Source organism: Rutidosis leptorrhynchoides, chromosome 4, assembly GCF_046630445.1.
Source record: "Rutidosis leptorrhynchoides isolate AG116_Rl617_1_P2 chromosome 4, CSIRO_AGI_Rlap_v1, whole genome shotgun sequence".
Classification (NCBI taxonomy): Eukaryota; Viridiplantae; Streptophyta; class Magnoliopsida; order Asterales; family Asteraceae; genus Rutidosis; species Rutidosis leptorrhynchoides.
In genome coordinates, this window is record NC_092336.1 from 526,032,806 (window position 1) to 526,104,894 (window position 72,089).

At 35.5% G+C, this 72,089-nt stretch overlaps 4 protein-coding genes and 1 pseudogene across 4 annotated transcripts; 2 read left to right on the plus strand and 3 right to left on the minus strand.

Moving 5' to 3' along the window:
* The first annotated feature begins 472 nt into the window (after positions 1-472).
* On the plus strand, positions 473-1,941 carry LOC139844939 (uncharacterized). Its single transcript, XM_071835159.1, has one exon. It carries the CDS (start codon positions 518-520, stop codon positions 1,649-1,651), a length of 1,134 nt encoding a protein of 377 aa, XP_071691260.1. The 5' UTR covers positions 473-517; the 3' UTR covers positions 1,652-1,941.
* Positions 1,942-2,546: 605 nt separating this feature from the next.
* On the minus strand, positions 2,547-6,975 carry LOC139844940 (uncharacterized). Its single transcript, XM_071835160.1, has 3 exons — positions 6,726-6,975; positions 5,597-5,765; positions 2,547-5,256 (listed from the first exon to the last, which is right to left on the minus strand). The coding sequence occupies exons 1-3, from the start codon at positions 6,837-6,839 to the stop codon at positions 2,678-2,680; spliced, it is 2,862 nt and encodes a 953-aa protein (XP_071691261.1). The 5' UTR covers positions 6,840-6,975; the 3' UTR covers positions 2,547-2,677.
* Positions 6,976-20,108: 13,133 nt separating this feature from the next.
* Positions 20,109-24,395, plus strand: LOC139844942 (NF-X1-type zinc finger protein NFXL1). Its single transcript, XM_071835161.1, has 2 exons — positions 20,109-20,430; positions 20,774-24,395. Exon 2 carries the CDS (start codon positions 20,780-20,782, stop codon positions 24,170-24,172), a length of 3,393 nt encoding a protein of 1,130 aa, XP_071691262.1. The 5' UTR covers positions 20,109-20,430; positions 20,774-20,779; the 3' UTR covers positions 24,173-24,395.
* A 1,162-nt stretch (positions 24,396-25,557) lies between these two features.
* LOC139842541 (golgin candidate 2) lies at positions 25,558-29,100 on the minus strand. The gene is made up of 10 exons (XM_071832669.1): positions 29,047-29,100; positions 28,028-28,906; positions 27,766-27,876; positions 27,628-27,687; positions 27,065-27,122; positions 26,857-26,897; positions 26,651-26,743; positions 26,284-26,409; positions 26,159-26,206; positions 25,558-26,074 (listed from the first exon to the last, which is right to left on the minus strand). The coding sequence occupies exons 1-10, from the start codon at positions 29,098-29,100 to the stop codon at positions 25,727-25,729; spliced, it is 1,818 nt and encodes a 605-aa protein (XP_071688770.1). The 3' UTR covers positions 25,558-25,726.
* A 32,346-nt stretch (positions 29,101-61,446) lies between these two features.
* On the minus strand, positions 61,447-62,867 carry LOC139842542 (F-box/FBD/LRR-repeat protein At1g13570-like; annotated as a pseudogene).
* Positions 62,868-72,089: the final 9,222 nt, after the last annotated feature.

A 72,089-nucleotide genomic window follows, 5' to 3' on the forward strand; every position in this document is an offset into this window, starting at 1 on the left:
AATCCAAAAAAATCTTATCCAGAAATCAGGAAAAATCCATTCTGATAAGGCGCAAGGCGCAAGGACGCAAGGACGCAAGCCCTTATCCTTGCGCCTTGCGTTTACACGCAAAGGCGCAAGCCGCAAGGTCGCAAGGTCTAAAGATACTTGCGCCTTGCGCGGGCAAATTCTCAAAAAAAAAAAAAAAAGGGGTTCCAGCTCAGAAAAGGCTAAAAAAATGGGTATTTTGGTGATTGACCCTATAATAAATTATAGTACACTTGCAATATTCTACTATTGTATAATACTAAAATACGAAATACGATACGATATTTTGAGCTACAGATGGCAAGTTCACACAGTCCACCTTCTCCTATTGGGTACTATGGCCATTAAATTAATAGGAACCAACCAAGTACTAGTTTACTTTGACTTTGTCATACTTCCCAAAAGTCAACTCCTCCAGCCTGCCTATAATACAAAAACTAATTCTCTAGTAAATGGCATACACAATTATTTGAAGTTAGTTTTCAAAAAGATGGGGAAGTTAATGCACAACACACAAATCAAACACTCAAGTCATCCTCATCTTCTACAGTTATCACCAATCTTTAATCTTGTTCCAAATCAACAACAAGTATCATGTGTTGGCTGCAACCTCCAAATTTCAGCATCTGATGGCATGATCTACACATGTAAACCATGCAACTTTTTCTTGCATCAATCATGCTCTAAATTTCCACAAGCTATCACCCACCCATCACATCATGCACACCCTCTTTCACTCCTTCCTACCCCTATCTATCCGGGCGGGTTTTTTCGTTGCGACGCGTGTACTCTCCAAGGAAATCGATTCAGTTATCACTGCCATTGTTGTGATTATGACTTGCATGTCCTTTGTGCTTCAAAACCACTTTCGGTCAACCATTCGTTCCACCCTCACCCGCTTGTGTTGACTTTTTCATCGCCGTATGGTGAAAAACTGGGATTTTCGTGTGATGTGTGCCATACTGCCGGTTCGAGTGACCAGTGGCTTTATCGTTGTGTTTCTTGTGAGTTTGATGTTCATTTACACTGCGCTACGTCTAAAATGCAGCCATCGCTTCAGCACAATAGTTCGTTTCCAGGTGCGGCTCATGGTATTCAATCAAATCAACAATTTGCAGTGGGTGGCCAGCCGCTTTCGCATAGCATCACTGGTCATGTTCAAAATTACTACCAACCACAGAACCTTGCATCAACTAGTGGTGTTCAAACTTACCAACAGCCACCTGTTGCTGTACAAACTTACCAGCAGCAGCAGCAGCCGCCTATACAGCAACAGCCGCCTATAAGAGTACAATACCCACAGCAGCAGGTACAACAGCCCTTACAGCAACAGCCACCTATTGGTGTACAAGCTTATCAGATGCAACAACCACCACCACAAGGTCAAAATGTTGGGCCGGCTGGTAATGGATCACTCGGGGAAGTGATGGTCAATGGATTTGTTGAGGGTATGATGCAGCAAGTTGGCCAAAACTTTGTCCAGAGTCTCACAGGTGGTGGTGGTGGTGGCGGCGGCGGCGGTGGTGGTGGAGGGGGAGGTGGCGGCTGTGGTAATGATGGAGGGAACAATGACTATGGGGGGAACAATGACTGTGAAAGCATTAGTTCGTATGACGATTACTAAAAACCAGTAATTTGTTAACAGAAGGATGCTTATTTGTATTCCCAGATGAATGTAATGCTTTGCCTAGATATATATGTGTGTCTAATTTGCTTTAATGATTCACAAGCGAGCGAAAAATCTGTAACGGGTTTTTTAAAAGAGGCGAGTTTTTGGTAGCCCAGGTTCAAGTACGAGGCAAAATCTGTAACGAGCTGAAAAGAGCTCGACTTGAGCTATTGTTGACATTTTGAGCCATTTGTAATACTTGGGCATATAAATAAATATTTGTGTAATTTGCAGTTTGCATATAATATTGTTGGATTGTTTGCGTTTCCTGTTCAACTTTTCTAAAAGGTTTTTACATGAGGTCATGTTTAGCCTAAAGCTGTCTGAGTGAGATCGACTCATTCGCAGTCCTATTTCAGTGACTAATCTAGGATCGACACTTTCGGATTCGAAGTATGGTATATCTCAAACAAGTCTATAGCATAAAGAATTAGATTTGAGAAAAGTGAGTTAAGTTGGTTAAATTGCACTACTTTTAATCCATAAAACCTTCCTAATTGGTTAAATTGCACTACTTTTAATCCATAAAACCTTCCTAATCATTTTATTTCAAAGAAACGGATTAGTTATGAATGAATATAGTTTTTGAATCATAATTCACACAGATCTTATGTATAAACAAAATTTTAAATCAGATGGGAAGTGTTTGAGTCAACCCAACTCAACGATAACGTTTCTGCCAAACCTAAGAGATTATCTTTATGGTAGAGGGATAATTTTATCGTCCCAAGGATTTAGGAACGAGTATGTTTACTTTAGGGGGGAATATTTGTCTACATCTTTACATCATCACACCCCACACACGCGGGATTGAGTATTGTTATTTATATTGCCCTAAACATTGTACAAATCGACAATAAAAGTTATTTGTATAGAATAGAACAATATGTGCATTCTTAATAGAAAAAATAGGCAAGCCAATACAATACACTGTTTTCAAGGTGAAACACAGTCAAATACTTACTTTTGTTAAGTTAAAGCTCAAGACTTTAGTTTCTTTTCAAGCATTTTAGCCCGTCTAAGAGCATCCAAAGCCTCTGCCTGTTTACCTGCACGTTTAAATTGTAAAGCCTTCACCTTTTCTGCCTTGATCTGCTCTTCAAGCTCTGTTGTCTCGCTCTTGTTGACCACCTGTTTAGCCTTGACCGGGTCCACCTGAACCTTGTTGACCACCGGTTTAGTCTTAACCGGGTCAATCTTCTCAGGTGAAGACTGAGCAACAGAAGTTTCAATTCCAGCTTCTCTAAGAGCAGACAAAAGTTGAGGATCAAGAAGATCCTCGACACTAACATCATCAACGGGCCCCGCAGGTTTTTCAGTAGCGGCTTCTAGTTGACTTTCAAGATTCTTGGCCAATTCAAACAATGCCTCCGCTTCCTCGTGTCGACCTTCCCTTCTCAACTTTAGTGCCTGCCTTTTGTGGCCTAAAGATTCTTGTTGTAACTTGAACCGTTCACGGGACGACAGTTTAGGTTGAGGAGAAACCTCGGTTTCTTCCTTTTTAGTCGTGACTTTGCTAGTACTTGGAACTGGGGTTCGATCCCATGCATCCGACTCCGGGTTCTTATCATGCACCCTCGCATTATCTTTCTCTAAAAGTTTAGCCTGCTTGAGTTCCTCCTTGGCTTCTGCTAACTTCCCTTCTCTCTTCAAGCTCACTGCTTTTCTCTTGTGAGCCAAGATCTGTTGTTGGACAGAGTTTGACTCATTGACTTGAGGTTTTTCATGTACAAAAGCCTCATCAATGGTACTATTTGATCGAAAAGCTTCTTCCTTTATTTGTGTTTGAGGTTTTTCATGTACAAAAACCTCATCAATGGTAGTATTTGATCGAAAAGCTTCTTCCTTTATGTGTTTTTGAGGTTTTTCTGCCATGACAACCTCATTAACAATTGTTTTCTCAGGTACAATGTTGGCCACATTCATTTCTTGATTTGATGATGCTTTGATTTCTGCCAACTCAGCTTCTAAATCTTTCGTGCTTTCTAAAACTTTTTCAGCCTCAACAGTGTTCCCTTCACGTCTCAAAGTCATCGCCTTTCTTTTAAGTGCCAAAAGTTCTCTTTGAATCTCATTAACGCTTTTCTTTGATACCACAATTTGTTTTGTTTCTTTAACCTCTGCTGGTAATTCTAATTTTCCATCATCTTCATCTTGCCAACCTAAATTCTGTAAAACCGAAAGATACGACGGATCGTTCATATCAGTGTCTGTTACATCCTCTCCTTCATCATCAACATCCATTGGTGCAGAAAAGTCAACAGGCTTTAAACTTGCAGGTTTGACTTTTGGACCATTTTCCAACTCTTCAAGTTCCTGCTCCAAAGCTTTACATTTCATCAATTCTTGATCGGCCTCGTCCCCTTTACCTTCCCTTCTTAAAGCAAGTGCTTTCTTTTTCAAAGCTAAAAGCTCCCGTTGAATTGCAAACTTGCTCTTTCGAGGCAATTTACTATCTGAATCAAGTTTTGATGGTGCCAGGTCAGCTTTTTCTGGAAGTTCATTCAAGCTTACACCAACATCAGCTTCTAGAAGTTTCGCCTTTTTTAACAAAGCCAATGCCTCAGGGTTATTACCAGCTTTTTTCTTATTAAGTGCTTCTTTTTTCAATGATTGTATTTCACTTAAAAGTGTCTCCTTATCAACAGTATCCTTATCCCGATCCTGATCTTCGGTCCAACCTAACGATTGCAAAGCAGCCGACATTTCAGGGTCGTCCATATCTTCTTCAGTCACATCAAAGTTACCATCAAGGTTTGAAATATCATCCATGCGAAGAAGATGGTCAAAGTCAAAGTTATGATTCCGATCATTTCGAGCTGCTAAAACATCTTGTTTATCAATATCCATGTCACGAATCAATGATGCAAACTCATCGTCTGAATCATCTTCATCATTACCTAACAACTCCTGTTCTTCAATCTGCTTTTCAAGTATTTTAGCTCTCTTTAATTCTTCTTTGGCTTCAGTAAGCCTCCCTTCACGTTTAAACGCAAGCGCCTTTTTCTTAATAGCAACAACCTCGGATTTATCATTACTAACACTTTTCTTTTCAGGCTTATTAGTGTTTTGAGAAACTTCTTTAAGTAGTGTCGATAATTCACCTTCTAAAGTCATAGTAATGGGCTTTTTATCCGCATCAATAAGATCGTGATCAGACCAACCAAGATCTTTGAGTTCACTAACAAGATCATCTTTTGGTTTGGGTTGCTTTTCGTTTGTGTTTTCATTTGTTTTGGTGGATAAAAGAGCCTTCTTACGGTTTTTTCTCAATTCAATTTCTAAAGATTCAGCTTGTCTTTCAAGTTCTTTTCCCTTTTTATAAGCTCTTAAAGCTTCTTCGGGCTTTTTCGCGTCTTTTAAAACTTTATACTTTTTCTTTTCCTCCACAGCTCGTTGTCTTAGTTCTTCAGGGGTGGTTGACTCAAGGTCAAAGTCCATTTCACTATTCGAATGTGATGAGCTTGTAGCTCGTTGCATACTCGAAAGTGACTCTTTTTCTGATGAAACTGATTCACTTCCTACATCATCCTCATCATCAGCAACAAGTTTTGATGCCCCTGCAAAAAAAAAAAAAAAAAAAAAAAAATCAACTTTTTTATAAAAATGTAGGAAAATGGCAACATTCTCTCTTGTAAAAAGATTTCAGGTAATATAACATATTTGCTTGTTTTCAACATTACATACAATTGATTGTATGGTCCGTGTGTTGTTATTAAGGTTGTTTTAGATCATGCTTATGTCAAGTCAAAAGTTGCAATTGTTCTACGACCAAGGAAGGTTTGGTCTTCAAGTGTAAAAGCAGTTTCATACATATATCGAAAATCAAATCAGTTCTGTAGTTTATAATGTCTTAAGAACTCATACAGTATCTATTTAACCATGAACTAGAAACTTAACCTTTTCTGGATTTATTCTTGTGTCCGTGTCGCATTTCAAATCGTGCTGCCTCTTCTAAAGTTTTGCAGGGTTCACAAATACGAACAGGCGATTCACCTTGTCCTCTTAAATACATTCTTTGTTTGGTACAAGAGCCACAGAACAAGCCACCACATCTTCGGCAATGATGCTGTAAATTCACAAATATAAGTTACGAAAAACAAGCAACGCACACTGTACAGTGACCCAATACACATACGATTCGCATTAGAAAGAATAGAACTTTTTACGTTCAGTCTCTACAGCAATAACAAGGGTAAAAAGCCTGAGTTTCTTTTTGTTCTTTGTTCCATTTATTGGTGGTTGGGTGAAAACTCGTAACTTTATACTACCCTTGATGGAAACTACTGTTTACCAGAAGCGTTTATCAATGGTCCGCAGGCTCCATATGGATCTTATATAAAAAAAAAATTCATCTTTGTCACAAGATATACTCCATATAGGGGAAAAAATAACATGTGTACTTGACTTCCCTAAGATCAAACCTTAGGTTAAACATTTTACACCAAGACGACTTAGAAGCAAGGTTAACAGCTACGTACCAATGCATATCATGAAAACTAATAATCCATAAACCCTAAATGGAACCCATATCTTAAATTTATAAAGTTTTTGCTATAACTCGAATAATTCATCTAAGAAGTTGGAGATTTGTTATAAGTGCATACCATTATATTAAAATAAAATAAACCATAAAATCAGATCATAATGTAATTATTCTGAAAACATATATCAGAAACATTCAAAGGAAACACAGATAGCACTTTCAATAAGTATACAATTTTTAGATCTCATTAAGATCATGCTACATTCATGTTCAAAGACTTCAATTCTAACTAAATTGATGATCTATTAAACCACGTCTTTTATTAAGTTGATAGCAACTACTGTTTCAAATTGAACAGGTTTAACCCTAAATTGTTTCCTGATAGCAGTATATATATAATATAACAACAATCCTACAAGTACTAATTGAATCATGTGATCGAAGTTAATAGACTTCAACAGAAAATTCAATCAAGCTTAATTAAGAAGATATGTACAACAATAAATAGATTGGAACTTGTAAATAATCAGGTCAAAATAAAACCTTTCGATTGATGAAAGTGAACTGAGAAGAACAGCCTTGACAATGTGATGCATCGAGCACCCAATTATTTCCTCTCAATGAAGGTTTCGCTGGTAATCCGATTTTCTCTAACATCTTTTATTAATCTAATCTAATCGATTAAGATTATGAAATCGACTTAGTCAAAAGTAATAATCGTATCACAGAATGAATTCTTGGATCGAATTTAGGGATGATTGCGGTGTTAGAGAGACGAAATCAAATTACTGTTTTTGCTATTGCTGTTAATAGATCAATAGATCGAGCGATGGGTAATTGGGGAGAGTTATAATTTATAAATAAATAAATGCCGATGAAGTATCTGACTATTGATTCGGGCCTGGTGTGACCCGAAAAGTCAACTGCGTAGTCGAGTTTCAAAAAATTTGTTTACTTGGTAAGAAAAATTTACACGGATTTTTTTTTTACCGGCGATTTACACGGATTGTCATGTAAAATTATTTTACACGGATTTCCTTATTATAATACTCGAATATGGTCGTTTGGTGTTTTAAGAATCGTCGTTCAGTATCAGTTTTCTAATATTATTAATTTTGTTCTGTATTTTTTTTTTTTAACGGCGATTTTTTTGGCATCAGTATATCATTTCTTTCAACGACACTCATCATTTACACGTAACACACACTTTTTGTTGTGTATTATGATTTGGCTTGGATGGTTTCTCACTGTGTGATTATATCAACCGACGAGGGTTTGATTCTTACCTAAGTTGTTTTTTCAAATTTTTTCCCTCCACCTCTCATGTCTCCTGACATGTTTTACTCTTGCTTTTGATGAAAAATAGTGTGTACTTTTAAATTTATAAACGCAGCGGAATGTAAAAAATAAATATTTTTAAATGATTATAAACTTTCAATTAAACATTCACACAATTAACTATTCTACCAAGATCCAGTTACACCACTAATAATTGTCAAAATAATATATTCACAAAGTGAAGTTTAGATGTACCTTTAGCTAGGGATGTAAGAACGGTAGAAACTGTTGTCCACGTCTAGGTTGAAACATATATTCAAAGTGTATGAATATCTCTATGGTTGATCCACAAGCACGTCAAACAACACCAAATGAATGCTAGTTCGTATATAACCCGAAAACAAATATCCATATATCACTTATATATAAATATATTGTCGACCGAAAAGACAAAACAAAAGAATTGAATCATCAAAGCCTTTTGTTTCGTATGCTCACGTACAAAAGGTTATTCGTGGTTTTCTTCTGTACCCATAGCCAACACTAATAAAAACATGAAAACCTTTAACCTCCTTTGCTTTTTGTTATCCCGTATCCACCAAAAGACCAAAAAAATAAAAACCTGGTTTTCTTCCTTTTTGGTTTTTCCGTAAAACACATAAGAAGTCGGTGATGTATTGCGGCAAAAAATGAAACGATGATGAAACAACCCAAGCCGTATTTAAACCGGTCCGTAAAAATTTTCTTTAATGCATTAATATTTAGGTCCCATTTATGTTTTCAAAAACATCTTTAACGCAATAATAAGTTAAATGAGCTTTAAAACATTTAATACATCGTTTAAATATCCGAACGGGTAAACACGACCCGACTATTTTAATGTCCAACAAAACCGAGCATGGTGATTGGAGATACGCTACCCAATCCTAATCGATCCAAAAGCACATCTTCTAAAGCAAACTACGCAAGTCCACTAGTCCCCACGCTTACCCGAGCCACCTCCTCCATGCAAATCTATAAAAATGTAAACAACGAGAGGGTAAGCTAACGCTTAGTGAGTGAGAATATACTACATACATATATATGCATAAAATGTACACGCCACACAAGTAATCAAATAACGCATACCGGAGCATCCAAGCATAAAGGCAATCTAAGCTAAGCATACCGTACGATCACTAAGCAACAAGCTAAAATAACAACAATAAAGTAAGTTCACCAACGACGATGTGAACAATGCCAAAATAATCTACACCCGGAGGGTTAGCTACATCACAACAATACAATATATAACAAAGCGTAAACCGGCCAAGGTTAACCCCTTAACCCAAATACCGAAAACCAAATACCAAAATGAAGATTGGCCGAACTACACGAGCCTTAGTAAATCCGCATCCACACGAGACTACTATCTTAAATACCACAACAACATCGAGGTTGGCCGAACTACACAATCCTTAGTGATTCCGAAACCACGCGAGATCACTACCTCAATAAGATGACCGAACCACACGAGTCATCGTGAATCCGCATACACACGTGATCCACTTCTCCAATCACAACTCAATATCAACCCTTCGCCATTGGGGTTGTATAATCCACATCACAAGCACATGTGATAACGTACACACAAAATGTGCACCTCGCCAAAGGTGGTCAACCAAAAACGCACAATTGTGCCAATTGGACCTATTACACAAGTCCATCAATTCCACCTATATGTGAAGTGAGCTCTATAACCGAGAACCACTTCACCCGACCCGCACCCATCCTACACATACATATGCACATAGGATATTAACACTCACATTGTCGCCTTGATGAATGCCACCGAACAATCAGCAACTAGCCAATGGAAAGTACCTATTCCATTATCACAAATACAACAACACAATTAGGGTGGATTTACAAACCAACCCAATTGACACTTAGTGCAATTTCGACCCAAATGCACTTTCAAGCATAAACCGCGCCCAAACTAACCAATAATCACTAACGCACGTGAGAATGGTCCTATTACACCAATTAAACCCAATCATAGGTGTTAAACACCCATTTTGCCCAAAATGACACTTAAACCCTAATTTTGACCCATTTCAAAATTAGTCAACCAAAGCACCTCAAATGATTTCCAATACTTCCATAATCACTAACACTAGTGATTATACACCATTTACTAGCCTTAAACATGGTTAAATCATTAACCAACCCAAAACCCGCCTTTATCACTTATAAACCCGAATCTTGGTGTTAATCTTCAATTAATAACTAAATGGGTTCCATCTATGAATCATACAATCAAAAGTCCCAAATTTAGATGATGAACACGAAAACGAAATTCGGAGTTAGAGCTTACCGCTAGTATCAAATTGTAGCTAAGAACGAGGAGAACAAAGTTGCCTCTTACACCTTCGATCAAAACCCGAATCTTCCTTTCCAAAATCCCACTTGAATGATTTGAAGTATTTATGTTTTGAGAGAAAAGGTGGAATAAAAATGGAAAAGAAAATGAAATAAATGAATGAGTGGACCAGAATTGGGGCTTAAATCTGCCTCATACGTGAAATGACCAAAATGCCCTTGAACCTTATTTAAAATTACAAAAACCTGGTACCAGTCCGCCCAGAACGCCGCGTCGCGACCCTCTTCGTCGCGCTGCGACGTATAACGTGGTCTGGTGGCTGTCTTATCGTGCCTCCTGACTCTGAATTCTTTGGTTCGTCGCGCCGCGGCTCCTCCTATCGCGCCGCGACCTTTGCCGTGGTCTGGTGCCTTTCTTGCATACTTGAACTTTAACCCTCGACTACGTCTCAAACTCTTCATACACCAGTCGTACATACACGATACACCTATATATCATATACGGGGAAAACGAGGTGTTACAACTCTCCCCCACTTAGATTCGATCACGTCCTCGTGATCCTAGTCACTTAACCAATCCGAACCTACACGTTATAGTTCTCAAACAATCGTTCCAGTCCGACTTCCAACACATTTCTCATTAATCCGAAGATTAACCCATTTATCAAAATACGCCCGTGCACGCATTTCGAGATATGCAATGCACAAACCATCCGAAGTATATAACGATCACTTAAAATATGCGGAAACACCACGTATTCTTCCAACTCCTCTAGGCAATTCTTCTCATAGAGTTACCCTTAACAACTAAATCGTCATTCGCTATTTATCAAGTCCACAAATCCGAGCACTAAAACTTGCTCAATCCCTCATATCTGGAAAACTCCACCAATCTCGTACCGAGATATCGACCCTTTAGCGTACCATACCAAGTACAATGCTAAAAGTAAACACGTCCCAAACTAAAGTCAACCATCTAACCGATGAAGACCAAATAAAAGTGAAATCTAACGGATAACACTTACCACTTAACATCCCTTGTAGTGCGCAAACACGTCTAATACGCAACTATCGCAAACACGTGAGCAAAATACGACTATCGCATCACTATTCACACCAAAATGGTCCTTACGACCCCACCATTGGCGTATAAAACAACCAACATATCACACAACATGGTCCTTACGACCCTACCATTGGCGTATAAAACAACCAATAGATCACACAACATGGTCCTTTCGACCCCACCATTGGCGTATAAAACAACCAATAGATCACACAACATGGTCCTTTCGACCCCACCATTGGCGTATAAAACAACCAATAGATCACACAACATGAAGGCTGGCCGAAAACTACACGCGCCTTAGTGAATCCGAACTACACGCGACTCATTACCTCCACCGCACAACAATCGGGATTGGCCGAACTACACGCGCCCTAGTGAATCCGAACTACACGGGAGTCACTATCCCAATAGAATGACTGCATCCACACGTGTCATTGTGAATCCGAACTACACGCGACTCACTACCTCCACCGCACAACAATCGGTATTGGCCGAACTACACGCGCCCTAGTGAATCCGAACTACACGAGAGTCACTATCCCAATAGAATGACCGCATCCACACGTGTCATTGTGAATCCGAACTACACGCGACTCACTACCTCCACCGCACAACATTCGGGATTGGCCGAACTACACGCGCCCTAGTGAATCCGAACTACACGAGAGTCACTATCCCAATAGAATGACCGCATCCACACGTGTCATTGTGAATCCGAACTACACGCGACTCACTTCCACAATAAGATGACCGAACTACACGTGTCATCGTGAATCCGCCACCACACGTGATCCACTACCTAATCTCAACTCAGGAATGGTACTCGCTAGACCATCGGAGTTCATAACATCCATTAGTGTACATACGCCGCGTAATCACTAATCCCTCGGGTGATGTCTTAAACACCGAGACTAACTCACCCCCATGACAATGTGGTGTCTTGAACACCGCGACAATTCCACATGTCAATCAAACCAATGAGTGGTGTCTTGAACACCGCGACAATTCCACTCGTTACATAGAATGTGGTGCCTTAAACACCGCGACAATTCCACATTCCACGCTACACAAATAAATACATTATATACGCACACGCATAATTATTCCACTCACTTGGAAATCCTTGCACACACATCATACGTACGTGTACACAATGCCATCACAATCGAGCAAGAACCACCTATATCGCACATAGGCACAAAATAATAATTCTCTAGAAGAGAATCCGACACGCACATCCCTTAACCGAGGGATCTCACTTGCTCGTCAAACACGTCCATTATCTCTAAATGAGATTCATCACATTACCACCTCGGTGATAATTCAAATCCAACCACAAGTACAATTTATTCCAAATCGTCCTTTTACCACAATCGACCAACGTAGGTCTCAATACTAGCTCCGAATCTATACGAGCATCGTCCATTATCAATACACTAGAACATCTTCGTGCGAGAGTTTCAACTCCCCCACTTAGAATTTCGTTCCGTAACCACATCACAATACCTTGCTCCAACCTCGAGCATACGAAGGATTTTAACCTATCCTCAAACACTTCGAACGAAGAGTTTACCACAATCACACAAACTTCATTCTTGCAACTTTCCAGTTGCTATAGTTTGTCAATCTCCACCTAGTCACTCATGTACCTAAGGGTTTTTCTCCGGTACCCTAAGTACAATGTAACCGCAATACCATCGGAGTCGAACACCACGCTAGTAGGTATGAAAAAGGCACCTAACATCGCGTTACGTAGACTCCATTACCAACATACATCGAGATTCAAAACACTCGACCTCAAGGGTTTCACCCACCTGATGAACCTCATGGTTCATCAAATTCAACACGAAAGCAACCACGCGCTTAGCGACCGAACACCAAAGCCCATACTCATGGCTTGGTAGAAACATTTCCTAACACTAAGGAATGCTTGGTTGCACCAAGTCTTACGCCCTTCGCCCATCGATCAAAACGTCACCATAGGGTAATTCCATTAGGAACGTCACTCATAACAATAACATGCACAACACAAGGCTTTTAACAAATCCAAACTCAACGGCACATAATAAATAATCAAAGGGCATATTTATTAAAACGAAATGTACCTTAACGTCTCATTGTCGCACCCGTCCCCGCTAACTTGGGACACTCCAACTTACGATGTCCTTCCCCATGGCAATTGAAGCACACCGTGCCATCACCCTTTGGCACCGAACATTCCCAAGACTTGTGACCCCTCAAGCCACAATTGTAACACCTAGACGCACTAGAATCTGATATACCCGTCCGTGTACCACCCGTGCTCACACTCGGACCCTTAGTCCTCTTACTTGGAGCACCATACGAAACAACCCTTCTCTCACTTGAAGGTTTACCAATCTTTGATCGCGAATACAATTCGAAACCCCTAGCCACCGTGTGATGACCCGAAATTTTTTGACTTATTTAAACCAATTCTCTATACGATTTATTATTTTAACACGTTAAACAAAGTCTGTTAGATTGAGTCTCAAAATTTTAGAACTGTTTCATATATACAATTACCTTTGACTACTCTCGACTATTCATGAACAATTATATGTATGTATATATATATATATGTACAAGTAAAAACGACTTTCCTACAGTAAAACCCTATTTGCTACAGTAAAAATTACTTTGCTACAGTAAAACACTATTTGCTACAGTAAAACACTATTTGCTACAGTGAAACCGTATTTTGCTACAGTACTACAGTGAAACCGACTTGCTACAGTGATTTGCTACAGTAAACACTATTTGCTACAGTAAAACACTATTTGCTACAATAAACACTATTTGCTACAGTAACACTATTTGTTACAGTAAACACTATTTGCTACAGTACACACTATTGCTACAGTAAACACTGTTTTGATGTCGACGAACTAGCAAACAAAAACGGAAAAGGCGACCATGCGATCGCATGACAAAAACACTGAAAACTTATGCGATCGTATGAGCTACAGTAAATCGAAAAGTACTATAAAAGGCCAGTTTGTTCGACGATATATTCACATTTTATTTTTCATTTGTAATTTAAATTTAAATTTATAATTATAATTATAATTTTAATTTAAGTTTAATAATAATAAGGTATATTTGAGGGTGTTTTAATTCGGGTTTCAAACCGCTTTAAGCTAAGAAAATATTGGGTATTGTTCGGGGTACTGTTCTTGAATCCAAGGCCAACCATACAGTCGTCTACCATCATTACGTCTACGCAATTTGCCTACAATATTGAATCACAATATTGAACTGTGAGTTATAGTCTCCCTTTTTAAATACTTTAAACATTTTTGGGCTGAGAATACATGCAATTTATTTTAAACGCGATAAGACACAAGTACATACTAAATTCTACACTGAGTTAAACCGAAAATCCCTTAGCTTTGGTAACTAGTAGCTGCCAGTACATAGGATATGGACTGGTGGGCGCGAATAATTGTATATGAATCCATAGGGCTTGACATCCCCGTCCGAGCTAGAGCGCTAGCCTTTTAACGGACGTATGTTATTTGAGTTTAAGACACGTTGGTTTGCGTGTATTAAAACGAATGGGGTAATTATCACTATAGCGTTAAGTTTAGTTACCAGGGTGCTCTGTTACGTAGAATCTATTGATAAACTTTTGATGATATCTTGTGGTCTATCTTTATATATGTTTATGACTCGAGCAATTAAACCTATAACTCACCAACATTCGTGTTGACTTTTTAGCATATTTTATTCTCAGGTCCTTAGAATGCTTCCGCTGTGATGTGCTTGTTGCCTGCATGGAGTCTCTCATGCTTTGTACAAAGTTTATTGCATTCAAAATAAAACTGCGTTGTGTAATAAATAATTGGACTGTGATGTCAACCTGTAAATTAAAGACTTATGTATTTCGGGGTTTTGCTTATACCTAAGCACTTGCCCACATGTTTATAACTTTCTATGTTTAGAAAGTCACTTATTTTAATGAATGCAATATTTTATCAAAACGTATCATATAGAGGTCAAAACCTCACTGTGGAATCAATGATTAACGTGCCGTATCAATAGCGATTTTGACGGGTCGTTACACACCGCGAATAACTCCGCAAACGACTTCGCGTAACCCCGGCTAATTTTATTCTTCAAGTCATCATTCAAAGTCCGATAGAAATCCTCCATCAACAAACGATCATTCCCCAAATACTCCGGGCAAAAACGAGCCTTCGCCATAAAGGTCGTCTTGAGAGTATTCAAATCCATAGAACCTTGTTGCAAATTTCGCAACTCATTACGCAATTCCGAAAAGTCAGCTGATGTCCGGAACTCCTCAAAGAATTCCTCCTTAAACTCGTCCCACGATAACGCCATAAACGGCTCACCACTGATAAGATCAATCTTACCATCCAACCAATCCTTCACCCTACCCCGCAACAAACTAGTAGCGAGTCTTGTCCTCTTCTCGGGAGGACATTCAAAAGTACGAAAACACCCTTCGACATCCGAGATCCATGTTGTGCTAACCAAAGGATCCGGTTTTCCGTCATACATCGGGGGTTTAGTCCTCATGAAGCTCTTAAGACAACGCTCCATTTCACTACTAATTCGAAATTCGGAATACTTCATATCCATTTCTTCTCGAAACGCACCCATTTGCTCCGCAACGGCTACCGTAACTCTAGTGTTAAACTCGTCGTGATTCGTATCGATCTCGTTTCGCGTCGTCATTCTAAAGAATGCAAACGATTAGTCCATGATCGTATAAAACAACACGCACAACACCGCCCCATCTTGCTAAACACTCGTCCTACATCACTTGTTAGGCACGATTTGCACCCGTAATAAGGTTTGTAAGTCCTTAGTACGCGTACACGCCGAATCAACTTGTTAGTACAACGATCGCTTCGCTCGATGATATAACCAACACAAAACAAAAATTCTACGCGTTATAAATACACGCAAGAATTACATCACAACACAAGCCAAAATCCTAGCTAGTTCACCTACACGCCAAGGCACTAACCAAGTTCCCGTCCGACCCGTTCACCTACAAGTCCCGCAACAAATAAGCACACACAAAAGTCTAAGTCTAGGCACCTATCTCAAGTCGCCTAAATCCCTTAGACCATGCTCTGATACCAATTGAAACAACCCAAGCCGTATTTAAACCGGCCCGTAATATTTTTTCTTTAATGCATTAATATTTAGGTCCCATTTATGTTTTCAAAAACATCTTTAACGCAATAATAAGTTAAATGAGCTTTAAAACATTTAATACATCGTTTAAATATCCGAACGGGTAAACACGACCCGACTATTTTAATGTCCAACAAAACCGAGCATGGTGATTGGGGATACGCTACCCAATCCTAATCGATCCAAAAGCACATCTTCTAAAGCAAACTACGCAAGTCCACTAGTCCCCACGTTTACCCGAGCCACCTCCTCCATGCAAATCTATAAAAATGTAAACAACGAGAGGGTAAGCTAACGCTTAGTGAGTGAGAATATACTACATACATATATATGCATAAAATGGACACGCCACACAAGTAATCAAATAATGCATACCGGAGCATCCAAGCATAAAGACAATCTAAGCTAAGCATACCGTACGATCACTAAGCAACAAGCTAAAATAACAACAATAAAGTAAGTTCACCAACGACGATGTGAACAATGCCAAAATAAGCTACACCCGGAGGGTTAGCTACATCACAACAATACAATATATAACAAAGCGTAAACCGGCCAAGGTTAACCCCATAACCCAAATACCGAAAACCAAATACCAAAATGAAGATTGGCCGAACTACACGAGCCTTAGTAAATCCGCATCCACACGAGACTACAATCTTAAATACCACAACAACATCGAGGTTAGCCGAACTACACAAGCCTTAGTGAATCCGAAACCACGCGAGATCACTACCTCAATAAGATGACCGAACCACACGAGTCATCGTGAATCCGCATACACACGTGATCCACTTCTCCAATCACAACTCAATACCAACCCTTTGCCATTGGGGTTGTATAATCCACATCACAAGCACATGTGATAACGTACACACAAAGTGTGCACCTCGCCAAAGGTGGTAAACCAAAAACGCACAATTGTGCCAATTGGACCTATTACACAAGTCCATCAATTCCACCTATATGTGAAGTGAGCTCTATAACCGAGAACCACTTCACCCGACCAGCACCCATCCTACACATACATATGCACATAGGCTATTAACACTCACCTTGTCGCCTTGATGAATGCCACCGAACAATCCGCAACTAGCCAATGGAAAGTACCTATTCCATTATCACAAATACAATAACACAATTAGGGTGGATTTACAAACCAACCCAATTGACACTTAGTGCAATTTCGACCCAAATGCACTTCCAAGCATAAACCGCGCCCAAACTAACCAATAATCACTAACGCACGTGAGAATGGTCCTATTACACCAATTAAACCCAATCATAGGTGTTAAACACCCATTTTGCCCAAAATGACACTTAAACCCTAATTTTGACCCATTTCAAAATTAGTCAACCAAAACACCTCAAATGATTTCCAATACTTCCATAATCACTAACACTAGTGATTATACACCATTTACTAGCCTTAAACATGGTTAAATCATTAACCAACCCAAAACCTGGCTTCATCACTTATAAACCCGAATCTTGGTGTTAATCTTCAATTAACAACTAAATGGGTTCCATCTATGAATCATACAATCAAAAGCCCCAAATTTAGATGATGAACACGAAAATGAAATTCGGAGTTAGAGCTTACCGCTAGTATCAAATTGTAGCTAAGAACGAGGAGAACAAAGTTGCCTCTTACACCTTCGATCAAAACCCGAATCTTCCTTTCCAAAATCCCACTTGAATGATTTGAAGTATTTATGTTTTGAGAGAAAAGGTGGAATAAAAATGGAAAAGAAAATGAAATAAATGAATGAGTGGACCAGAATTGGGGCTTAAATCTGCCCCATACGTGAAATGACCAAAATGCCCTTGAACCTTATTTAAAATTACAAAACCCTGGTACCAGTCCGCCCAGAACGCCGCGCCGCGTCCCTCTTCGTCGCGCTGCGACGTATAACGTGGTCTGGTGGCTGTCATATCGTGCCTCCTGACTCTGAATTCTTTGGTTCGTCGCGCCGCGGCTCCTCCTATCGCGCCGCGACCTTTGCCGTGGTCTGGTGCCTTTCTTGCATACTTGAACTTTAACCCTCGACTACGTCTCAAACTCTTCATACACCAGTCGTACATACACGATACACCTATATATCATATACGGGGAAAACGGGGTGTTACAGATGAAGACTATTCTTTTTTTTTTTTTGCCAAATGCAAAAACCCTTTTTTTTTGTGTTTCTCCGTGTCTGACTAAAAACCATACAAGATGGATTTATATATATAATTTTTAGTTTTCTATTAGCTTATAATTAAATAAGCCCATTCTATATTTTATAGTCTAACGGCCCATTGAGCATTTTATATTTAATTAAACTATATTTTTTCGAACGATAGGTTATAATTATATATATCAATAATATATAATAATTGGCGTCTAAGTGTTTATTGTGTGTGACCCCATAGGCTTGTATATAAACGGTAGTATAGGTTTGTGTTATGACGTGCACATTAAATCAACAGCTTTCCCCTAATATTATGTCGTCTTTTTTCCAAATGTTTTCACTAATCATTTTCATGCTTTCTTTCACACTTTCAATTCTTTCCCAATTTTTCTCTCTCGATGGAATACAATTGTTTCTTCCCCGACTGTTCTTCGACATCTTTAGATCTTGCATCGCCATTTTTTATGAGAGGTAAACTCTTTATTTTTTGTGAATTTTTTTAATGTTGTACTTAATTGTTGATTAGTTGAAATGTTTGTGTAAATTGATCTACAAAAGGTATTGTTGGTTGTTGTATTGACTTTTAATTTTTATTCATTAGTGTATATTGTTTGAATTTTTTTGTCAAATACTTGCTTATGTGATGTTTTCGATTTGTGTGTTGCTGACTTTCATTATATGTGCTTTTTTCTGGTATGTGAGTTTGGGTATGAAAAGAGGGTTGCTGATGCCGCCTAACTAAATAATTGATAAGTTTGTGGAACTCGGTATGCCATATGTTCATGTATGTAAGTCATGTATCTTAAGTGTTTGATGAAATGTCTATAGAATATATAGAGATGCTATATTTGAATTCTATACAAACTTTGGGCTAGAAAATGGTGTTTTTAAAGATTATGATGAGCAACGACGGTGTAGACACCGAGTGCTCTAACTATGAAGATTCGATTGAAATGGATGTAAAAGTAGGCGTAGCTCATTCATTAATTGATACGGAATATCATTTTTCTTTCACAATAATATTATTGTCTTATTGCCTTATTGGTTGAACATGTCATTCTCATACTTTTAGGCTTAACAAAACTAATGCATAACTAGACTCTATCTTCATTTATAGAATATATATCCCCATGCCTAATATTAAAGATTTTTCTAGCTGACATCCTCTAAATTGTTATTATTACAAGTAAATAATTATACAATCAAGTAACATGTCACTACTACAAATTACTTTAATAGTTAACGTTATTTACAATTAGTTTATACCTATTAGCGACAGTTTTAAAAAATCAATTCACTCAGCAGAGGCGTCCCGTCGATTTCAAATTTTCATATGGGCCTTGTTCAGTTATTTTCAAAATAGGCATTTAATATATATAAAAGTTTTAAATAATTATAAGAATAAATTCATTAAATACAAAAAAATTAGATTGAGTACAAGCATTCGTCATAACAATATTGTTCATAATTACTACATATTGTTGAAATATAGGCCCCTTTGAATTATAGGCCTCGTGTAAACGCACATATTGAACACCCTCAAATTCGCCCATATCACTCGGTATCAAATCTCGCGTTTGGGGCTTGATTACCCGCGGTTTTACACTCTATGTAGGATTCGTGCTTGTTCATAAAGGTTTCCTTGCTTAAAAAAAAAAGAAAAAAAAATATATATACCAATCCCTTTGGTTGTGTGTGGGTGAGGAGGATATTTGTTTGGAGACCACGCAAATACAAAAAAGGGAAAGAAAAAAGTAATTGGCTTGGTGGCCAAGGCGGTTCGGGTTAGTCGAGTCGGCCTTTGTTTGGATCCTTTCCTTCGCCTATAAAAGTATAAATAACATAACACTACACTACAATCACCGGCCCAAATTAATTCAATCGGGTTTTTTTGTGGGTTTAACCCGACTCATATTATTTTGCGTTTTCTATTTCTCCATCTCTCCACCCTAAACCAAAACTAAAACCTTCCCCCTTTTCCTCCCTTCTCCAATCAATTTGTTAATCGCCCTAATATCATCTTCTTGTTAACCTAGCTCATATAATACAAATCTCACTCCGTTTATCTCCATTTTTTTAATCACTTTATTATTTCTTCGAACTTAATTCGATTAGGTTTTGTTCGGTATTATCAGATTTGGATTCGCGCGATTCAAATCTCTCATCTATCTCTAATCAGGTAACCTATTTGATTTTATCGTTATCTTGCAGATTACACGTATCTATACGTATAAATATGAATTCATTTGATATAATTTTGCTAGAAATTACTCGTATGTTTATTGATTTGAATGAATAAATAATTTTGGATCAAATATTTCGTGATGTCGGTTATGTTACAGCTCCTTTAGGGCTTTATTTTTACTAGATTAGATACATATATAGATACAGATACAGATACAAGATATAGATATAGATATATACGTGCGAATGAACATCAATAGAGCTGGTGTGGTAGGGATGTCAATTTTACTAATGGTATGATGATGTCACTATTTAATACTGTATGTATTTGTATGTAGGTGGATATGAGCTCTCACGTTCAAAATGATAGAAGAGAGAATAATAATGATGCCAATAATAATAGGAGGCCCAGGTTTCCTCCTCGTCGCCAACAATGGATTGCGAGAGGTGGCGTAACAGCCACAACCACAATTCACCCTGCTGTAGTACCAGATGTTAATGCTAATACTTTTATCTCATCTTCAAGGGTGGCATCTGATTCAAATGGAAATGGGAATGGAAATGTTGGTTTATTGCCAATGCCACATTCACAAAATAGGGGAAATTTGAGGAGGCAGCACAATCATCATCATCATCACCAGCAGCAGCAGAATATGCATAATATGAATAGGGTTTCAAATCATAATACTAGTAGAGATAGAAGAAAAGATGTTTCAAAAAGCACCACAGGAGGAAGAGGAGTAGGAGGAGGAGGATCCTCTTCTTCTTTATTACCTCAACTTGTTCAAGAGATTCAAGAGAAACTTTTAAAGGGGACGATTGAGTGCATGATTTGTTATGATATGGTCAGGCGGTCAGCCCCTATTTGGTCTTGCTCTAGCTGTTTCTCAATCTTCCATTTACATTGTATCAGGAAATGGGCTAGTGCACCAACTTCTATTGATCTGTCTGCTGAGAAAAATCAAGGGTTCAATTGGCGCTGCCCGGGATGTCAAACAGTCCACTTCACCTCCTCCAAGGATATGCATTATATCTGTTTTTGTGGAAAAAGGCAGGACCCACCTTCAGATCCATATCTCACCCCTCATTCTTGTGGAGAACCTTGTGGAAGGCCACTTGAAAAGGAGCTTCCTCTTGTTGTTTCTGGCTCCGATTTTGCAAGAAGGGATGATGTTTGTCCCCATCGTTGTGTTTTGCAGTGTCACCCTGGACCTTGTCCTCCTTGTAAAGCTTTTGCTCCTCCTAGAATATGTCCATGTGGGAAGAAAACGATAACTACAAGATGCTCTGATATGAAATCTCTTCTTACTTGTGGCCAGCCCTGTGGAAAACTTTTAAGCTGTCAACGTCATCGTTGTGAGAAGACTTGTCATGTGGGTCCATGTGATTCTTGTGATCTTCACATTGAAGCCTCTTGTTTCTGCAATAAAAAGACCGAGATAGTAGTTTGTGGTGACATGGCTGTCAAGGGACAAGTGAATGTACAAGATGGCATCTTTTCATGTAACTTCCAATGTGGAAAATCTCTTGGTTGTGGAAACCATGTCTGCAAAGATACATGTCATCCTGGTGTTTGTGGGGACTGTCAACTATTGCCCGAAAAGGTTACAACGTGCTATTGTGGTAAATCAGGTTTACTTGAGGAACGTCATAGTTGTTTGGATCCGATCCCAACTTGTTCTCAGATATGTGACAAAACCCTCCCATGCGGATTACATCGTTGTAAAGAGACATGCCATCCGGGTTCATGTGCACCATGTCGGGTTATGGTTACTCAAAAATGTCGATGTGGATCATCTTCTCGAAATACTGAATGCTTTAACACCATCATGGATGTAGACACGTTCACATGTGATAAACAATGTGGGCGCAAGAAGAGTTGTGGTAGACACCGTTGCAGCGACAAGTGCTGCCCACTTTCAAATTCCAAAGGAAACCACCAACTCACTCAGGGTTGGGACCCGCACTTGTGTTCCAAACCATGTGAGAAGAGACTAAGATGCGGGCAGCATGATTGTGTGATGTTATGCCATAGTGGTCATTGCCCTCCTTGTCAAGAGACGATCTTCACTGACCTAACTTGTGCTTGCGGAAGATCATCAATTCCGCCTCCGCTACCTTGTGGTACGCCACCACCATCTTGTCAATACCCATGTTCGGTCTCTCAACCATGTGGTCATGTGTCTTCTCACAGTTGCCATTTTGGGGACTGTCCACCATGCTCGGTTCCTGTACCCAAAGAATGCATCGGGGGGCATGTGGTCCTTAGACACATACCGTGTGGTTCGAAGGATATCAGATGTAACAAACTATGTGGGAAGACAAGGCAGTGTGGGATGCATGCGTGTTTAAGGACTTGCCACCCTGCTCCATGTGATTCGTCGGGTGGTGAATCTTCATCTACATCTGGTGCCAAGGTGGCAACTTCATGTGGCCAGACGTGTGGGGCCCCGAGGAGGGACTGCAGGCACACATGTACTTCCCTTTGTCACCCTTATAATGCGTGTCCTGATGTAAGGTGCGAGTTTTCAGTCACGATAATGTGTTCATGTGGTCGAGTAACTGCAAATGTTCCTTGTGATGCTGGTGGTAGCAATAGTAGTTACAATGCTGATACTGTTCTTGAAGCGTCTGCAATTCAGAAATTGCCTCTGCCACTTCAGCCTGTGGAAGCAAATGGCAAGAAGATCCCACTTGGACAGAGGAAATTAATGTGTGACGACGAATGTTCGAAAATGGAACGTAAAAAAGTCCTTGCAGATGCTTTTGGTGTGAACTCAAATTTAGAGACGCTTCATTTTGGTGAGGGTAGTGCAGTTTCTGACACGTTAGGAGACCTTATTAGGCGTGATCCAAAATGGGTTTTGTCTGTGGAAGAAAGATGTAGAATGTTGGTTCTTGGAAAGGGTAGAGGTGGGCCCAGTGCTTTAAAGGTTCATGTGTTCTGTCCAATGTTGAAAGATAAGAGAGATGCAGTAAGGTTGATTGCAGAGAGATGGAAACTGTCGATTCATGCTGCTGGTTGGGAACCGAAACGTTTTATTGTGGTTCATGTTACACCAAAGTCAAAGGCACCTAGTCGGATTCTTGGTTCCAAAGGGTTGAACCCATCAAACTTGATACATGCACCTGCTTATGATTCTTTGGTGGACATGGATCCTAGGCTAGTTGTGGCTTTGTTTGATCTGCCAAGTGATGCAGATGTGAGTGCTTTGGTATTGAGGTTTGGTGGAGAATGTGAACTTGTGTGGTTGAATGACAAAAATGCACTGGCTGTGTTTAGTGATCCTGCTCGAGCTGCAACTGCTATGAGACGATTAGATCATGGGTCTGTTTACTATGGGGCAACGACTATAGTCAGCTCCATTGGTGGTACATCAACCGGGAGTAATGTTTGGGGTGGCTGTGGGTCCACAGCGCCTACAAATCCTTGGAAAAAAGCTGTTGTGCAGGAGCCATCGGATTCGTGGAGTGTTGCAGAAGAGTTGGGTAGCACAGAACAGTCGTCTTGGAAGGCAAAAGAAGGTCCGGCCGTTACAAGTGTATCGGTAAATAGATGGAGCATTTTGGACTCGGAAGTTGGTCAGGGTTCAGGTAGAGTCGGTGCTAGTAATACGGTGTCTGAGAATGAACCATCATCATCATCAACAACAGTAGCTGATGCAAATGGTTTGAATGTTGCTGCATTAAAACAGGATGATGTAGTTGAAGACTGGGAGAAGGCATATGAAGACTGAAATATGACTGGGCTATAAGTCATGTTCGCTAAATTGGATCAAGGTTGCCATGCCTAATGTTGACAGTGGTACTGTCCTTTTGTTTTTTCTTTTGTGATCTGGTTTATCAGGCAATCGTACAAGCATTTTATTATATATGAAAATGCAGTTATAAGGTCGGTTATCAACTTCAGAATCTGAAAACATTATCCAAACCTAATGATATACAGAGCGTTTTTGGCTAGTACACTAGTTTTTACATGTAGTGCATAATATTATTATCTTTGAACTTTGGTTTTTGTTGTCTTGCTATAAATCAAACCATAAGTTGTGAAAGGAATATGTGTCAGGTAACTTAGACGCTAGATGTGGTATTGTAACGGGTGGTTTAGTCGAGGGGTGATCTCAATCGCTATTAAAAAAAAAAAAAAAAAAAAAAAAAATACCACAGCTCAAACAACATACTTACTAATCGGTCAACGTCACTAATTTCCGTATTTAATTATTTATATAAGTTTTCATTATTTTCGCCAAAAGAAAGAATGAAAGATTATAATTGTGGTGATCAACTCACAACGTTTGGTAGCTATTCACTGTGTTTGAAGTTCGTTATGTAGCTATTTATCGAGTTTGAACTTTGAAGTTTGGACCACATACATTATTTGATAATGATCAAATATGAGACACCATTCACAAAATCACAAAACATATAATTAGGGAAGTTTATGAGACTTCTAAGAACATGACTTGTACATATGAAAATGAATGGCGTATATTGACTATATAGTAACATGTAACGTCTGATGATATTTTAAACCACATACGATTGTTTATATGCAAAATTCATTTACATGTGATTGGCATAAGATTTGAGGACACGTGTGATTGTTTATATGCAATATTCAATTGGCATAAGATTTGAGGACACGTGTAATTGTTTATATGCAATATTCAGTCACATGTGATTGACATATGATGCAAGGACACGTGATTGTTTATACGTAATCTCATTCAAATGTGTTAAGCATACGATTTAAGAACACATTTCTATACTTGGAAGAATTTTATGTTTGGACTCTCAAAAACCATAAATGTATATTATGAGCCCCTAAAACAAATTTAATATCCATCCCTGCATATACAGATTCTTCAGTTATACATAATGGAAGTCAATTTGAACCATCCAACTACTGATGAAATAAAACCATATTGGTTGCAGAGTTTGTCGTGGTCTCGAGCTCATAGTGTGTGTATATATATATATATATATATATATATATATATATATATATATATATATATAGAGAGAGAGAGAGAGAGAGAGAGAGAGAGAGAGAGAGAGAGATTTAGGATAGGATATAAACAGTTATATATTAGAGGAAGCATGAAAACAATGATATCACATTCAGTCACCAATAAATATTTCAGTCGTTAATTACCATTGTTACTATATTCACTAGATATTATTACAGCAATATCTATCAAAGAATACTACAGGTAAAAAAGTAGCTTCCCTGATTAAAAAGAGGGGTTTATACACTAGACTATGTAGACCTGTAAATGTTACATGTTTAATCACACACTACTAGTGGTGCTAATATTTTCCAAGGAAATAACTGCACCTGATCCAGCTTCATAAGACACTGCGGTATGCGATCTAAAAATATACAACACCCAAAGGTGTAAACAAACAATGTAAACGAACGACCATATCCTTCCAGTCGGATTTCTTCTTAAAAATGTAGCACCTGTCAAAAAGATAGAGTCCAGTTGTCGCACCAATGACCCTATATGTTTCTGCCCCTTTTGGAGCTTATCTTGAAACTTTGAATTTGAGACCTCCCAAATCCCTCCTGATTCTAATTCATTATTTGTTAATGTGTTCAAATATGATTTGTTCTCGTCCAGTGACCTTGTCACAGCCTATAAAATAAATTAATAACCTTGTTATATATGTATTATTAATTCAAAATGAAACGATACAAAAAGGTTGGAGATATTAAGTACCTCAATTCTAAACATTAGCATAGCCTTCTCAGACGATAGCGCCTCAACCTAATTGATACACTCATTTAGTCAACTACATATTCTCATTTTAGTATTAAATTTGAATCTTATATGACTGTACAAACCTGAGATTGTTTCTGAATCAAATGATCAGTTAGTTGGCCGAGCCTCCTCTTGAGTTCAACCTCCACTTCTGTTGGATTCTCCATCTCCTTTCGGGTTACTTGTAAATTTGTTTCAATGGTCCTTGCCTGTACAACACATGTTGTTTGCAAAAAATCATGACATGTTTATATATATGATATGAATAATGTCAATAGTAACATAGACATCAAATTTGCATTATCACCACCACCATATTATCATAGTTATATACCATGCCAAGTATAAAAAGAATTTATAATTTGCGTGTGTGATGTGTCTCCATACACTTAATATCAAGGTGGGCATCTTCATCCTTATAGGTTATGGTTTATTAGAATAAAAATTAACCTTTTGTTGCAGTTGTCCAATTTTATCTGCTACAAAACTCAGCTCTGCCTCAAGTACCTCATATTCAAACTCCACTTCCCTTAAAGTTGTAGGCTACAAATGTTTATACCCAAAAAGAAATAAAAAAATAAGTTACTTGCAAGACTATTGAAACTGATGCACAAGCTACTGGTCCATTAACTACCGAAAGTTTTCAACAAACTTACCGTATTTCCACTTATTTGATTTCTCTTCTTTGATGTCAGCTCTACAGGACAATGGAAACAGTTAGAAAATAGTTAAATTAAATGACACCTAAGCATTATTATAATAACTATTATAGCTGATGCTTCACAAAAACAACATACATATAAAACAGTGGTTTGAGAGTACATAAAAGACAGCCTTAAAGATAATGAAGCTCAAAATGTGTACCTTCATTATTAGCTTCCTTCAATTCAATTTGTCTATGAAGCTCTGCAACTCGCTTCACCTAATAGACACGTTAACAAAAATATATTACTGTTAAAGAGTCCATGGAACATAACAGTCATGTATCATATAAAGACAGGTTAGCATCTTACAACAGTCACATATAGAAAGAGAAAATAAGAGACACAAAATAATGGTGACCTCATATGAACTTCATATGAAACAAGTTAAGTAATATTTGCGGACAACTGATATTCAATTTCATCGTGTTTGCTTCGTACTCCTATACTATGTCATGCATTACATATATTCAAGGAATTTGTAGTCGTAAGAAAGCGTACATTACAACCCTTAGGTTTTCAAGACATATAAATTGTAACCGACAATCAATATTGCATTAAAAAAGGAAAATACGAAAAGAAATAGAAAAAAATAACACTGCTTAAGTTACTTATATCATTCATTTAGCTCGAAATCAATTAATCAGACAGCAGAAACTGTTCTCGGATAGTCTTGGAGCAAGATTGAAGTTAAAGCTGATAAAACATTATTTGAATTTGGCATACCTCTACTTCTAGATTCCATTGTGCAGTAGCAAGTGACTTCGCAAGCTCAGAATTTGTAGTCTGCGTTTTCTCAAAAGTTATGTACAGAAACTATATGTATCAATGTATGTTTGTATCATGCTTATTCAAATAAAAAACCTCAAGTTTAGCCAACTTCATTAGTGCTTCCATCCTTGTATTATTATGTTTCTGCTTCTCTATATCAACAGCTTCCATAGTTTCCATCATTGTCATTTGCAGTTCTGAAGCCTGAAGAAAATGGAAATGAACATATATTTTAATTCATCATATACAATATACATTCTGTCAGTTTTGATCAAATAAAAATAAGAAAGCCTTGCAGGTAAAACTAGTAATATCTATCAAACAACGCTTTTGCTTAGAACAATAAGGATATTACCTCCCGTGCTTGCTGTTTAGACCTGTCATCAATTGTTTTCTCTAAGCTTTGTTTCTCACCCTCCAATCTAGCAACGAGATTCTCAAGATTTTTGATGGTTTCAATGGCTTTAGCAGCAGCTTTTTCAGCAAGAAGTTGTTCCCTTCGTTTCCTCCGTTCTTCCCTTTCAGTTTCGCTTTCCGAGTCCGAACTTGTATCCGAATCTGTCTCTATATTCAAATCAACATCACTAGCTGACATCTTTCTCGATACAGAAATGACCGGAACTGCAGCAATTTTCTCATTCTTAACATGTACATTTTGAGCTGCAGATGATTGCTTTTCAGGAAGGATTTCATCATTCAAGTCCGAAACATCCAAACTATTATCACTATTAATATTTGTACTAACAGGAGCAGGAGATAACTGGCTTTTGGTTCCATTATCAATCACATTATTAGCAGCAACAGTTGTAACAACTGCTTTTGATTTATCTCCTCCAGCCAACACATTATCGGTTGATCTCCTGCTGGCACTAGGCTGCGTGCGTTTCGTGTCTAAAGCGGACAAGTTTGAACCAGATCGTGCCTGCCTCTTCCCCCTAGGGTTTATACTTATGTTACCTTTACTAGGTGATGGTGCACTAAGCAATTCTGTCCAATCGGTATCAGTTAAACTACTATTACTAGATTTAGGGTTCAGATCATTATCAGCTACTTTAAAATTAGCAACAAATTCAGTCTTATCTGGTTTCTTTTTCTTCAATTGGTCTTTTATAATATCAACAGGAGGTTTCTTAGGTACCGGAGCAGCAGCAGCGGAAAGATTCAAATCATCATCATTATCAGATCGCGATGATGCTTCGTTTTTACGGAGCGATTCAGCTGCTTGCTGGTCAATCTGAACACTCGAATTCAATTTAATAACTAATTAATCAGAAGAAATGTATAATAATACAAAATATGTAATCAATGGAGGTTGATTTTGTATAATTTATTAAAATAGAAAAATAAACGAAAGTAAAATTAATGAAATCGTGCCTGCTGAAGGAGAGTTTCTGCAACTTTGAGTTTGGAGGAGATCCAGCCGGACATTTTTAATTCAAGATTCCGACGAGTTCGTTGTGAACACGAGTCACGAGGTTTAATAACTAATTTGGTTACAGTCCTGTAAAATTCCGATTATGATTTAGGCGCAAACAACGTTCAGGTGCAATCCAATGAATCGGATTGTTTCTTTTTTTCTTTTTTTTTCTTTTTTTTTTCGAAAAACAGTAATTAAATTAAATAACTTACATTTTCAACCCTTCAAGTTACCTAACATATATTTAACATTGTTAAATATCAAAAAGGGCAGTGATATATCCAACAATGATTTTAATAAATCCACTCATTCTGCGCATTGACAGATTGTACTGTACAAACAAGCAATACATAAAATGAGTGGATTTATCAAAATCATTGTTGGATTTATCATCACCCAAAAATTATGTAACAGTACCACATAATTCTATGTTTGGAAGTTACCCTAGGTAATGAAATAGGGTTTCAATCCACCTCGTAGTCTTACTCGTAGCATATTTTAAGCTGACGAAGAAGTCGATTAAATCACATATATGTGAGTCAAATAGTCACTTTTCGTGAAATTTTAAATATAACTCACGAAGTTATATAGGTACTTCATGAAAACGTAATTTTTTTTTCACATTCAGTTAGTGAGTTCTATATTCCATTTTATAGTTTAGGCTTTTAGTGAGATATTTTGCAACTTAAGACTTGTATAAATTCTTTGTATTAATTTAAACTTTTGTAATATTATTTTGATTTATGATAGGAGTAGTATATATTAACCAATCAAAAAGTTTTTGTACGGTAATGATGACATTATGATAACAATGTTATGAATATATATTGTGAAATTAATTAATAAAAATCTCTAAATAGCGTAATTTTGAGCCAATTTCATTGGCTTTGATGGACGGCAATACTGTTTAAATCAAATAAAACTCCGACTTAACCCGATTTTTTTGTGGTAGGAACCAAATGTGTAAAAAACAAAAATTGCAGGGACCAAAAATGTTGATATTTAACTACTTTGCAAACTTTGATTATGTTATTATTATTATTATTATTTTTTTTTTTTTTTTTTTTTTTTTTTTTTTTGCTAACGATAGCCTGTAAGAGTTTTGTACAATTCAACAACTCACCATAAAGTCAATATGTAGCTAACATGTATCACCTTTCATGCACGTTAACGACAACCATTGGGGCTATCGTCAGTAAAATCCTTATTACTATTAATGTAATTTTAAATAATGACTTTGCGATTTCAAATAACGGTTATGAATTGCAAATAATGGTTATGCAATTACGTATAATCACCATGCAATTTCCAATAATGACTATACAAATTCAAATAATGATTAAGCAATTTGAAATAGTAATTATGTAATTTCAAATACAGATCAATAGTTATGCAATTTCGATATGACAACACAATTTGGAATAACGGTTATGCAGTTTTAAATCAAATAATCATTTAAAACATAATTTGCATAGTCATTTTGTCATTTTTTGAAAATGCTTAGCTATTATTCAAATTTAAATCATTAATCACTTAATATAAATTGCATAGCCACTATACATTATTAATTATTAACCTTATATACTAATAGTCATCAGGTTTTTGGTCGTTTCCTTCCCAAACACCCCCAAAACGACAATCCCTTACCTACTTAAACCAAAAAAAAAAAAAAAAAAAAAACTCACCCTCTCCTCTCTGCGATTCTCCTTCAAACCTAGGGTTCTTCATCTTCTTGCAAAACCTGCTAATTGATCTTCAGGTTTTTGGTCGTTTCCTTCCCAAACACCCCCAAAACGACAATCCCTTACCTACTTAAAAAAAAAAAAAAAAAAAAAATATTCTCCCTCTCCTCTCTGCTCTTCTGTCTGCGATTCTCCTTCAAACCTAGGGTTCTTCATCTTCTTGCAAAACCTGCTAATTGATCTTCGGTTTAATTGATTTCATGTGAGAACCATCACTTCATCTGATGGTTCATTCTCTTCCTAGCCACCAGGTTTTTGGTCGTTTCCTTCCCAAACACCCCCAAAACGACAATCCATTACCTACTTAAACCAAAAAAAAAAAAAAAAAAAAAAATATCTCTCCCTCTCCTCTCTGCTCTTCTGTCTGCGATTCTCCTTCAAACCTAGGGTTCTTCGTCTTCTTGCAAAACCTGCTAATTGATCTTCGGTTTAATTGATTTCGTGTGAGAACCATCACTTCATCTGATGGTTCATTCTCTTCCTGGCGGTTGCTTCGATTTAACCCTAGGGTTTTGGTTTTTTTTGACTTTTTGTCACCGTGATCATGTAACCTTAGGGGTTTTGATTGCTTGTCAGCGATTGTGCTTTAACTCTATTGTTTTGGGTTTTGTATGATCAACCGACACATTTATGTCTTTGCAATCATCATTTAACCCTAGGGTTTTTAATTTCTTGGCATCGATTTGGGAATTGAAAGACAAATTTTCAGCGCTGTCTACTCTATTACAAGTAAGTTTTTTTCGCTGCATTCTTTCTCTTTGTTGCTACACAGATTGTATTTTTTGTTGCCTGATTCTAGAATGTATAATGGTGTGTGTATTTGTGGTTTCAGTTATGAATCGTTGGTTATTATGTCTTTTCTATGTTCTGAGTTTGTGGTTTTTTATAATTTTTAGTTGGTATTGGAATTCATGTTGAAAATTTGGTAGTCCAAGTGGAGTCTGGTGAAGTTGGTTTTCGGCAGAGGTAAAAATTTGTTGTAATACGTAACCAAAAGTCTATCATGTTACCGGTTTTAGTGGCATAGTAGGAAAAATAATCGTTACATATTAGTATTCGATCAAGCTATATCATTGAAAGGACCCGTTCATATATGTAGTGACCCGAACTTTTCCATGTTTATATATATTAATTGAGATCGATATTTACATGATTAAATGTTTCCAACATGTTAAGCAATCAAACTTGTTAAGACTTGATTAATTGAAATATGTTTCATATAGACAATTGACCACCCAAGTTGACCGGTGATTCACGAACGTTAAAACTTGTAAAAACTATATGATGACATATATATGGATATATATATATAGTTAACATGATACTATGATAAGTAAACATATCATTAAGTATATTAACAATGAACTACATATGTAAAAACAAGACTACTAACTTAATGATTTTTAAACGAGACATATATGTAACGATTATCGTTGTAAAGACATTTAATGTATATATATCATATTAAGAGATATTCATACATGATAATAGCATGATAATATAATAATTTAAAATCTCATTTGATATTATAAACATTGGGTTAACAACATTTAACAAGATCGTTAACCTAAAGGTTTCAAAACAACACTTACATGTAACGACTAACGATGACTTAACGACTCAGTTAAAATGTATATACATGTAGTGTTTTAATATGTATTTATACACTTTTGAAAGACTTCAATACACTTATCAAAATACTTCTACTTAACAAAAATGCTTACAATTACATCCTCGTTCAGTTTCATCAACAATTCTACTCGTATGCACCCGTATTCGTACTCGTACAATACACAGCTTTTAGATGTATGTACTATTGGTATATACACTCCAATGATCAGCTCTTAGCAGCCCATGTGAGTCACCTAACACATGTGGGAACCATCATTTGGAAACTAGCATGAAATATCTCATAAAATTACAAAAATATGAGTAATCATTCATGACTTATTTACATGAAAACAAAATTACATATCCTTTATATCTAATCCATACACCAACGACCAAAAACACCTACAAACACTTTCATTCTTCAATTTTCTTCATCTAATTGATCTCTCTCAAGTTCTATCTTCAAGTTCTAAGTGTTCTTCATATATTCTACAAGTTCTAGTTACATAAAATCAAGAATACTTTCAAGTTTGCTAGCTCACTTCCAATCTTGTAAGGTGATCATCCAACCTCAAGAAATCTTTGTTTCTTACATTAGGTTATCATTCTAATACAAGATAATAATCATATTCAAACTTTGGTTCAATTTCTATAACTATAACAATCTTATTTCAAGTGATGATCTTACTTGAATTTGTTTTCGTGTCATGATTCTGCTTCAAGAACTTCGAGCCATCCAAGGATCCGTTGAAGCTAGATCCATTTTTCTATTTTCCAGTAGGTTTATCCAAGGAACTTAAGGTAGTAATGATGTTCATAACATCATTCGATTCATACATATAAAGCTATCTTATTCGAAGGTTTAAACTTGTAATCACTAGAACATAGTTTAGTTAATTCTAAACTTGTTCGCAAACAAAAGTTAATCCTTCTAACTTGACTTTTAAAATCAACTAAACACATGTTCTATATCTATATGATATGCTAACTTAATGATTTAAAACATGGAAACACGAAAAACACCGTAAAACCGGATTTACGCCGTCGTAGTAACACCGCGGGCTGTTTTGGGTTAGTTAATTAAAAACTATGATAAACTTTGATTTAAAAGTTGTTATTCTGAGAAAATGATTTTTATTATGAACATGAAACTATATCCAAAAATTATGGTTAAACTCAAAGTGGAAGTATGTTTTCTAAAATGGTCATCTAGACGTCGTTCTTTCGACTGAAATGACTACCTTTACAAAAACGACTTGTAACTTATTTTTCTGACTATAAACCTATACTTTTTCTGTTTAGATTCATAAAATAGAGTTCAATATGAAACCATAGCAATTTGATTCACTCAAAACGGATTTAAAATGAAGAAGTTATGGGTAAAACAAGATTGGATAATTTTTCTCATTTTAGCTACGTGAAAATTGGTAACAAATCTATTCTAACCATAACTTAATCAACTTGTATTGTATATTATGTAATCTTGAGATACCATAGACACGTATACAATATTTCGACCTATCATGTCAACACATCTATATATATTTCGGAACAACCATAGACACTCTATATGTGAATGTTGGAGTTAGCTATACAGGGTTGAGGTTGATTCCAAAATATATATAGTTTGAGTTGTGATCAATACTGAGATACGTATACACTGGGTCGTGGATTGATTCAAGATAATATTTATCGATTTATTTCTGTACATCTAACTGTGGACAACTAGTTGTAGGTTACTAACGAGGACAGCTGACTTAATAAACTTAAAACATCAAAATATATTAAAAGTGTTGTAAATATATCTTGAACATACTTTGATATATATGTATATATTGTTATAGGTTCGTGAATCAACCAGTGGCCAAGTCTTACTTTCCGACGAAGTAAAAATCTGTGAAAGTGAGTTATAGTCCCACTTTTAAAATCTAATATTTTTGGGATGAGAATACATGCAGGTTTTATAAATGATTTACAAAATAGACACAAGTACGTGAAACTACATTCTATGGTTGAATTATCGAAATCGAATATGCCCCTTTTTATTAAGTGTGGTAATCTAAGAATTAGGGAACAGACACCCTAATTGACGCGAATCCTAAAGATAGATCTATTGGGCCTAACAAATCCCATCCAAAGTACCGGATGCTTTAGTACTTCGAAATTTATATCATATCCGAAGGGTGTCCCGGAATGATGGGAATATTCTTATATATGCATCTTGTTAATGTCGGTTACCAGGTGTTCACCATATGAATGATTTTTATCTCTATGTATGGGATGTGTATTGAAATATGAAATCTTGTGGTCTATTATTATGATTTGATATATATAGGTTAAACCTATAACTCACCAACATTTTTGTTGACGTTTTAAGCATGTTTATTCTCAGGTGATTATTAAGAGCTTCCGCTGTCGCATACTTAAATAAGGACGAGATTTGGAGTCCATGCTTGTATGATATTGTGTAAAAACTGCATTCAAGAAACTTATTTTGTTGTAACATATTTGTATTGTAAACCATTATGTAATGGTCGTGTGTAAACAAGATATTTTAGATTATCATTATTTGATAATCTACGTAAAGCTTTTTAAACCTTTATTGATGAAATAAAGATTATGGTTTGTTTTAAAATGAATGCAGTCTTTGAAAAACGTCTCATATAGAGGTCAAAACCTCGCAACGAAATCAATTAATATGGAACGTTTTTAATCAATAAGAACGGGACATTTCAGTTGGTATCCGAGCGTTGGTCTTAGAGAACCAGAATTTTGCATTAGTGTGTCTTATAGAGTTTGTTAGGATGCATTAGTGAGTCTGGACTTCGACCGTGTTTACTTGAAAAATGATTGCTTAACAAATTTTGTTGGAAACTATATATTTTTAACATGTGAATATTATGTGATATATTAATCTCTTAACGCGTTTGATATTATGTGATAGATGTCTACCTCTAGAACAAGTCCCATTGACTCACCTAATAATAATGAAGAGTCAAATGTAAATTGGAATGATTCGTGGACTGATTCACAAGTTCCCGAAGAGGAACCGGAAGAAGAGTCAGAACCGGAAGAAGAATCGGAACCGGAAGAAGAATCGAAACCGGAAGAAGAATCGGTACCGGATGAAGAAATAGAACCGGTGGGGGAAATAATAAAACGGTTAAGTAAAAGAAAATCCTCAACCAACCGACCAAGGTTAATTATGGTCAATGGTGTTTCTGCCAAGGAAGCAAAATATTGGGAGGATTACCAATTCTCCGATGAATCGGATTCAGACGAGAATTTCGATGATGTTATAGAAATTACCCCAACTGAATTTAAAAAGGCAAAAGAAAATAATAAGGGAAAGGGCATAAAAATAGAGAAATCTAATTCCAACCCCGATGAACTTTATATGTATCGTCAACCCCCGAAGTCCTTAAGTTGTAACAATGACCCGGGAACCTCTAAACCACCAGGTTTTTCTAAACCAATGTGGAAAACGACGGCTCGTATTAGGGGAACATCATATATCCCTAGAAACTTGGCAAAACGAACCAAAACCGAAGAAGAAGAAACAAGCGAGTCGGAATAAGATAGTTGTATTCGTGTGGTGTAATATATGTAATATAGTGTGCTTATGCTTTATGATATATGTAAAAATTGCTTGTATTAATAAGTATTTTTTTTATAAATCTAACTCTTGTCTATTTTACAGTATAAAAACACAAAATGGATAGACAACCCAATATTTTAAGAGACCTACCCGGAGACATGATTGATGAAATCTTGTCTAGAGTCGGTCAGAATTCTTCGGCACAACTATTTAAGGCGAGATCAGTTTGTAAGACATTCGAAGAACGTTCCAAGAATGCCTTGGTTTATAAAAGGCTTTCGTTCGAAAGATGGGGGATATCACATTGGGAAATCCATAAGTTACGATGTGTTTACTTTGACGCATATATTGCGGGGAACCCAAATGCTATTTTACGCAATGGGTTAAGAAATTATTTTGACTCAATATATCCGAATATTGGACTTCGTGATTTAGAAAAAGCGGCTAACATGCAACATAAAGAAGCATGTTATGCTTACGGATTAGTAATGTTCGCTTCTCACCAAAGTGAGAACAAGAACATCGGGCTACAACTATTAAACAAAACGTTCCCACAAGTGACGGAGTCGGTAATTGGGGTAAGAAATGAGGTTTTTAGATTGTTACGGGACTGTTGGACATTACGTAACCCTCGTCCCTTTGACGACGTTACAACACGCTGTCTTATCAACGGCCATAACGGTTATGTTCCACAAGACCAAGGATGGGAAGTAATCCTAGTAAAACCAGAATGCATGACTTGTTTCTGGACGTATGAATTACGTGTCTTTATTGCCTTTGCTGAACGACTTGTGTACTAGCTAGAATTATCTTCACAACCATATTGTATCAAATTTATTGTGTGCTATATTTCATGCTATATGTAAAATAAGCGGTATTGTAAGTTTGTAAAATATTGTGTAAAAGTTTGAACGCGAAATATTATTATAATCAGTTTTTCATATAGAATTGTAGTAGTTGAATTGTATATTAGCTACTAAGTATGAACTTAACGGGTAGGTACCACCCGAATTTAAACTTATAAAACGCTAATATGAAGAAAAAGCTTTTATAAATGAGTTCATATTATGCTACGAAATACTATTAACTACTCTTAATATTCTGTATGATTAACTTGTTCCATTTGACTATTCTGAAGGAAATGGCACCGACTACTCGACACACCGTGAATATGAATGAAGAGGAATTCCGTACTTTTCTAGCTTCAAACATAGCCGCAGTACAGGCTGCGCTACATACCAACAATAACCTTGGATCTAGCAGTACAGGAAATCGTGTAGGATGCACCTACAAAGAATTCACTGCCTGCAAACCTTTGGAATTTGATGGAACTGAAGGACCGATCGGATTGAAACGGTGGACCGAGAAGGTCGAATCGGTGTTTGCCATAAGTAAGTGTACTGAAGAGGACAAAGTGAAGTACGCTACGCATACCTTCACAGGTTCTGCGTTAACATGGTGGAATACCTATCTAGAGCAAGTGGGACAAGATGATGCGTACGCACTACCGTGGTCAGCATTCAAGCACTTGATGAACGAGAAGTACCGTCCCAGAACCGAGGTCAATAAGCTCAAGACAGAACTTAGAGGGTTACGAACCCAAGGATTTGATATTACTACGTACGAAAGACGATTCACAGAATTGTGCCTATTGTGTCCGGGAGCATTCGAAGATGAGGAAGAGAAGATCGACGCGTTTGTGAAAGGATTACCGGAAAGAATCCAAGAAGATATAAGTTCACACGAGCCCACCTCCATACAACAGGCATGTAGAATGGCTCACAAACTAGTGAACCAGATTGAAGAAAGAATTAAAGAACAGACTGCTGAAGAGGCCAATGTGAAGCAAGTCAAAAGAAAGTGGGAGGAAAACGGTGATAAGAATCACCAATACAACAACAACAGCAATTACAACAATAATCGCAACAATTATCCCAACAATCGCAACATCAATCGCAACTACAACAAACGGCCCAACAACAACAACAACAACAGCAACTACAACAATCATCCCAACAACAATAATAACCGCAACAACAACAACAATCAGAAGCAGCTATGCCAAAGGTGTGAAAAGTATCACTCGGGGTTCTGCACCAAATTTTGCAACTAGTGTAAAAGAAATGGTCATAGCACGGTGAAGTGTGAGGTCTACGGACCAGGGGTTAATAGAACGAAAGGAACAAATGGTATCGGAACGAGTAATGGCGGAGCAAGTAGTGTCGGAGCAAGTTATGCCAATGTAGTTTGTTATAAATGTGGAAAACCGGGCCACATTATTAGAAATTGCCCGAACCAGGAGAACACGAATGGACAAGGCCGCGGAAGAGTTTTCAATATTAATGCGGCAGAGGCACAGGAAGACCCGGAGCTTGTTACGGGTATGTTTCTCATTGACAATAAATCTTCTTACGTTTTATTTGATTCGGGTGTAGATAGAAGCTATATGAGTAGAGATTTTTGTGCTAAATTAAGTTGTCCATTGACGCCTTTGGATAGTAAATTTTTACTCGAATTAGCAAATGGTAAATTAATTTCAGCAGATAATATATGTCATAATCGAGAAATTAAACTGGTTAGCGAAACATTTAAGATTGATTTGATACCAGTAGAGTTAGGGAGTTTTGATGTGATAATCGGTATGGACTGGTTGAAAGAAGTGAAAGTAGAGATCGTTTGTTACAAAAATGCAATTCGCATTATACGAGAAAAAGGAAAACCCTTAATGGTGTACGGAGAAAAGGGCAACACGAAGCTACATCTTATTAGTAATTTGAAGGCACAAAAACTAATAAGAAAAGGTTGCTATGCTGTTCTAGCACACGTCGAGAAAGTACAAACTGAAGAAAAGAGCATCAATGATGTTCCCATTGCAAAAGAATTTCCCGATGTATTTCCGAAAGAATTACCGGGATTACCCCCACATCGATCCGTTGAATTTCAAATAGATCTTGTACCAGGAGCTGCACCAATAGCTCGTGCTCCTTACAGACTCGCACCCAGCGAGATGAAAGAACTGCAAAGCCAATTACAAGAACTTTTAGAGCGTGGTTTCATTCGACCAAGCACATCACCGTGGGGAGCTCCTGTTTTGTTTGTCAAGAATAAAGATGGTACATTCAGGTTGTGTATCGACTACCGAGAGTTGAACAAACTTACCATCAAGAACGGCTACCCACTACCGAGAATCGATGACTTATTTGATCAACTACAAGGCTCGTCTGTTTATTCAAAGATTGACTTACGTTCCGGGTATCATCAAATGCGGGTGAAAGAAGATGATATTCCAAAGACTGCTTTCAGAACACGTTACGGTCATTACGAGTTTATGGTCATGCCGTTTGGTTTAACTAATGCACCAGCTGTGTTCATGGACCTTATGAACCGAGTGTGTGGACCATACCTTGGCAAGTTTGTCATTGTTTTCATTGATGACATACTTATTTACTCAAAGAATGACCAAGGACACGGTGAACATTTGAGAAAGGTGTTAGAAGTATTGAGGAAGGAAGAATTGTACGCTAAGTTTTCAAAGTGTGCATTTTGGTTGGAAGAAGTTCAATTCCTCGGTCACATAGTGAACAAAGAAGGTATTAAGGTGGATCCGGCAAAGATAAAAACTGTTGAAAAGTGGGAAACCCCGAAAACTCCGAAACACATACGCCAGTTTTTAGGACTAGCTGGTTACTACAGAAGGTTCATCCAAGACTTTTCCAGAATAGCAAAACCCTTGACTGCATTAACGCATAAAGGGAAGAAATTTGAATGGAATGATGAACAAGAGAAAGCGTTTCAGTTATTGAAGAAAAAGCTAACTACGGCACCTATATTGTCATTGCCTGAAGGGAATGATGATTTTGTGATTTATTGTGACGCATCAAAGCAAGGTCTCGGTTGTGTATTAATGCAACGAACGAAGGTGATTGCTTATGTGTCTAGACAACTGAAGATTCACGAACAAAATTATACGACGCATGATTTGGAATTAGGCGTGGTTGTTTTTGCATTAAAGACTTGGAGGCACTACTTATATGGGGTCAAAATTATTATATATACCGACCACAAAAGTCTTCAACACATATTTAATCAGAAACAACTGAATATGAGGCAGCGTAGGTGGATTGAATTATTGAATGATTACGACTTTGAGATTCGTTACCACCCGGGGAAGGCAAATGTGGTAGCCGATGCCTTGAGCAGGAAGGACAGAGAACCCATTCGAGTAAAATCTATGAATATAATGATTCATAATAACCTTACTACTCAAATAAAGGAGGCGCAACAAGGAGTTTTAAAAGAGGGAAATTTAAAGGATGAAATACCCAAAGGATCGGAGAAGCATTTTAATATTCGGGAAGACGGAACCCAGTATAGGGCTGAAAGGATTTGGGTACCAAAATTTGGAGATATGAGAGAAATGGTACTTAGAGAAGCTCATAAAACCAGATACTCAATACATCCTGGAACGGGGAAGATGTACAAGGATCTCAAGAAACATTCTTGGTGGCCGGGTATGAAAGCCGATGTTACTAAATACGTAGGAGAATGTTTGACGTGTTCTAAGGTCAAAGCTGAGCATCAGAAACCATCAGGTCTACTTCAACAACCCAAAATCCTGAAATGGAAATGGGAAAACATTACCATGGATTTCATCACTAAATTGCCAAGGACTGCAAGTGGTTTTGATACTATTTGGGTAATAGTTGATCGTCTCACCAAATCAGCACATTTCCTGCCAATAAGAGAAGATGACAAGATGGAGAAGTTAGCACGACTGTATTTGAAGGAAGTCGTCTCCAGACATGGAATACCAATCTCTATTATCTCTGATAGGGATGGCAGATTTATTTCAAGATTCTGGCAGGCATTATAGCAAGCATTAGGAACTCGTCTAGACATGAGTACTGCCTATCACCCACAAACTGATGGGCAGAGCGAAAAGATGATACAAACGCTTGAAGACATGCTACGAGCATGTGTTATTGATTTCAGAAACAGTTGGGATCGACATCTACCGTTAGCAGAATTTTCCTACAACAACAGCTACCATTCAAGCATTGAGATGGCGCCGTTTGAAGCACTTTATGGTAGAAAGTGCAGGTCTCCGATTTGTTGGAGTGAAGTGGGGGATAGACAGATATCGGGTCCGGAGATTATACAAGAAACTACCGAGAAGATCATCCAAATTCAACAACGGTTGAAAACCGCCCAAAGTCGACAAAAGAGCTACGCTGACATTAAAAGAAAAGATATAGAATTTGAAATTGGAGAGATGGTCATGCTTAAAGTTGTACCTTGGAAAGGCGTTGTTCGATTTGGTAAACGAGGGAAATTAAATCCAAGGTATATTGGACCATTCAATATTATTGATCGTGTCGGACCAGTAGCTTACCGACTTGAGTTACCTCAACAACTCGCGGCTGTACATAACACTTTTCACGTCTCGAATTTGAAGAAATGTTTTGCTAAAGAAGATCTCACTATTCCATTAGATGAAATCCAAATCAACGAAAAACTTCAATTCATCGAAGAACCCGTCGAAATAATGGATCGTGAGGTTAAAAGACTTAAGCAAAACAAGATACCAATTGTTAAGGTTCGATGGAATGCTCGTAGAGGACCCGAGTTCACCTGGGAGCGTGAAGATCGGATGAAGAAGAAATACCCGCATCTATTTCCAGAAGATTCGTCAACACCTTCAACAGCTTAAAATTTCGGGACGAAATTTATTTAACGGGTAGGTACTGTAGTGTCCCGAACTTTTCCATGTTTATATATATTAATTGAGATTGATATTTACATGATTAAATGTTTCCAACATGTTAAGCAATCAAACTTGTTAAGACTTGATTAATTGAAATATGTTTCATATAGACAATTGACCACCCAAGTTGACCGGTGATTCACGAACGTTAAAACTTGTAAAAACTATATGATGACATATATATGGATATATATATAGTTAACATGATACTATGATAAGTAAACATATCATTAAGTATATTAACAATGAACTACATATGTAAAAACAAGACTACTAACTTAATGATTTTTAAACGAGACATATATGTAACGATTATCGTTGTAAAGACATTTAATGTATATATATCATATTAAGAGATATTCATACATGATAATATCATGATAATATAATAATTTAAAATCTCATTTGATATTATAAACATTGGGTTAACAACAATTAACAAGATCGTTAACCTAAAGGTTTCAAAACAACACTTACATGTAACGACTAACGATGACTTAACGACTCAGTTAAAATGTATATACATGTAGTGTTTTAATATGTATTTATACACTTTTGAAAGACTTCAATACACTTATCAAAATACTTCTACTTAAAAAAAATGCTTACAATTACATCCTCGTTCAGTTTCATCAACAATTCTACTCGTATGCACCCGTATTCGTACTCGTACAATACACAACTTTTAGATGTATGTACTATTGGTATATACACTCCAATGATCAGCTCTTAGCAGCCCATGTGAGTCACCTAACACATGTGGGAACCATCATTTGGCAACTAGCATGAAATATCTCATAAAATTACAAAAATATGAGTAATCATTCATGACTTATTTACATGAAAATAAAATTACATATCCTTTATATCTAATCCATACACCAATGACCAAAAACACCTACAAACACTTTCATTCTTCAATTTTATTCATCTAATTGATCTCTCTCAAGTTCTATCTTCAAGTTCTAAGTGTTCTTCATATATTCTACAAGTTCTAGTTACATAAAATCAAGAATACTTTCAAGTTTGCTAGCTCACTTCCAATCTTGTAAGGTGATCATCCAACCTCAAGAAATCTTTGTTTCTTACATTAGGTTATCATTCTAATACAAGATAACAATCATATTCAAACTTTGGTTCAATTTCTATAACTATAACAATCTTATTTCAAGTGATGATCTTACTTGAACTTGTTTTCGTGTCATGATTCTGCTTCAAGAACTTCGAGCCATCCAAGGATCCGTTGAAGCTAGATCCATTTTTCTATTTTCCAGTAGGTTTATCCAAGGAACTTAAGGTAGTAATGATGTTCATAACATCATTCGATTCATACATATAAAGCTATCTTATTCGAAGGTTTAAACTTGTAATCACTAGAACATAGTTTAGTTAATTCTAAACTTGTTCGCAAACAAAAGTTAATCCTTCTAACTTGACTTTTAAAATCAACTAAACACATGTTATATATCTATATGATATGCTAACTTAATGATTTAAAACATGGAAACACGAAAAACACCGTAAAACCGGATTTACGCCGTCGTAGTAACACCGCGGGCTGTTTTGGGTTAGTTAATTAAAAACTATGATAAACTTTGATTTAAAAGTTGTTATTCTGAGAAAATGATTTTTATTATGAACATGAAACTATATCCAAAAATTATGGTTAAACTCAAAGTGGAAGTATGTTTTCTAAAATGGTCATCTAGACGTCGTTCTTTCGACTGAAATGACTACCTTTACAAAAACGACTTGTAACTTATTTTTCCGACTATAAACCTATACTTTTTATGTTTATATTCATAAAATAGAGTTCAATATGAAACCATAGCAATTTGATTCACTCAAAACAGATTTAAAATGAAGAAGTTATGGGTAAAACAAGATTGGATAATTTTTCTCATTTTAGCTACGTAAAAATTGGTAACAAATCTATTCTAACCATAACTTAATCAACTTGTATTGTATATTATGTAATCTTGAGATACCATAGACACGTATACAATGTTTCGACCTATCATGTCGACACATCTATATATATTTCGGAACAACCATAGACACTCTATATGTGAATGTTGGAGTTAGCTATACAGGGTTGAGGTTGATTCCAAAATATATATAGTTTGAGTTGTGATCAATACTGAGATATGTATACACTGGGTCGTGGATTGATTCAAGATAATATTTATCGATTTATTTCTGTACATCTAACTGTGGACAACTAGTTGTAGGTTACTAACGAGGACAGCTGACTTAATAAACTTAAAACATCAAAATATATTAAAAGTGTTGTAAATATATCTTGAACATACTTTGATATATATGTATATATTGTTATAGGTTCGTGAATCAACCAGTGGCCAAGTCTTACTTCCCGACGAAGTAAAAATCTGTGAAAGTGAGTTATAGTCCCACTTTTAAAATCTAATATTTTTGGGATGAGAATACATGCAGGTTTTATAAATGATTTACAAAATAGACACAAGTACGTGAAACTACATTCTATGGTTGAATTATCGAAATCGAATATTCCCCTTTTTATTAAGTCTGGTAATCTAAGAATTAGGGAACAGACACCCTAATTGACGCGAATCCTAAAGATAGATCTATTGGGCCTAACAAACCCCATCCAAAGTACCGGATGCTTTAGTACTTCGAAATTTATATCATATCCGAAGGGTGTCCCGGAATGATGGGGATATTCTTATATATGCATATTGTTAATGTCGGTTACCAGGTGTTCACCATATGAATGATTTTTATCTCTATGTATGGGATGTGTATTGAAATATGAAATCTTGTGGTCTATTATTATGATTTGATATATATAGGTTAAACCTATAACTCACCAACATTTTTGTTGACGTTTTAAGCATGTTTATTCTCAGGTGATTATTAAGAGCTTCCGCTGTCGCATACTTAAATAAGGACGAGATTTGGAGTCCATGCTTGTATGATATTGTGTAAAAACTGCATTCAAGAAACTTATTTTGTTGTAACATATTTGTATTGTAAACCATTATGTAATGGTCGTGTGTAAACAGGATATTTTAGATTATCATTATTTGATAATCTACGTAAAGCTTTTTAAACCTTTATTGATGAAATAAAGGTTATGGTTTGTTTTAAAATGAATGCAGTCTTTGAAAAACATCTCATATAGAGGTCAAAACCTCGCAACGAAATCAATTAATATGGAACATTTTTAATCAATAAGAACGGGACATTTCAATATACATTATAAACGATTCACAATAGTTGATTACATCGCTAGGTATTTGACCTCTATATGATACATTTTACAAACATTGCATTCATTTTTAAAAGACAAACTTTCTTTACAACGAAAGTTGACGGCATGCACACCATTTCATAATACATCCAACTATAATTGACATAATAATAATCTTGATGAACTCAATGACTCGAATGCAACGTCTTTCAAAATATGTCATGAATGACTCCAAGTAATATCCTTAAAATGAGCTAATGCACAGCGGAAGATTTCTTTAATACCTGAGAATAAACATGCTTTAAAGTGTCAACCAAAAGGTTGGTGAGTTCATAGGTTTATCATAACAATCATTTCAATATATTAATAGACCACAAGATTTCCGTTTATAAATATATGTACACTCGCAAGTGTATAAAAGTATTCTATTAGTTGTAGGCACCCGGTAACAAGCCTTAACGTTCATGTTTTACCCTCTGAAGTACACCAGATCAGGTGTGTTTAAAATAACCTTGAAGTACTAAAGCATCCCATAGTCAGGATGGGGTTTGTCAGGCCCAATAGATCTATCTTTAGGATTCGCGCCTACCGTACATAGACAAGTAGTTTAATGTTACCAAGCTAAGGGTATATTTCTGGTTTAAACCCACATAGAATTAGTTTTGGTACTTGTGCCTATTTCGTAAAACATTTATAAAACAGCGCATGTATTCTCAGCCCAAAAATATATATAAAAAGGGAGTAATGAAACTCACCATACTGTATTTCGTAGTAAAAATACATATAACGTCATTTAACAAGTGCAAGGTTGGCCTCGGATTCACGAACCTATATTAATTATATATATTTATATGTTGGTCAATATTTGTCTAACAATTTTTTGGTCAAGTCATAGTGTACCACAATCCTAATGCTCGAGACTAATATGCAAAAGTCAACAAAATCAACTTAACCCAAAATGACTTCTAAAATTTATACGTGTTTATTATATAACTTAACTATAGTCGTTTTATATATTTAAATATATTTATTAAATAATAAAAGTCATTTATTAATAAAAATTTATATTATCGTTTATATATGATAAAATATACTTTTATATATCTTAAGTAGTAAAATTTATAAAGTTCACTTAATATCGTAAAACTATAGTGGTAAGTATTATTAATGTAATTATATTACGCGTGGTGAAAAATATCTTTGTATCCCCTATTTATTTGATAAAATAATATTATCATAATAATAATAAGTAAAAGTTGTATTATTTTGTAATAATAATTATTATTATTCTATAAAAAATAACAATATTTATATTTACTAAAAATGGTATTATGATAAAATGATAATACTAACATAATAGTAATAATGATATTTTACAATAACAATGATATTTCTATTAAAATAATAACGACGATAGTAATAATAATCATTTTAACAATAATACTAAAATTCAGTTGACTATAACTTCTAATCCGTTCATCGAAACCATTCGATATCTAAATGAAAAGTTCTTAATTTTTCGCTAGCTTTCCAATGAAATGCATATCATATACCCTATCTCAGTAGCATATGTATCTAATTCAGGATTCAACAAACCTATCTAAGGACAATATCGAATGTACAAGCATGCATAATCCTATATACTCGAGCACTAGTCAGGGATACACTATTGATATATAAAAGTTAAGTTATGAGTGCTCACGTATCAATATTGAGATTCAATATTGCAGGAAAGTACGTACACGCAACGGAGATGATAAACACTAGATTGACCTCACGAGCATACCCATGAACTATACCCATCACCTCCATAGCTATAATCCATAATTTCTTTAGCTTCGACTCATTCAAAAAAACTATTTTGAAATCACTCGGACATCACTCCGTCGTAATATTTTATGTATACTAATAATATCCTGAAATAATACAGAGCAAATATATATATATATATATATATATATATATATATATATATATATATATATATATATATATATATATATATATATATATATATATGTATATATATATATATATATGTATATATATATATGTATATATATATATATGTATATATATATATATATATATATATATATATATATATATATATATAAATCGATTGAGAGAGTTTAGAGAAATATATTTTCAAGTTTCTATGAAATAATGAAACCTATTGAATTCTATTTATAATATATTTTTGAATTATTAAAGTAAATTATTAAAGTATGAATTATTAAAGTGAATTATTAAAGTATGAATTATTAAAGTAAATTATTAAAGTATGAATTATTAAAGTGAATTATTAAAGTGAATTATTAAAGTATGAATTATTAAAGTGAATTATTAAAGTATGAATTATTAAAGTGAATTATTAAAGTTAAAGTAAAGTAAAAGTAAAGTAAAGGTAAATTTAAAGTATAGTAAAAGTATAAAAACTATGTATGTATAATACGCGTATAAATATATATAATATTAATTTAAATCGTTATATATATTTAATGAAATAAAATATAAATATCGTTATATTTATTATACTGGTTAAGTAATGAGTTGTCAAAAGTGATTCTAGATATTTATAAAAGTTATATACGTTTTAATAATAAAGTTCTTTTTAAACTGAAAACGTTTTTGTACGTTTGAAAATAGATTAATAGAATATTATGGAAACCAATTCTCCACTAGCTTTTGTCTAACTTTCGTAAATGACACTTTTTATTTTTATTTATAAATAGCTTTACAAATTATTCCGAATATCGTTAAGAGGAATAGATTTTCTCAAATCATAGTGGACCTCTCAACAGAGACTTGTAATCATAATTCAATGTTTCTGATAATTCAATCATTTAATATATTTTTTTTAATTTCGTCAATAATCATATTGAAATAAATACGTTCATATAAAGCATTATACGTTTAAATACTTTGTTGACATTTTCAATTTATAACATATACACATATACATACATATTCATATATGTTCATTTAATGGTTCGTGAATCATTGGAATTTGGTCGAGATTTAAATGAATGTATAAACATAGTTTAAAATCCTTGAGATTTAACTTAACAAACATTGCTTATCGTATCAGAATAATATAAAGATAAAGTTTAAATTAAGTCGGAAATTTCCGGGTCGTCACAATCATATCTTATCTTTAGGTTTGCAGGTGGGTTACCAACTGGTATCTAGCTACCGATTGAGGTTGATTTGCAATAATACAAAAATTAACCAACACATGTTCAAATAATACCATATATGTATGTATAATCTATACACATTTTTTTAATCCATTTACTTATTTAAGTTCAAGTATTTGATGCGATAGATGGCGAGTGGGGTACTAGGCTTGCTTGGTTAGTTCAAAATCTATCTGTGGGTCTTCGAGGGTCATGCATTGACAAGTGAGGTTCTGGTTATCAACTTTTTCTTACCTCTATTACGTTGTGAAACGAACGAAAGAAAAAAGCGATTTGTATATAAATAAATATATGTACAACTATATAGAATTTATATATGTCTATACAACTTAGTAGACTGTATCTTGGGAGATTAAGTAATTTTTTGCTGATATTTTGTTTGTTATCATTTTCAGAACTTGCTAAATATGTGATGGTGAAATATGTGTGCCCTTCCTTGGTCACATTTTGGCAAGGCAACATATTAGTTGCAGTCGTGGTGACTGATTACATGTTTCTGATGCAAATATTCCACTATGCTGATGTCTTTGGAAAGGCCAACTACTGCATGGAGTTTGGTTGTCGTCTTAGGAAATGGTAGCCTCTCTGTTGCTAAATGATTGTACGAAAAAAACATATGTTTTTCGAAGATTTGCAACACCGTTGTCCAGTTGGAATTTCTATCAGTGGCAACGTCTTTTGGTACTCACACTCAAGAAGGTTTAATAAAATAGGCTGTGATGATAAATATGTGGGAGTTGGGTTGAGCAACGAGAGAAAATGAGTTTGTATCTTGGCAGGGCAATCTAAAGATTGCAGCCATGGCAATTCATGTTCTCATGCTCGATTTTAAACACGGATCTGAGCCTGATTTCTCTTTTTATTTTTCCTTATTAACTTTTTGTTGGTACTGAGTTTAGCAAGTTGGTATTATATGTTGGTCTACCACAGTTGGTTGTAATTCGTGGTTATTTTCTGTAGTGGCAAAGGTTCGAGCCTTTTGTGTCTTTGTTTTTTGGTATTTTATTTAACTGCGACGTATCTGCTAGCTGCCCCACTACGTGAGAATTTTCCTTTTCACTTTCGCTGTTATGTTCTGTCTATTTTTTATTTTAACAAAATAACGACCTACTCATCTTTTCTCTAGCGACCTGCACGCTTCACGTTACTGAAAATTCAACTCATCTTTTGTCATGGTTTAGCTTTAGATTTGTAACGACTCAACCCGTTATCCAATCGAATACGCAGCAAAAGATTTTTTTTTTTATTTCAGAAGGGTGCGCGGCACGCAACCCTTTAGGTGCGCGGCGCGCACAAGGCCTGACAGCCTCTGTCCGAATTTTTCAAATTTTGATTAAAGATCTCCCACTTCCCGACAGTTTTAGAAGAAACGCTTTTCACAACACATTATAATAAACAAGACTAACGCATTCCAATAATAAAACGAGTTTTACAACACCGGGCCCACGTTGACCGTTTTACGACTTTCGTACAAAATACAAGTTTCAATCCCAATTTACACTTAGACGAGTTAGAACTCTATAACCCAACCCGATACCAAGAGCATAATCCCGGGGACTACCAAATCCCCAATCCGCGTCCGCATATCCAAAAGCTACCCCATCGAGCCCAAGTGCTCCTACGCAACTAGTCTAACAACTAGCTAGCCTCATAACAAAATACCTGAAAAAGGTAAACAACGAGAGGGGTAAGCATAAAGCTTAGTGAATGCAATAGTTATACATATACATATATAATCTACTTACTTGCAAACACTTACACAAATACCGCATACATGCTAGCAATCTAATTAGCATACCATCGCAAGTATAAAGCTAATAATCTCCCATACCGTAAGCTAGCATAACAAATAGCATATATTCATCACAATATTAAATGCTAAATAAACAACACACACAATATGGTTAACCATTTTCGCGTTATGGTGCTACCGGCTCTTTGGTTCACACCATACGCATTTGTCATGATGCTACCGGCTCTTTGGTTCACATCACAACTCGAGTCATACTCACGCTAGAGTGCTACCGGCTCTTTGGTTCACACTCTAACAACGCTAAGGTGCTACCGGCTCTTTGGTTCACACCCTAACAAATCATGCTATAGTGCTACCGGCTCTTTGGTTCACACTACAACACACGTACTATGACGCTACCGGCTCTTTGGTTCACATCATAGCACGCCCACACATACTATGGCACTACCGGCTCTTTGGTTCATACCATAGCATACAAATAAATACATTATATACATATGCATATAATTATTCCACTCACCTTGGATTGCCCGCACAAGTCATGTATGTAATTCACATCCAAACGCAAACGAGCAAGCTTTACCTATAATACGCATATAGATATTCACACAATCAACATACATTCTCTACAAGAGAATTCGACGCCAACACCCTTAACCGAGTGTTTCTATCTGACACAACGACCCGCCCATTTAGTCACCTAAAATGGACTTCACCAATTACCACTACGGGTGGTAATTCTGACCCATTCAAACAAGTACAATTTAACCAAAATTATACTTGACACCATTTAAGCCAATATAGGTCTTAACAAAATTGCTTATTAACCAATTAATCCAAAATTAAATTCATTACCAAATTTGACCCATCTCATTTCACCCGTTTTGACATAAGTCTCGAAAACGCCCAAAATCACTAACGACTAGTGATTATAATTACAAAACACCAATTAATACCTAAATCAAACATTTATATACTTGGTTAATCAAATATTGACCTCATATCTTAGTTTGACTCCAAATCAAGGTTAACACTCATTTTAACCAACTAACATGTTCTTATGAACATCTAAGTCACCAATACATATACAATCTAGTGATTAACACCCAAACCAATGACAAATACTTCCAAATTTGTCATCTAACCCTAAACCCACAATAATCGGGTTCACTTACACTAGCAATACAACAAAACCCCCCAATTTCATGAGAAATGGGGTTTAGAACCCTTACAAGCTCAAACCCTAAACATAAACAAGAATCTTACAATTAAATTCAGAGTTAGGGCTTACCAACACTACCAAAACGTAGCCAAGAATGAGATGAACAACGTTAACACCCGAGCTTTTGATCGATTCAAGCTTCTTCATCTCCAAAACCCTAAATCTCTCTCTAGAATTCTCTCTCTCTAAGATAGATGAGAGTGTTTGTGGATGTGAAAGTGATCCAAAAGTGGATCTAAAACTGCCAATATGTCCACAGATCTGTCCTCAAGTGAAAAGACCAAAAAGCCCCTCATTTAACTCAAAAATAGAAAAGACAGAAAAACTGTCTCAGGTGGGATGCGCGGCGCGCACCCTTGAATGTGCGCGGCGCGCACAAGGGTTTAAACCGATTCTGAAGTTCAGGGACTGATTCTGACTAATCCTGATTCTGATGTAAATTCTGAAAATGCATAAGTGTTAGGTAGACCTTTTGTGGCGCTTTCTGGTGCACACATTTTCTGACACTTTCAGGAACATTTTCTGATGCACAAAATTCAGGATCTTACAAGATTACACCTCTGTTCTGTTAGGTCAGTTGTTCATCTATACTTGCAAAATTTGATTCTACGCTTTCATCTGCAGGTATATTCTCTTTTTTTAATTTTGAGATGTTTTTATGTAAGATTCTAAGTACTGATATAGGACCTATATGTATATATTAGTAGTGGCGGTACTTAGTGGAACTTAAAAGGGGTATCCGCCCCACCTGGATTTTACGGAACAAAAAATTTTACACTAAAAAAAAAAAATTTACAAAAAAATAAGGTTTTTTTTTAGTGTTTACCCTTTGCTGACAATGAATATTTTATTAAATTTTTGCACCGCCCCGTCTGTATCCGAGTTCAAGTTCCGCCACTGTATATTAGGAAATACTTATGCGAGACAAGACGCTTTTACTATATTCATGTATTTTTTTTCTTTTATAATTTGCAAAGTTGTTATTTATCTAGGTTTTTACAGTTCTCAGAAAGATGCCAATATTCTACAATATACCCTAAGTAGTTGAAGATCATGGGTAGTAAAGATCATAAAAGATGGGCAATTTGATGAAGCTTTATCACTATACGATGCTACAACTTTAGTTGATCCTGAAAAAGCATCATATTGAAGCAAAAGAAATGCGACTTTGAGAAGCATCATATGTAATGAACCTGTCAGAGATCTTATCAAGGTTGGATATCCACTCAGAATTTTTGACGATCCAGAGATAATAAGCACTTCAAGTATTGTTTTGCTAATTAATTTTTAGCTAATTTACTTTCTTGGTGAATTAGTGGTACACACAAACCGTGTGAGAAATAGAAAAGGGAAGGAGGTAGTTTTTGCTGCGTTTTTGTTTGTTTGTTTGTTTGTTAACTTATACACTGTGAATTCATTTAATATCCTGTGTTTTTTCCTCCAAGCTGTTGTTTGCAGTTAGTGTTGGAGTTTTTGGCTCTCCTTCTCTGTTGAATGTTTGTAGGTGACTGTTTTTAACATAGGCTTACAATATGGCTATCATTGATGTATTTCTGGCTACTAGAGAGAGGTGCAGCATGTAGCGACCCGACCAAATCGTCATTGACGGCGCCGACTACTTAGGTCCCGTTACGTGGTCGTAGTCCCTATATGAGACTCGTTTGACCAAAATTATGTCGCATTCATTTGAAAAGTACAAGACTTACAAAGTTTAGTTTAACAAGCGGATCGACAACAAGTTTAAGTTTACAAAAGTTATAAAGTACGAATGAAATATTTAGCGACATAATTAGTTTAAATCACAGTTGCTATAAATAGCGTAAATATGTAGACCAAGGTTTGAATCCAAAAAGTGCTATCCCTAGCGTATGTATGTATGTATGCTTGACCCCAAGCAAGTAATCAAAGTGTGCGGAAGCATGTATCAAGTAGCCAAGTATGAACCTGAAAAACATATAGAAAACTGTCAACGAAAAACGTTGGTGAGATCATAAATGTATTTGTAAAAGTATACTTTGAACCACAATAGTTTGTATAGATGATTATCCAAATCGTATTTATTCCGAAGAATGTAGTTTGTATTGCGAGCACCCAATTACCAAAGCTTAACTGAATCTTCCCTCTGAATTTTGAATATAGTGTTAGAACATACACTATGCACGTTGAAATTATATTTCATCCACTAACGGTAGCGAACCGTCTGAATGAGGGTTCGTTAAACCCGTATGGCCACACAACATAATCACTCGCTTACACTTACACCCTGCAAGTGGAACTAATGATAATTGGATTGAGGACTTTTGTTCTAACTCGTCTGTATCTTTGTATTCGCATTTGTGTTCAAAGTATAAAAGTATGAAAAGTATATATACATGTCAAATGTATATAAGTATGTAATGTATATGTTTCTCAGCCCACGATTTAAAAGAATAAAAGTTATTGAAAAGGTGGGACTATGATCTCACCTCGAGTGCACGAGTATAAAAGTACTTCACAAAGTAACGTATGCATGAAAGTTGCTTAGCCTTGACCTAAACAAGTAAGTTATATCAATTAACCGGTTACGACACAAGGTCGGGTGAAATGTGTTCAATTAGTCCTATGGCTCGTTACGACTCGAATAGTATAGCATGTGAATCACGTTGTCAAGTTTCATGCAAGAATCAAGTATAAAAGCATGTTAGAACGATTGTAATAAAGTTTGAGTTGACATTTCAAAACCTTACCATTAGAAAGGAAATCTTATTACGTTTCCAACGATATTTGATTCATCGAAAACGGAGTTACGGTCAAAAAGTTATGGCCAAAACAAGTTTGCTGAAGTTCGGATGAAACAGGCAATTGTCGCGGCGCGACAAATTGCTCCGCGGCGCGACAAATGCCTATGTTGAAGGTCAGAAAGCCTGAAAAACATGTTCTAAAATCACCCTTTGGGCCACGGCGCGACAAATTGCTCCGCGGCGCGACAATGGCCGTGGCCTGGTCCCTGGTCAGTCTCAAATGTTCAAGTCTTGGTCAAAACTTCAAACAACCATAAAACGCAAACCGTAAACAACTAGAAGGCGTATCTTATACCGTTGGAAAGCTCTTTTGACAAGGAACACAACTAACCACATATCATCAAACAAAAACATCATTTATAATAGCCGAAATCTCATCAAGTGATCAATAAAAGTCCATTTTCAAAGTTTCAAGTTCGTAAAACGTATTTTATGATTCGGGAATCCAATTTACACATACGATATGCCGTTTTGAAGGTAATGAGGCATACATTACAACTAAACACTAACAATTAACATTCCATGGCATTTAAGCATCCAAAAGTTCATGTCAAGAACTATCAAACCCTAGTCAAACATCACAAAATCATTAATCGGGTTTTTGAAGTTTTCTTAATCAACCTACACATCCAAATGTGGCTAATGATACTAGTAACACAATTATAACATGCACTTTAACAATCTAACAACATTAACTCATCCAAAATCAAGGATTAAGCAAACCCATTTCAAAAACTCAAACTAGTTATTCCAAACCACAAATCGAGCAAACAAAACATATATTCATGTTACACACGAGCCATAGACACTAACTAACACAATTTCAAGTATATAAAACGAATTTAGAGAAATTTAGTGTTTTAGAAATGTTACCCAAAATGGATGAAATTGGTACCAAATCGAAGAGGATGATGAGAGGATCACGAATATGTAATTTGTTTTGAAGTTTGCTTCCCGATCCGAATTTAGATGATGAATCTATGAAGTTGGGGTTTGTGTGTGTTCTTGCTAGAAAGAGAGAAAGAGAGGGAGAGGGAGATGATGGAAATGGTGGAAAAATGGGTTGACTAGTTGACCTAGTCAACTAGTTTGCCCATTTGGCAACTCCGGTCCCTCGAGTTTCAAAGCGGGTGCGGGATTTAACCGATCGAATATTTAAAAAAAACGCTCGTGTAAACGGGTGATGTCAAAATTAAATAGCGGGAATATAATGAACGTTACTCACGGAAACTATTAATTTAAATACGAAAGATATTATTTTTAAAAAAAAAAGACGGTGTTAAAAATAAATTTAACGGAAAAACGCGGGATGTTACATTATCCACACCTCAAAAGAAATTTCGTCCCGAAATTTAGTTGGAAGTAGTAGTTGTTGAATCTTACTCGAGATCTTGCGTTGTAAATTCTACGAATAAGTGAAGGTACGTCCTTGAGTATTTCCACGAATTTTGACGGTCGGGATCATATGTTGTTTTAAGGTTTGGCTTCCATGATTCATGGTTTCAATCGGTCCTCCTAGGAAGTGAGGTTTATCGTCGATAGTGAGTTCATCAAAGGAGATAACAAGTTCTCGTTTCGCAAAACACGTCTTTGAGTTGATACATCGAATGTAGGATAAACGGAGACTCAAAATGAGTCGGAAAAGTCTAAACGGCTAGCGACGGGTCCAAAACACCCCAAGAATTTAAAGGATCAAAATATCGCGGATTTAGCTTCCTACGTTTCCCGAAACGGATTGTACCTTTCCAAGGTGCGACTCTTAACGTGACGCGGTTTCCCACGTGGAATTTGAAATGTTTACGTCTAACATTGGCGTAGCTCTTGGTGATTACGAGTCGCGTAGGGTTTTACCTGAATATGAATAAATTTTCTCGGTTGCTCATGAATAACCTCGGCCCCGATGAATTGATCATCGTTTACTTGGTTCGACAAAGGAGAATGACGTTTCCGGTCACATGTGGTTTCAAAAGGAGTGACGTTAAAACTCGAATGAAAATCATTGTAGTACGAGGATTAAGCTAAAGGAAAATACTTTCCTCAAGTAAATTTGAAGTTGGTAATACAAATTCGTATTATAGTTTTCAAGACTTAAATCGTATGTTTGTTCGGTCCGTCGGGTTGCGGATGGTACGCGGTACTCATGTCTAAACGCGGTTCCGAGGCTTTTTGTAAGGCACTCCAAAATCTAGAAGTGAAACGAGGATCTCGATCCGAAACGGGGTATATTTCCCTAAGGCATATTGAACAAGTTTGCTAGGAATTGAAAACGTTAGCTAGGACAAGTTTCTCAAGAAAATTCGCGTCGCGGAAGATTTATCGTTTTCCAAAAATGTTCGTCGGGGCAAGTTCTTATCGGGTTTTGAAAATGATTGTTAGGACTATCCACCCTCGCGGCGAATATTTGTACGACGTGAAGAGTCGCTCTCCTTTGCGAATTTAGAATAAGGACCTCCTGAACCGGAAGTACGAGGGTGATGCAAGAGAAATTTCCGCCTCGGTGCGAGCATAACGAGTAAATCGTAATTAGTCAATAAGACTGTGCGAGGACGAGATAGTATACACGTGTAACATACGGTTGAAGTCGAGAGGAATCGGTAATTCATTCGGAAGCATAAGTACAGTTCGACAAAAGTCGAAGGGGTGTCCCCGGTATGGTTGTTATCAATATTCTCGGAGTTTTCGGATGTCCAAACATGAAAGGATGAAGTCATGTACATGGCACATGGTGGTGTTTAGGTTGATCGAGTCTAACCACCATCACGCGTCACTAGAACTTTGGTATGTCTTACCGTAATATAACTACGTTGATCGAGTGTAGTTATATTATGCTAACTCATACCTCCATTCCCACATCACTCCATAGATTCAAGTTCGTGTCATCGCGAAAATCTAAAATGAACAAAATGTAACGACGTCTCAAACGTGACTCGTATTAAATCGAAAGAATTTCTGCAACTCTAAGGAAGCGTTCCCCGAGGGAAGTGTATAAATGATTGTTCACGTCAATGCGGTTCGAGTCAGACAATAATGTATTTAGATATGAAAAGAGTAACGAGTCATGATAACAAGTAGTACGCAACCGTAGTGATAAACAGTGATGACGATACTCATCTAGAGTGGTGGTGGTAACTTTACAATACTTGTGGATAGTAAGCTGGGACGGGGTGGATAACAACCAAGGAGTCAGAATTCCCGAACTAGAGTGACTAACGAAGTCGTGGTCATCCGTACGCGTATGAACCTTGAATTCACGTGTGTTACCAAAAAGTGGCGGAATACGAGTTCGTATGATGAAGGTTGGGTACCATTAAAAAGTTTGATTAAGAATGATTCAAGTATAATGCACAAGTAGTCAAGTAAGTGCTATCTATAGCAAATGTATGTCAGAATGCAATGGCTAACTATCCGGTTGTAGTCTAGATTCACTAATGCGTCCTAACGACTCTGTCAGACACACTAATGCACATCCTAGTTCCCTACAACCAACGCTCTGATACCATCTGTAGCGACCCGACCAAATCGTCATTGACGGCGCCGACTACTTAGGTCCCGTTACGTGGTCGTAGTCCCTATATGAGACTCGTTTGACCAAAATTATGTCGCATTCATTTGAAAAGTACAAGACTTACAAAGTTTAGTTTAACAAGCGGATCGACAACAAGTTTAAGTTTACAAAAGTTATAAAGTACGAATGAAATATTTAGCGACATAATTAGTTTAAATCACAGTTGCTATAAATAGCGTAAATATGTAGACCAAGGTTTGAATCCAAAAAGTGCTATCCCTAGCGTATGTATGTATGTATGCTTGACCCCAAGCAAGTAATCAAAGTGTGCGGAAGCATGTATCAAGTAGCCAAGTATGAACCTGAGAAACATATAGAAAACTGTCAACGAAAAACGTTGGTGAGATCATAAATGTATTTGTAAAAGTATACTTTGAACCACAATAGTTTGTATAGATGATTATCCAAATCGTATTTATTCCGAAGAATGTAGTTTGTATTGCGAGCACCCAATTACCAAAGCTTAACTGAATCTTCCCTCTGAATTTTGAATATAGTGTTAGAACATACACTATGCACGTTGAAATTATATTTCATCCACTAACGGTAGCGAACCGTCTGAATGAGGGTTCGTTAAACCCGTATGGCCACACAACATAATCACTCGCTTACACTTACACCCTGCAAGTGGAACTAATGATAATTGGATTGAGGACTTTTGTTCTAACTCGTCTGTATCTTTGTATTCGCATTTGTGTTCAAAGTATAAAAGTATGAAAAGTATATATACATGTCAAATGTATATAAGTATGTAATGTATATGTTTCTCAGCCCACGATTTAAAAGAATAAAAGTTATTGAAAAGGTGGGACTATGATCTCACCTCGAGTGCACGAGTATAAAAGTACTTCACAAAGTAACGTATGCATGAAAGTTGCTTAGCCTTGACCTAAACAAGTAAGTTATATCAATTAACCGGTTACGACACAAGGTCGGGTGAAATGTGTTCAATTAGTCCTATGGCTCGTTACGACTCGAATAGTATAGCATGTGAATCACGTTGTCAAGTTTCATGCAAGAATCAAGTATAAAAGCATGTTAGAACGATTGTAATAAATTTGAGTTGACATTTCAAAACCTTACCATTAGAAAGGAAATCTTATTACGTTTCCAACGATATTTGATTCATCGAAAACGGAGTTACGGTCAAAAAGTTATGGCCAAAACAAGTTTGCTGAAGTTCGGATGAAACAGGCAATTGTCGCGGCGCGACAAATTGCTCCGCGGCGCGACAAATGCCTATGTTGAAGGTCAGAAAGCCTGAAAAACATGTTCTAAAATCACCCTTTGGGCCACGGCGCGACAAATTGCTCCGCGGCGCGACAATGGCCGTGGCCTGGTCCCTGGTCAGTCTCAAATGTTCAAGTCTTGGTCAAAACTTCAAACAACCATAAAACGCAAACCGTAAACAACTAGAAGGCGTATCTTATACCGTTGGAAAGCTCTTTTGACAAGGAACACAACTAACCACATATCATCAAACAAAAACATCATTTATAATAGCCGAAATCTCATCAAGTGATCAATAAAAGTCCATTTTCAAAGTTTCAAGTTCGTAAAACGTATTTTATGATTCGGGAATCCAATTTACACATACGATATGCCGTTTTGAAGGTAATGAGGCATACATTACAACTAAACACTAACAATTAACATTCCATGGCATTTAAGCATCCAAAAGTTCATGTCAAGAACTATCAAACCCTAGTCAAACATCACAAAATCATTAATCGGGTTTTTGAAGTTTTCTTAATCAACCTACACATCCAAATGTGGCTAATGATACTAGTAACACAATTATAACATGCACTTTAACAATCTAACAACATTAACTCATCCAAAATCAAGGATTAAGCAAACCCATTTCAAAAACTCAAACTAGTTATTCCAAACCACAAATCGAGCAAACAAAACATATATTCATGTTACACACGAGCCATAGACACTAACTAACACAATTTCAAGTATATAAAACGAATTTAGAGAAATTTAGTGTTTTAGAAATGTTACCCAAAATGGATGAAATTGGTACCAAATCGAAGAGGATGATGAGAGGATCACGAATATGTAATTTGTTTTGAAGTTTGCTTCCCGATCCGAATTTAGATGATGAATCTATGAAGTTGGGGTTTGTGTGTGTTCTTGCTAGAAAGAGAGAAAGAGAGGGAGAGGGAGATGATGGAAATGGTGGAAAAATGGGTTGACTAGTTGACCTAGTCAACTAGTTTGCCCATTTGGCAACTCCGGTCCCTCGAGTTTCAAAGCGGGTGCGGGATTTAACCGATCGAATATTTAAAAAAAACGCTCGTGTAAACGGGTGATGTCAAAATTAAATAGCGGGAATATAATGAACGTTACTCACGGAAACTATTAATTTAAATACGAAAGATATTATTTTTAAAAAAAAAAGACGGTGTTAAAAATAAATTTAACGGAAAAACGCGGGATGTTACACAGCAAAGTCGAAGCTATCATTGTGCACTATTATTCCATGTTCATAGATGAGGTTTTTGAAATACTTTGTTTATGTTCATCCGGAAGGTGTTGCCACATGGGAAAGTTTTCATTTGTCTCTCTTTACTTTTTAGAAACTGAATAGTATTCATCTTGCTCAAAATCCAACAATATTGCTTATGCATCATAGTTTGTAGTAGAATCTATTCCTTGAGTTCCTTTCCCTTTGCCTTTCTAGGATTTTTGACCCGTATCGTAACAGGATACACTACAATAATAGTTGTTTTAGCTATCAAACATTGTTCTAATCAAATGTTTTAATTTTTATCTAAATATGTACTATTGTCTTGCGATCATAAAGTTCAAATGTCTTGCCCACGTTCGTATGATCTCTGATTATCCATGTTAATATATAGTAAAACCGACAATTCCTTTTAAGTGCACTTTTTAAGAACAGTAAAGAAAGAAAGCTACCTAACTTCATTATGTTCTACAACAATTGAGAAACTCATGGGTCTACATTTATTCTTATTTTTTCTTCTCTATGTAGCTACATACATATGACGATTTGTAACGCTTTTTGTATTGGAATTGTCTCATAACAGCACCACCATTACTTCAGAAAAAAACATAACACCAAAGGCGACAGCAGTAGAGCAGTAAAAACAAGGAAGAAGAAGAAGAAGACGACCCAACAACTAAAAAATGCTATTTCCTCAAGCCGAAGGCAAAGAATTCAAGCAGAATGGGCCATTTTGCTAACTAAGTAGACATTTAGTATATGATCAGATATTTTGCATATAACATCATTAGGTATTAAAATAAGATTCGACGTATACCTAAATGTAACCGCCGCAACGCGCGGTCCAGTATTTATCTAGTTTATTTAAAATTGCATAACCATTATGAGAAATTGAATAGTCATAATTTGAAAGCAAAAGAGGAAAAGAGGCAAAGAAAATGAATAAAATCCGTCGTTTATGAAAAAAAAATACTGTACATATTCTTTATAATAGTTATTATTTATCCACTTATCAATTTGTTAAAATAACTATACAATTCCACAACTAGGAATCACCGCATAGGAATAATTGTCATGTACAAATTTCTTTATAATAGTTTTTTTATCCAATTATCACTTTGATAAAAAAAAAAAATTACACAATTTTTGCCACATAGCGCGAACCCTCTTACTAGTATCTAGTCAATTGTTGTTACACATATTCGACTAACTGATTTAGCAAAATAATGGACTTAACAGAGTTCCACACTGGATGATTTACTTCAGCAGCAGAGTTCGGATTTGCAACATCATGCAACATAAGAGAACATTATCTAGACATGTGCTCTACAAACTAGTCCACATAAAAGCAAAGTAATGTGCTTTGAGAATCCTTAATATTAAGACAGACCATTACCGACGAAAGACCTAAATCTCAGCCTTCATAAAGTTTTTTCCTGCGTTCAATAATTAACTTTGCTGAAGGTGATGCACGTGGAAATGGCTGATTAATCATATCTCTAAGAATCTTCAGTACTTCGTCAACAGAAACATTGTCATTAAGCTCAATGCGTGCTATCTTTAGTACAGGCGACTTAGCCATTATGAGTTCCAAAAATTCCATCATTAACACATTATTGCCAGAAGTTACTAATTCAAAATGCGTAAGATGGTCTAAGGTCAAACTCAAATCATCTTGAAGATCAACAAACTTCATCGAACTTTCATGAATCGTAATGTTTACATTATTATGCATCTAATCCAAAAAAACATGGTTAAAAATAATTAAAAATGTATTGGAAAAACCAAAGAACCATTATCATAAAAAACCGATTAGGCACAAATCCAAAGTAACTTGGGGCGCTTCTGATGATGCAAAGTGCAGATGAAATGACATCTTGTTCCTTTAGGCACAAATCCAAAGTAACTTGTCTTAGGTGAAGCCAAATTGGAAGCTTATTTGGCATACCACCTACAGCTAAGTACTTTAACAAACAAAAAAACCAAAAAATAAAGATTAACAATCGCAATATTTTTGTATCATATGTATATAATCTTTAACCAAAATCACTTTCATGCAATACTCTTTTTATTAACATGACCCGCTTTGTGGGCCAGGAATGCCAGGATTTGAACTTGGGACCTTTAGGACCAAGTCCTTAACGCTCAGACATTCCACCCTTGTAGTTTCATGTAATATATCGAGATAGCTATTAGCTAAAGTATAAATTAAAGGGACTCGAATAGTAAACTTACCAAAATCATATCCTCAAGTAGTGGACAATTCGAGAGGAAGTGCTGAAGCACTTTAGCGGGAACCTGAACTTTTCTAAACGACACGCTCCTCAACTTATTAAATCCATTAAATGTCACTAGAGGCTCAAAATCACAACTTTCTAGGCATATAGATTCTAATCCTTGCAAGGAAAAGAACGAAGTGGGTAGTTTGTAGAGGGTGTTTGAAGGATTTACATTTTTAATGATCAAAATCTTTCACATTAATTCGTCTTGAAAGATAAAGTATGATTTGGTCAAACTCCGCTGCCATGTCAAATGGGTAAATAGGAAGCGTGAACTCTAGTATCGTCGGACCACTGTGTATTAACAAAATATGGAAGATCGCATTGACAAGCTTATGTTTGACTATATGTCCACCAGAGGCAGAAAATACCGCTTGACATAGGTAGTAATCAAATACAAGTTTAGGCATAGTCATCCAACAATACCTCCATTTTTTTGACAAAATGCTCGTCCTCACTGCATCTTGGATTGGCATAAAAGTTAAAATAGTTTCAATTATGTTTTGAGGTAGAGAGCTGATTATATCCGAACCTAGGGATTGAGTCTTCATCATAAACACTCTATGGAGCCACCAGTCTTCGCCCGACATGCAGTGGCGGAACATAGAGCAACCCAAAGGGGGTATCCACCTACCTGGATTTAACGGGAAAAAAAATTTACACTAAAAAAAAAAAGTTTTACCAAAAAATAAGTTTTTTTTAGTGTTCGCCCTTGCTGACAATGAAAAAGTTATTAAATTTTTAGACTCGCCCCCTCTGTAGTCGGGTTCAAGTTCCGCCGCTGCCGACATGCGCAGAATTCAAGATCCTTGAATTCCCTAGGGGGTATTTCTCCCCCACGGTAAGCCCTCCGTGAACCTACGCGCGACCAGGCCGTATATATATATATATATATATATATATATATATATATATATATATATATATATATATATATATATATATATATAGAATACAAAACGAAAATTAAAAACAAAAAATCATTCACGGAGAAGAGAAACCAAACTATATAGAATTATAACTAAACTTTAGAAAACTTATAAAAGGTTGAAAATTTTTAGAGTTTCATGAAATCAAACGCACTGTTCTTTTCAAGATGGATAAAGTAAATTATCAGAACTAGGGCTAGAATATTACTGAAGGAGTTTCGACTTTCGAGTACGGTAATTTTCAATCCAGATAACAATATTGTGGAGTTGTTTCTTAATCAAATTTAAAGATGGATGAATATATATAAAACTTTGAACTGGAAATTAGATTAATCCGCATAACCGTATTACAATGAATTGTTGAGCTAATGAATAGAACAGGACATGTTAGCTAGTGTAGAAGAAAGAACAGAGTATGAATTAACTCTACGCTTTTGATCGATTTAGGACTCGATTTTCATCATCAAGCTACAATTTGAATTGAAAGTGCAAAGGGTGGTTCCAAACGTAAGTGATAAACTTGTAGTAATTTAATTTAGGGCAAACTTTATAAGGCCGAATCCAAATCGACCCTCTACGCCTAGCCCCTGACACCCCTTAAACCTTTTTCCACATTTTCAATTTTATATTTGTATTTTTCTTTATCTTTTTTAATTAAAATTAGAAATTCCTCCCGACTTGTCATTCTTTTTTTCTTCTCTATTTTGTTAATTTAAATTTGTTATAAAATATCTAGATTGTGTTATAAAATATCTAGATTGGATGTTAATTTTATTATTATTATATTTCTTGCATAGTAATATTTTATACTATAAATAGATATGTATGGTAACCATTTAAGGTGTACCATTTCTCATGAAATATCAATATCAATATTTCTTCTCTCCTTCTTCTCTCTTTTTCTCTCTTTGTTCTTATAACCATTAAAGGTAGTTATAAGCCTACTGAATTATAACACGTTATCAGCACGAAAAGCTTAGTGTAATCAAAGGATATCTCAAACGATTACGAGTCACTAATCAAGGTATGAAATTATTAATAATTTTCAGACTCGAATATATCAAATTTTGGACTACTAACATTTATATTTATGTTATTTAAGTTATATATGGTCGGTTATACCACCTGAATTATATTTCTATAATCTAACTTTTACTAACTTCACTAACATTTATATTTATGTTAAGTTATATATGGTCGGTTATACCGCCTGAATTATATTTTATGTAATCTAACTCTTATTAACTTCACTAACATTTATATTTATGTTAATAAGACCTCATGATTGTACGCAACACGTCATTTGACAACACGGTACTTTATGTACGCAACACGTCATTTGACAACACGGTACCATGGGTCGAGATTAATTCCGATCAATACGAATACAATGGAGTCTTTATATGTTATCTAACATTTATGATTACTTATGCAATTAATCATTATTTATTTCATGCATACTAATGTTTATTCTTAAAATTTAAGGATGGGCTAAATCTACCCATCATTTTTACTGGTTCTACCCGGTCAACGTTAAATTCATAACACTCCATACTAATTTTCTTTCCCCATAAAAGTCCGATTTACCCAAGAAACTTTAAACACCAAATTCAAACATCTTTTTATTTAAAAAAAAAAAAAAAAAAAAAAAAGCAAACAACGTATTAATATAAGACTCAGCTATAGCCTGTACATACATAAAGATTTACAAAACATCTTTAAAAACCACCTTCGGCCTCCACATCCGGACATCACCTGCGGCCAACAGTTACGGCCCCCACCACTGCTAGCACCACCTCCAACCATCATCTCCGACCACCACATGTAGAGCTCGTCTGACGTCTGACACGGATGAATTTAGTCTTGGTGAGTTTGTTAAAAGATTTCAAGTTTAATGGTGGTGGTGGTGACATCTAAGTTGTCCGGAAACGAAAGCAATCGAGATTAAAAGATTGTGGTGGTTTTGGGTTCTGAAGGGAGAAAAAGATTATGGTGATTTGATTTCGATGAGAGAAAAAAAAAAAAATGCAGCAATTTTTATTTTTATTTTTTGATATTTCAAGATTTAAAAGTTAATCTTTTAATTTATTTTTTTTGTAGTAACCGAGATTTGCGTAAACGAGGTTAATCAGATGTGGGTAGGTTTAGCAATGCCCAAAATTTATTATTTATGCAACAACAATAACAATACCCAATCCCACCCATGTGGGGTATGGGAGAGGTGAGATGTAGACAATCATTCCCCTATTCGAGAATAAAGAGAAGTCATTTCTCCACCCAGAATGAAAACACTCTCAAAAGTAGAAAAAGTCATCCCTCTCTCTATTCGACGGATAGAGAGATTGCTTCCGAGTGGACCTCCGGCCAATAAGTAAAAAAAAAAAATAAAAATAAAATAAAACTAAAAATAAATTGAGACGTCATGAAAATAGTAAAATCAAATTTCCATGGGTTTTATATCCTGACTGTATATAACATTAAAAATAAAAATCGTTAAAGAAAAGAAAACATGAGACTCACATTTAACGGTTGCAAACAAGATAAAGCTGTCTTGACTACAATAATCAATGTAGCATCAAATGTAAGATTATTGGCCCACTAAGAAATATTACATCTCAATGTGTGACTGATTAGAAATTCATCATCAAAGACCCCTATTTTATAGTGTTGATACATGTATTGTACATATCGCCAAGTTTTAACTGAACATTCTAAGTTACACAAAATCGTCTCTGTAAGTACTTCACAATATCTCTATAAGTGAAACATAAATTAATCAAAAGTCAGCAAGCTAGCACAAGGCCTCAAAATGGTAAAAGGCATAACCATATAATATTTGCCTGTTCGAGCCTGAATTTTATGGCATTTTCCTTCTTAATCACATGATTCACATCTTCAACCCTCCTCTAAAAATCATGGGTCCAAAGGTTGTACAACCCAAGAAACTTTAATTAGTTTGTAAAGATGGAACATGTGATAAAAGAGAAGAGGGTTTTGATGAATTAGTTTGTGACAAAAATAGACGGAGGAAGTGAGAAATTAAATTACATTTTAAATAAGATTAATTAATCTGTGTTTTCTTTTTATACTAAACGCAGACTCTGTACTTGAGAAAATGAGAGAAAGAGAAACGGTAAGAAATAGAAATTTATAAAAATTGTCTTGTGTTGTAATATGCTAAAGTCAATATTGGATCACAATTTTACTATTTCACCTAACATAAATGATTGAAGAGTGCGGATGTATAGTACAATTTTAGTAGTACAAATATGCACTCAGTTGTAAAGGATATGGTGCACATTCATCATTCAATAGTATCTTTACTCCTTCTTTATTATTAATCACAAATTGAGCAATGGACTACTAAAAGGTAGTTATGAACTTCTGATATATATCATAATGGATATGATTATCAGTCAATGATAATCGAAAATGAGAAATACCTATGTAGCACCGAAAAACGCATATGATGAAAATCGCAACGCATATGATTAAAAGCGCATATGGTGAAAAAGATATATGATGAAAAGCACATATGGTGATTAATGAAAAGCACATTGAGAAAGAATCACCAATGTTTCTTAAAAGAATTCAAGGTTATATATATGGACCAATTCATCCATCATGTGGATCATTTTGATATTTCATGTTTCTAATAGACGCATCTAGCGGATGGTCTCATGTTTGTGTGTTATCAAGCCATAATATGGCATTTGCAAAGTTTCTTGCACAAATTATTAAATTGAGAACACGTTATTCTGATTACACCATTAAAAAGGATGAGACTTGATAATGCTGGTGAGTTAACATCTCAAACATTTAATGATTATTATATGTCTACATGGATTGTTGTTGAACATCCAGTTGCTCATGTGCATACACAAAATTGGTTTAGCTGAATCAATAGATAAACGCTTGCAGCTAATAACTAGATAATTGGTAATAAGTACAAAACCCTCAATATTTATATGGAGACATGTAAATTTACATAATGCAATATTAATTCGCATTAAACCAAGTGCAAGTCATAAAAATTCTCCATTATTAACTTAAGTTTGGTCGAGAGCCAAATATTTTCCATCTTAGAACATTTAGTTGTGCAGTTTATGTTTCTATCGCACCACCACAACACACTAAAATGGGTCCTCAAAGGAGGATCGGAATATAAGTTGGATATGAAACATATTCAATTATAAGATATATTGAACCCATGACGGGTGATGTTTTTACAGCACGTTTTGCTGATTGTCATTTTAAAAAAAATTATTCTCTATATTAGAGGGAGAAATGAAAAATAAAGAAAAAGATGTTTCATGATGTGAGCATCAATTAAGGTATATAGAACTCGCACAAAAGAATGCGAAACGAAAGTTAAAAAAATAATGCATATGCAAGAACTTGCAAATTAATTACTTTATGCATTTAAAGATATAAAAAGAGTGACTAAATAATATATAATAGCAGGAAATGCTCCAGCTCGAATTGAAATTCCAAAAGCTGGCAATAATGTCACTCATGAGTATTTGCCACGTTTGAAACGTGAAAGACCAATTGGTTCCAAAGATAAAAATCCTCGAAAAGGAAAATCAGCTGATAATGAGGTAAAAGAAAGTGTTCAAGAAGAACCACAAATCAATATTCCTTCTGCAGAGGATATTGATAAATGTAAATACTAAAATTGCGATAAATTATGCAATATTATGGAACCGAAATGAAATTAAAATCTCTATGAGATATTTTCATATAATGTTACAATGACATCATGAATAAAGATGATGATCTAGAACTAAAATTTGTCATTGAATATACAAAATGGACATGATTGAGCTCAATGGAAAGGAGCAATACGAGCTGAATTAGAATCGCTCGATAAAAGAAAAGTTTTCGGATTAATCGTTATCACTTTTAAAGATGTGAAACATATGGGATACAAATGAATTTTTATCCGAAAAAGAAATGTGCAAATGAAGTTACAAGGCAAAACTAGACTTGTAACTCAAGATTTCCCACAAAGACCAGAAATGAATTATGAGAAAAGCTTATCCTCCTGTAATGGATACAATTACTTATTAGATACTTAATCAACCTAGTAGTTACTTAAATGCATCTCATGGATGTTATAACTACTTATCTGTATGGATCATTTGATAGTGATATATATGAATATACCTGAAGGGTTTATGGTATCATAAGCATCTAATGCAAAACTCAAAGAAATGTATTCCATTTAATCACAAAGATTTTTATATGGGTTGATACAATAGTATAACTGATTAAGTGATTACTTGATAAGAAAAGAGTATACATATAAACTTATTTGCACGTGTGTTTTATAAAAACAATGTTCGGATATGTGATCATAGTTGTTTATATTAATTATCTTAAATAAAGAAATCTATGAAGCCATTCAATTTCTAAAGAAATATTTTTGAAATGGAAAAATCAAGTATTACGTTGATTTACATATTGAGCATATGACTAATGAATTACTTATACATCAAATAACTTATACAGAAAAGATTTTAAAACATATGGACAAGACAAAAACCATTTAGTTTTCCTATAGTTGTCAGATCTCAATATTGATACTAATCCATTCTCTAGTAGATCATGAAAATCTTCTTCTCATAAGTTCCATATTTTAGTGCAATTGAGGCTCTTATGTATCTTACAAATTGTACAAGACCTGACATTTCTTTTGCAGTTAATTTGTTGACAAGGTTCAGCTCAACCCCTACAAAAAGACATTGAAATGGGATCAAGCAGATATTTTGATACCCTTGAGGAACTGCTGATTTAAAATTATTTATTCTAACGCTTAAAAACAAGATTTGGTTGATTATGTATATGCAGGTCATCTATTAAATCCTCATAAAGATAAATCTCAAACTCAGTATGTATTCCTAAATGGAGGTACCACAAAATCATGGCGTTCTTAAAACAAACACTTGTTGCAACATCATCAAATCATGACGAAGTGATTGCATTATATGAAACTACTCGAAAATGTGTTTGGTTGAGATCAATGACACAAATCATTATTGATTCTTGTGGACTAAAACGCTATAAAAGACTAACAACTATCTTCACCAACAACTATATATGAAGATAATGCAGCTTGCACAATGCAAATGAAAGAAGAGTATCAAAAGTGACTGAACAAAATATAAATACTGACGAGGCGCCAAAGCCATAGACGGTCTTAACGGTCATAAGTTTGATGGAAAAGAATAGTATGTTGGTAAGGCTCAGAAAAGACTACAATGGAATAGGAATTGAAACAAGGATTTGAGCAAACCATGAAGGAGACTGTAGACAAATCACAAGGGCTAAACTTGTACATAAAAGATTTAGATGATACAGTTTCAGATGAAAAACCTCAGATTCTTCTCATATACTCAAGATCTCGTAAAAGACAACCAGATTAAAATGAGATACGTTCAATCAACAACTCTGCTGATCTTTATACCAAAGCACTGCCAACTGCTATTTTCAGAACACACGTTCATAATATTGGCATGAGACATGTTCAGAAGATGTAACAACTCAGGCGTTGCCTATTTGAGGGGGAGTCAACTCTATGCTGCACTCTTTTTCCCTTAGCTAAAGTTTTATCCCAATGGGTTTTCTTTAGCAAGGTTTTTTAACGAGGCAGTAATAGTTATTCTCTAATAAAATTGTCATCCAAGGGGGAGTGTTATAAAATATCTAGATTGTGTTATAAAATATCTAGATTGGATGTTAATTTTATTATTATTATATTTCTTGCATAGTAATATTTTATACTATAAATAGATATGTATGGTAACCATTTAAGGTGTACCATTTCTCATGAAATATCAATATCAATATTTCTTCTCTCCTTCTTCTCTCTTTTTCTCTCTTTGTTCTTATAACCATTAAAGGTAGTTATAAGCCTACTGAATTATAACAAAATTCAAATTATACCTTAGTTAAAGACCCGCGGTTTCGCGGATTTTATGAAATGATGATATTAAAAGACAATCTTTAATCATGATAACACAAATAAATAATATAATATTTTGAAAGTTCAAATGTAAAAAAAATGATGTTCAAATCAAAGTAATAGACTTAATAACAACTCAATAATCAAATACACGATGTCATATAGTTGTTATATACTTATATATCACATAAAATATATAGTTACAAAGTATTTGCTTTAGAAAGTTAAATTTTTAGTTGTATTTCCTTATTAAGTTGTGTCACTTTGTATTCCAATTTAGATAATCATGTCTACAAATTAACATACATATCAGTATGTTTAATACCGGCGAATTCTCAGAATTAAGAAATTAAAATCCTAATAACGATGTATTTAAATCGAGTGGTGTAATAAAAGCATCTCACAAGTAAGTTTGAAATAATTTGTTTAAGAATATTTCAAGTAGCACTTCATTATCAAAAATAGTCCATGGTTACATTTCATGTGTGTTTTACAATTCCAATGCAAATCAAGTTATATTTCAAACTCATTTAGGTTACAAACAGTTTTATAAACGTAAATAAGAAGCAACGTCTTTGTTCTGATTTACCCACAAAAACACGAACATATCCTTTAAATCTTTGTTGCTATAGTGATTAACTATCACACCCACTACTGGCAAATATCCAAATCGTCATTCATTATCTCAAGAATACAAAGCAAAATATGAAGTATTTTTTAGAATATAATGAAATACTACAACTTATAACAATGGTAGAAGTAGTATTAGTATTGGTAAAGCTATTAAATCGTTTATTTTTAAAACTAAATCTATACCCTAAACCCTAAACCTTAAGTCCTAAAATCTAAACTCTAAAATTCAAACCCTAATCTAAATCCTAAATCTAAACTCAAAACTCTAAAATCTAAACCCTATAGCCTAAACCTAAACTCTAAACCCTAAATCTAAACCCTAACCCTAAGCCCTAAAATCTAAACCCTAAATCTAAACGCAAAACCCTAAACCCTAAAATCTAAACCCTGAACCCTAAATCTAAACCCTAAACCCAAAATTATAGTAAAGTAGAAACGGAGTTTTTATAACTTGGTTTTAGATTGTTATAGCAAAGAATCAAATGATTTTTTGTCAAATTCTTGTGGAGCTATAAACAGATTAGCAAAGTAATATAAAGCATAAACAACTATGAACAACAATCTTAAAAAAAACATTTTACATAACATAAATCAATCAAGTTACTAAATTAAGTTTCATGTAGCATCAATATAATATTTGAAATACTGATAAACATAGTTCATAGATCATAACACGGTTTAAATGTGCACTACAAAATAGAATAATAGAGTTCAAAGATAGCCCTCAAAGATGGTTTTAATTAAAAAATAAATGAACATAACACTAACGTTATACAAAATTGCTAATATCCACACCATACGATGTACTTTACCACATATGGTGATAAAATTAAAAAATTATTATTATGTCTAGATGAACATTAAACTAAATATTTTTTAGGGGCTTGAAATTTTTAAAGTTTTAAAATGTACTAACGAACTATTTTTAAGTCTATGATGAACATTAAATCAAATATTTTATAAGGGATTCAAATTTATAAAGTTTCAAAATGTACTAACGAATAAATAAAAAAACAAAATTTTGATTCAAATTAAATAAATCATCTCCGATATCGTGATGTAGTTTTAGGAGATTGAATTAAGAATTGCGGATGATTATCTCAGATTTTCGTTGTATTTTCCACATATTCGACAATGTAGTTATTCCTGTTAGATGATCATGAATTGCGAATAATGTCATAACTCTTCGTTTTGTTGTTAGTACTTTGTGCATCCCTGAGAAAGTCTTCTGTCGTAATTCGTCAGCCTA

What these genes read in the sequence shown, in the direction of transcription:
- LOC139844939 (XM_071835159.1), top strand. Translation starts at nt 518, where the DNA reads ATGGGGAAGTTAATGCACAACACACAAATCAAACACTCAAGTCATCCT.
- LOC139844940 (XM_071835160.1), bottom strand. Translation starts at nt 6,839, where the DNA reads ATGTTAGAGAAAATCGGATTACCAGCGAAACCTTCATTGAGAGGAAAT. An exon ending in TCACTTTCATCAATCGAAAG is followed by an intron (nt 5,766 to 6,725) that starts GTTTTATTTTGA and finishes GTGAATTTACAG; the next exon opens with CATCATTGCCGAAGATGTGG. An exon ending in CAAGAATAAATCCAGAAAAG is followed by an intron (nt 5,257 to 5,596) that starts GTTAAGTTTCTA and finishes TTTTTTTTGCAG; the next exon opens with GGGCATCAAAACTTGTTGCT.
- LOC139844942 (XM_071835161.1), top strand. Translation starts at nt 20,780, where the DNA reads ATGAGCTCTCACGTTCAAAATGATAGAAGAGAGAATAATAATGATGCC.
- LOC139842541 (XM_071832669.1), bottom strand. Translation starts at nt 29,100, where the DNA reads ATGTCCGGCTGGATCTCCTCCAAACTCAAAGTTGCAGAAACTCTCCTT. An exon ending in CTAAACAGCAAGCACGGGAG is followed by an intron (nt 27,877 to 28,027) that starts GTAATATCCTTA and finishes CATTTTCTTCAG; the next exon opens with GCTTCAGAACTGCAAATGAC. An exon ending in TTGGACAACTGCAACAAAAG is followed by an intron (nt 26,410 to 26,650) that starts GTTAATTTTTAT and finishes TGTGTTGTACAG; the next exon opens with GCAAGGACCATTGAAACAAA.